General features: G+C 33.2%; 5 protein-coding genes across 8 annotated transcripts; 2 read left to right on the forward strand and 3 right to left on the reverse strand.

Moving 5' to 3' along the window:
- Positions 7623-9082, forward strand: LOC18612424 (thymidine kinase). The gene is made up of 4 exons (XM_007049212.2): positions 7623-7995; positions 8113-8257; positions 8357-8478; positions 8582-9082. The coding sequence occupies exons 1-4, from the start codon at positions 7868-7870 to the stop codon at positions 8868-8870; spliced, it is 684 nt and encodes a 227-aa protein (XP_007049274.2). The 5' UTR covers positions 7623-7867; the 3' UTR covers positions 8871-9082.
- On the forward strand, positions 22442-26747 carry LOC18612425 (serine/threonine-protein phosphatase 7 long form homolog). Of its 3 annotated transcripts, none has more exons than XM_007049214.2 (7): positions 22442-22568; positions 23062-23230; positions 23664-24308; positions 24505-24672; positions 24813-25202; positions 25294-26188; positions 26333-26747. In XM_007049214.2, exons 2-6 carry the CDS (start codon positions 23123-23125, stop codon positions 26155-26157), a joined length of 2175 nt encoding a protein of 724 aa, XP_007049276.2. In that variant the 5' UTR covers positions 22442-22568; positions 23062-23122; the 3' UTR covers positions 26158-26188; positions 26333-26747. The 3 variants fall into 3 exon arrangements, with proteins under 3 accessions (XP_007049276.2, XP_017985476.1, XP_017985475.1); XM_018129987.1 differs by having other exon boundaries at positions 23111-23230; XM_018129986.1 differs by lacking the exon at positions 22442-22568 and having other exon boundaries at positions 22947-23230.
- LOC18612426 (BTB/POZ domain-containing protein At5g48130) lies at positions 26976-30101 on the reverse strand. Of its 2 annotated transcripts, none has more exons than XM_018129988.1 (4): positions 29516-30101; positions 29374-29443; positions 28044-29192; positions 26976-27713 (listed from the first exon to the last, which is right to left on the reverse strand). In XM_018129988.1, the coding sequence occupies exons 1-4, from the start codon at positions 29608-29610 to the stop codon at positions 27042-27044; spliced, it is 1986 nt and encodes a 661-aa protein (XP_017985477.1). In that variant the 5' UTR covers positions 29611-30101; the 3' UTR covers positions 26976-27041. The 2 variants fall into 2 exon arrangements, with proteins under 2 accessions (XP_017985477.1, XP_017985478.1); XM_018129989.1 differs by having other exon boundaries at positions 29551-29590.
- On the reverse strand, positions 34349-37288 carry LOC18612427 (probable serine/threonine-protein kinase WNK11). The gene is made up of 3 exons (XM_007049216.2): positions 37141-37288; positions 35616-36119; positions 34349-34959 (listed from the first exon to the last, which is right to left on the reverse strand). The coding sequence occupies exons 2-3, from the start codon at positions 36117-36119 to the stop codon at positions 34570-34572; spliced, it is 894 nt and encodes a 297-aa protein (XP_007049278.1). The 5' UTR covers positions 37141-37288; the 3' UTR covers positions 34349-34569.
- On the reverse strand, positions 40533-42407 carry LOC18612428 (protein DGCR14). The gene has a single exon (XM_018114230.1). The coding sequence runs from the start codon at positions 42295-42297 to the stop codon at positions 40759-40761; it is 1539 nt and encodes a 512-aa protein (XP_017969719.1). The 5' UTR covers positions 42298-42407; the 3' UTR covers positions 40533-40758.

Consider the following 72089-nt stretch of genomic DNA (forward strand, 5'->3'; position numbering starts at 1 on the left):
AAGAGCATATGAATAAGAGACTACCAATCAAGCTTCTAAATTGAGATGGATCCTTTAGCTTGCTATCATTATGCATTGAGAATTTCTCATTTACAGCTAATGGTGTAGCTGTAGGTTTGCATTGGAGCATATGAAACCTTCTTAGAACCTCAGTGACATATTTTGTTGGGACATAAATACCCCTGTAGTAGATTGTTTAATCTCCAAGCTCAAATTCATTTTGCATCTGCTTCTTGAACAATTGTAGAGTAGCATCATCTCCTCCAACAATCATTAAGTCATCCACATATAGTGAGACAACTAATGGAGATTGATTTTCACACTTGAGCACATACAATGTAGCTTCATTGCTGCTTTTTTTAAAACCTTTGGAGGTCAAATAAGCATCAATTCTGCTATACCAAGACCGTGGGGCTTGCTTCAAACCATACAAAGCCTTATGAAGCTTGCAGACCTTGTTTGGTTCATCAGCAACTTCAAATAACATTCCATCCAAAGATAGCTGACAAAGCTAGCAATAGTCGAATTGTATCAAACCTTGCCACTAGGGCAAATGTTTCCTAATAATTAACACCAGGCTATTGACTATATCCTTTTACCACTAGTCGAGCTTTGTATCTGTTGATAAATCCATTTGGATTCAGCTTCTTCTTATAAATCCATTTGACTCCAATTATGTTTCTATTTAGAGGTCGATCAACTAGTGACCATGTGCCACTCTTATTGATCATATAGAGTTCTTCTTTCATAGCATTTAACCATTCTGGTTGTTTAGCAGCATCTGCATAAGAAGTAGGTTCTTCAATTATTGCATAACTTATGTGATAGATATCATTAAGTGATCGAGACCCCTCACAGGTTCATCATCAACATTCTGATCAACATTAGCATCAATTTTTGAAAGAGGTTGAATTAAACTTAGATTTTGAGACTCTGCAAGATCTTGCATATCCCAATTTCAGCTTGCTGCTTCATCAAAAGACAGATTTTTGCTAATGATAACTTTACCAGATTTAGGCTAATAGGCTCTATAAGCCTTAGATTTAGAACTATAGCCAATAAAAATGGCTTGTTGAGCTTTGTGTTGCAACTTATCCCTCATAGCTTCTGGTATATGAACATAACAAATGCAACCAAAGACTCTTAAATGCTCTATTGAAGGTCTTTGATCAAACCAGACTTCATATGGTGATTTCCCACCTAGTGCTTGAGTAGGAAGTATATTCTGTAAATATACTGCAGTGTTGCAAGCTTTTGCCCAAAGTTTGGTGGGGAGATTCTTCTCAAACAACAAAGTTCTTGCCATATCAAGAATAGTCCTATTCTTCCTCTCACCGACACCATTTTGTTGAGGAGGATAAAGAGCAGAGAATTGATGACAAATACCTACTGCTGCCAAGAAATCAATAAATTGTTTAGAGACATATTCTCCTCCATTGTCAATTCTTAGAGTTTTAATTTTGAAGCTAGTATCCACTTCCACCAAGGCTTTAAATTTTTGGAATAACTCAAATACTTCAGACTTGGCTTTCATGAAGTATATCCAGCACCATCTAGTTATGTCATCTATGAAAATTAAATAATATCTACTAGCATTCAATGATTCTACTTTCATTGGTCCTGCTACATCAGAATGAATCAAATCAAGTTTAAATTTGGCTCTACTACTGTTAGCTGATGGAAATGGCCTTTTTAACATCTTTCCATATTGACATGCACTACAAACTGAACCTTCATCAGTCAACTTAGGTAAATTTTTCAAGGAACCAGAAACACTGACTTGCTTGAGTCCTTTGAAGTTGAAATGTCCAAGTCGTTTATGCCACAAATTTGTCAAATTTGAATATGAATTTTTAGCTTGCAGACATATTTGATCAGGAATTATAGTGAAGCACCTCTTATGCATAGGTATGGTCATCAAATAAGAACCAGAGGCATCAAATATAACACAGGCATTATCTTTGAACAACAAAGCATAGTTATTTTCAACTAGTTGTCTAACATTTAGTAATTTTGAAGTAAGTGTAGGAACTAATAAGACTTCATAGATAGACCTGGGAGCTGTGGAAGTATGAACTTGAACAGTACCTTTCTCAATAGTAGGAAGATAAATCCCATTTCCTATTTTGACCCTTGAATGGTAACTCTTGTCTAAGCTGATGAAAACAGCTTCAGTTGGAGTGACATGATTTGAACTGCCACTGTCCAATAACCATTATTGATTATCAATTTCATTTTCTAACATTTTCAAGGCCATGAACAGATTTTCTTCAGCACTAGCAATAGCTTCAACTGTCTGAAGAACTTTATCAGAAGCAGAAGACTTCTTTTTGTATACTTTCTCGACATGCCCCATTTCATTACAAGCTTGACACTTTGCATTTGATCTGAACCAGCAACGATCTTCTAAATGGTTCCTTTTCTTACAATAAGTACAAACTTTAAACTTACCTTTCTTAGTTGAAGATTGACCTACATGAGAAGATTTCTTTTGCAGCTTGTTTTTTGTCATCTTCTTACCTTGAGTTTCTGTAGTGGCTTTCCATTTACTTGAAGTAAACAAAGCATTCTCCACAGTAGCTTCGAGTAAAGATGTTCTTCTTTGCTCAGTAGCTAGAAGTGCACTGACCAGCTCTGACACTGTGAGTTGTGACAGGTTTTTAACTTGCTCTATAGATGTAACTGTTGCTTCAAATCTATCAGGTAGGTTAATGAGAATCTTTTGAACAAATCTAGCTTCTGGTAAATCATCACCAAGCAACCTCATTTGATTCACCAAATGACTGAGATGATCTATATAATCTTCTATAATCTGTGACTTTTTCATCTTGATCAGCTCAAACTCTTTTCTAAGGTTCTGAGCTTGCATTTGCTGGGTTTTTGCTGTACCAAGATAAACTTCCTCAAGTTTGGTCTATACTTTTTTTGTTGTTTTGCAACTCATGATCCTACTAAAGATCTTCTCAGACACAGCAGCTTGAATGAAAGACAAAGCTCTGTATCGCTTTACTACTTCTTTAAATGTTGCTTAATCTGATCTATGGTTGCATTATCTCTCAAAGCAGCAGGTTCTTCCTCATTTTCGATGGTTGTCCAAAGGTCATAACCTCTAAGAAAAGCCTTCATCTTGAAAGCTCAAACTTGATAGTTTTTGCCATCAAATATAGGTGGAGATATATGAGAAGCTGAAGTTGAAGACATGCTGGAAATGTTAAGAGATGAATCAATAAAGAAAAAGAAAGGATTCTTGATAACCGTAGGTCCAACAAGATCCTAATAATGCTCTGATACCATGTTAACGTAACAAAGCAGAGGATATGAAGCAGAAAACTAGAGTCATTTTTCTTCATTAAGATAACACAGAGGTATATGTAACTAAGTTTAACAAGTGTAAAAACAAGCTTACATACAATCTTACATGTCATGGGATAGCACTAAGATGGCATTAACTCTAAAGAACAGTACAACAAAGCAAACTAATAAAAACAAGTAAAACTAAAATGAAGAAAAACATTCACTAGTTGCAACAGCAATGCAAGTATTACAACTTAACAGTTATGGCCAAATTTGGCTGTTAAAGCACCAATCTGGCATTGGTTGCGGCTAGATCTGGTCATTAAGCATCAATTTGCCTAATGGCATCACTAGGTCTAATGCTTTTCGTGGCTAAATCGACGATCCCATGGCTAGATCTGGCCACAACTAAAGCTAGTTCGACACTCCAACATCGTCGTGGTTTCTCCAATGGCTAGTAACGAAGAACTTGGCGATGATGATGGCAATGGTTGTGGAGGAAGACAGTTGCAAACTTGCTTACAGCATGTTTGGTAGTGCTTCGGAATAGTAAAGCACTTGTTTGGTTACATTTGTTGTTGAGAACCCAAAATAAGAGCTTAGCCATTCCCTTTCGCCTCTTTCTAGCCATTTCGTGGTTGATGGAATATGGTAAAAGTTTCATTAGACACAGATATCCTTATTTATTAGAAATAATTACAACCCTACCTATATATAAACTTTTTTTCTCCCCTCTCTTCCTCATCCGCCTTTCCCTCTCTCTCATTTTTTGACAGCTGTTAATACCTTTCACTCTTTGCCCTTTGCTGCCTTTAGTGTGAAATACTTTTTTGATTGTCACTTTGGTCTTTTTTTTTTGTATTGGGATTATTTGTTTGGTATTTCATAAATTATTTTTTGGTTTGTTTTTCTAGGGTTTTGGTAGCAAAATTCCTTATTTTTGTAGCTGGGTTTCTTGGTTCAAGTACTTGTTTCTTTCTCCACATTTGGTTTGCTTCTTCCTTTTTTTTTTTGTAATAAAACTACGTACTTATTTACAAGTATGCTTTGTCCTTTTTGAATCTCATGTTGATGTTGTGTTGCATGTTTGCTCTATTGCTAGTGAATGACAAATCTGAAACTTTTTGAGAAGGCCAGATGATGAAGTTGTAACCTTTTGAGAGTTGGGATCTTGTAACTGCTGGGGCTAATTATGTGTAGTTGGCTTTTTTTGTATGTAAAATTTAGGTCATGGATGATGAATGGTATTATTTCTAATATTTAGTAAGTGAATGATGAATGATATTAGATTATGCCAGCTTTATCTATGCAAATTATGAATGATACCATAGTATTTTTTTATATTTAGTAAGTGAATGATGATGAATGATTTAAGATATTGTTTTCACCTTTGTTCTGAAGTGGTGAGTTAGTATGCTTTTACCTTTACAAAAAGGATTGATTTGTGCTTATATAGAAAGGATATTTTCTAATTAACAATTCACTTATAATAAATAATGGCAAGTATAACATTCATATATCATAAGTTTGAGAACTGATGACAATATTAATCTATGAAAATAATTCTTTTTTGTATGAAACTTCATGCAAATTAGCAAATTAACATAGTTATACTAAAATGATCTTGCAACGTCATTAGGATGACTGTATATGTACATATTCTAACATAATTATAATCATATAAGTCTTAACAGTATGAAAGAATCCATTGGTTAGCAATACATATATATAAGTATGTATGTATATATATAGGGTATTTTTGTTTTGTATTCTTATGAAAATATTATTAAAATATAGTCAATGATAATTTTAATTTTTGGTATAAATATGTGATTAAGTTATAGTCAAGGGTAATTTAATGTTTTGGTATAAATATTTTATTATATTATAGTTAAGGTATTTTGTCTTTTGGTACAATTATTTTCATCTTTTGATAAAAATAATTTAAATATTATAATGAAGGATAATTTTGTCATTTTATCATTTATTCTTTAGTTATTCTAAAGCTATTTTTACTAACCAAACATTAGAATAAGTCATAATATCAATTCCTATCCCATTCCATTTCATGAACCAAACCACATAATGATATTCTGTTCGATTCTTACCTTATTTTATTGTCACAGAATAACTATTCTATTTCATTCCACAAACTAGACGTGCCATTAGAGAGAGAAGGAGTGTGACGTAGATTATGAAGAGAGAGAAAGAAAAGAAAGAAAATATGAAAAAAAAAACCATTTATAGGGTTACGGTTGTAATTATTTCTATTAATAGGGACATTTTCATCTAATGATATTTTTACTCTATTCCATCAGTCATGCAATGACTAATAATAGGGGAAGGGGGAATGACTGTTCCTAGCAGTAAAAAGCAACCAAACAATGCAAGACTATTACGAAGGAATAGCCATTCCCTTCTACCAATCATGTTGCTAGAGTTTTCCTTGTTTTGTTTTTCTACTTCTACTTGCCCTCTTGATTCTATCAAATTATTTGTAAGGCATTCAAAACTTCCAAATTGTTCACTCCAATCTTGACTAATTTTCATAATTTATTCAAAAGTTGTTTCGCTTTTTGATTGGTTTTTTCAATAATTATAAATATTTACTTCTCATAAAACTGTTTCTACGTTATGCATTAATTTAGTTTCCCAAATATACTTTCTTAACTTTCACATAATTATTTAATTAATTTTTAATATTTTTATTTATTTTAAAGAGTTTATATTTGATACACGAACAATTCATAGTTTTTATACATTGTCAATTCATTAACTAGCAAAAATAAAAACTTATAAAATATAAAAATATTTTTTATGATTAATTAATCAAATATAAAATATTTTCACTTTTCTCTCCAAAATCTCTTTCATGTTCTTTTGAAATCCTAAGAGAGAGAGAGAATTGAGAATTTGATTGGGGGATTTTTAGTTTTTGTTGAAAGAGATTGAAGAAGTTGTCCACTGAGATGAGCATGTAAGATTTCGGGTTTTTGTTGAAAGAGACCGTGTAAACTCTAAACATTCCATCAATCTAAATTGCAAGCCATCAAATAATGCGATTCAATCATCAGTCAATGGTTTACAGGACTCAAAGAATATAAAATTTGATGACAAAAAATGATGTGGAGAGAGAATTTGATGCAGCTCAATTCTTGTCTGGGCAAAGTGAAGAAGGCCTTGAAAGAAACTCAACCTTTCAGTTTCATGTCAAGCCAGTGAAGATTGAAGATGAGCAACATGTTGGTCAAGCGATATCTGATGAATGCCCCAAATTTGAGTCTCCCAAGTTTGATCTTTCTTTTTAGGAAAAAGAATGCAAAAACTTGTATGGTCGGATTTGGTGCTTGGATGCTCAGGAAAAAGGATGCAAAAAACATTACATGTTTGATTGATACCTGGAAATTAAAACCCTTGACAATGAAAGCGTAGCTTTGCTACAACCCCCATCATATCATATTTGATTAGACTCAGATTTTAGTTTCTAAAAATTTCAAAGTAAAAGACGCGAAAGAAATTTTGGAGAGAAAAGTGAAAATATTTTATTTTTTATTCATTTAATCATTAAAACCATTTTAATATTTATTTTTAAGATCTTATAAGTTTTTATTTTTGTTTTTAATGATGTGATACGTTTTGATGAGTTGATTGTATATAAAAGTTATACCTTGATAATGCATCAAATATCAATCCGAATTTAAATTAGTTTACTCATATGATAATTCCTTGTAATTTTCATTTTATCAACAGAATATGCATCAAGTATATATAGTTACTAGTTTTCGATCCATGAAAAGCACAAGAACTACAAATTTAATATGACATCGAATATAAAAACATAAATATCATTTCTACATATAGGAGTATATGATTTGTAATTAATTTGTAATGAATATAATTTTCAACAAGATACAAAAAAAAAATATGAAAGCAAGTTAAAGGTTTACATAACAATTTATTTTATAAAAAAAGTTAAGATTAAATTTTTTTAAAATTATTAAAAAAAATAATGAAATAACATTGTATGGTTAGATATACTTTTCTAGCATAAGGCTCAATTGGCCCCCTAATTTTGATTGGAGTTCCTCGATAATGCGGTGCGCACCCATTTAAAGTTTGAACCAAGTAAGGCGGATAAATAAATTACTAAAAGTAGAATGAAAAAAGGATAACCGTTCCCCGTTTCCCTCCATCGTTCATTTTAAACCAGAGTAAAACACCAATTAAGAAAGACAAACTAACGAGGGACCCACGGAAAAAGGCTACCAGATAAGTTGGTTGAAGTGGCATCCTCAAAACCTTCCGTCACCTATAGGCTCACGAAAACTCTGTACTACCTACTCTAATCAAATTCGCTCCACCTCAAATGCGTCTCTCCTTCCCTCCCAAATCCAAATTACCCTCCAAAATTTCCGAATTATTTCAATTTTATATTTCCAGATATGCCTATTTAACTGTACTTTGAAGCTGAAGCTGAAGCTTTGCTCCAAAAAGAACTCAACATCTCCTCATATTTTCTCAAAGTTTACCCGATTCCATAGCCTCTTTCAACCCTCCGATTTCTCCGAACTCAATGGATCGTGTGGGATCCTCCCATTCCCAACGTGTTTCCGGCGAGGTCCACGTCATCATCGGACCCATGTTCGCCGGCAAGACCACCTGTCTCCTCCGTCGGATCATGTTCGAAGGCAACAACGGCCGGTGCTTTCCTAATTTCTTATGTCATTATAATTTTCTTTTTTAGTTCCTATCTGTTGGGATCTTGGTGGCTTGACATTTCGTAACCTAATTTGCATTCTTTCTGTAACTTTATTATAGAAATATTGCACTGATAAAATCAAGCAAGGATACGAGGTACGCTACTGATTCAGTGGTAACTCACGATGGTGTGAAATTCCCATGTTGGGCTTCGTCGGATCTCATGTCGTTTCGACAGAAGCTCGGGGAAGATGCTTATGAAAAGGTAATTTCCATATCTTTTGTTTATACTTTTAGACTGACACAGTTATAGATGTCAATTTTGTTTAACATTTTACAATATTGTTGTGTGTGTTTGTGGCAGCTGGATGTAATTGGTATAGACGAGGCCCAGTTTTTCGAAGATCTGTATGATTTCTGCTGCGAAGCTGCCGACCAAGATGGCAAAACTGTAATTGTTGCCGGCTTAGATGCGGATTATTTGAGGTCAACCTTTACAATACCCCTTCTTCTTTTTTGCAAGAGTGTTATGATTTGGTAGGGGATACAAATTTTTATTTGTATAGTAATTATTTGATTTGATAAGCAGAAGGAGCTTTGGGTCAGTGCTGGACATAATTCCTTTGGCAGATACCATAACAAAGTTGACAGCAAGATGTGAAGTGTGTGGGAAAAGGGCGTTTTTCACATTCAGGAAAACAGAGGAGACCAAGACAGAATTGATTGGGGGAGCAGATCTTTACATGCCTGTTTGTCGACAGCATTATGTCAATGGACAAACCGTTGTAGAAGCTGCCAGGACGGTGCTTGAATCAAGAAAACTTCATCATCAGACTGACTCATCATCTCATGTTGAAGCAGCTGTTTCAGCTCTTTAATCACATTCTTATGACAAGAGTGCATTCATCTAAGTCATCTGGAAAAAAAAAATTTTGGGGTGGTCTTGTTGTTTTAGTTTAGTTTATTGCCCTTTTTTTTTATTTTAACTTGTATGTGACCCGTGCATTGCTGTGGGGTCAACATTTTTTTTTATTGGCCTGAGCAAATAATGTTTAAACTTTTGGAAAATATTTATATTTGTTTTTGTTTATATACATCTTAATATTAATGTAATCAAATTTTGTTATTAATGATAGTTTTGATTGAGAAAAAAAATTAAAAAGAAAAATATGATATGTACTAATAAAGTGCATGATTGAAATATTTTACATAGTAATAGGAATATTTAAATTAATTAACCATATTTACATTGACTTTCAGAATATTCATATTTTTCATGAATCTTAATGGATGTTATTATTCACATTCTAGCAAAATCTATCAAAGTTCTAATTAATAAATTTTAACAATAATGGTGTATAAAAAAATCAAATGATAATTAAAAATGAATTTAGTATACATTAAAAAAAAACATATGATTCATGTTGTATAACTTTATATTCAACATTTGAAATCATTAAATAGAGAAAAAATAATTATACACAAATAATTCTAAATAAGAAAAATGTGGCAGAATTACTTTATTGAGAAGTGTTCTTAATTCTATGTCTCTTTATTTATTACAAGTCTTTAAACATCCTCACTGTGTTATTGAGAAACTTGAAAGGATGTTTAATAGTTTTTTATGAGATGATGATTCTTCTTCTAAGTATATACACTAGTCGTCATGGCATAAAGTGCGCTTTCCTTCTAATGAAGGTGGCCTTGATATTAGAAGCTTATCAGATACATTCGAGGCCTTCAATTATAAATTATGGTGAAGGTTTCGAACTTCAAAACGTTTATGGGCTAATTTCATGCATACTAAATATTATCGAGGACAAATACTTCTGCAAGTTGTCATAAAATTCATGATTCTTCTTTATGGAAACGTTTGAAGCAGTACGGATCTTCGGTAGAGACAGAAATTAAATGGAAGATTGGCAGAGCTAATCTATATTTCTGACATGATTGTTGGATGGGGAATTGACCCTAGATCATTTTATTTCCATCACATTCGGCTTCCATGCTTAAAGTCCATTATTTTTTCCAATAATGATACTTGGAGTATGTTAGATTAATAAGCTTAATATGAGTAAGTCCAAGAGGGGGTGAATTGGATTGTTTTGAAAATTTTGAAAACCCTTGTAATTTTTAAGAAAATAAAATCGCATTTTCAATTCAAATTTTCAATTTGAAGATAAACAAATTAATTGACTTCTTGATCAATGAAAGAAATTTGAACTTCAAGTAAAAGAAAAATAGAAAAGTCAACACAAGTGTTTTATAAAGGTTTGGCCTTCTTACTTACATCTTCTCCCTTAGATTCACTAAAGAGTTTAAAATCACTATTTGATTAAGATTCAATACAATGGCTTTTTAGGGTTAAAGCATAACCACTCTACCTTTTTTATTGGTTAAGGTATAACCACTTAAGCAAATACAATGAGAGGAATAAAAAGTGCAGCAAGTATGACTCTTAAAGGCTGGATAGAAAATTTGGTATAATGTTTAAATGGAAAGATGAGAGCTCAATAAATGTTTGACTAGAAGACTTTTAGAATTAAAGAGGAGTACAATGAATCTTGGCTAATTCTTCTCTCTTGAGCTGTGTTTCCAAGCCTTCTAAGTTTCATAAATGTTGAAAAAGCTTGTGTTTATAGTTGTTGAGGCTTCAAGGGTAGTTGGGACTGCATTTATTGTGAAATTAGCCGTTCTTCTCTTCATTCAAGGCTCCAATAGTCATCTTGTATCGATACATTTGAACTTGCTTGCAAGGGTTTAGACGTTCTGCTTAAAATGTATCGATACTTTTGAGACAGCAAGCACTTCTGTTGAAAATGTATCAATACATTTGTGAGATGTATCGATACTTTTAAGTTAGTAAGTATTCTATCTCAATTCTATCGATACAATTGAGAATATAGCGATAGATTGAGTTTGACTTTTGAATTTTGACTTTGCTGAAGAACATGTATCGATAGATGTTGGAACTATCGATACATAAAGAATATGTATCAATAGATTTGGACCAAAATGCCTTTTTTAGAGCTTTTTTCATTTCTTTTCTTTTTCAAACTTACTTGACATTGTTTGGGATGTGAGAGCTTTGATCCTCTATAAGTTGAATAAATTTTGGTCATTTCTTTTTGTCATTTCAAAACATAAAATTGATTAATCTAACAATTTCTCCTTTTTTGATATAACAAAACAAATGAGCAAAATTTTAAAACTTTGATTTGCCAGAATTTTTAAGATATGAGAATTATTATTTTTTGTTTATTTTAGGTCCTCCCTCTCAATTTATGCTCCACCTTAACTTAAGGTCTCATATGAAAGATAATTAATAGTATGTGATTTAAAAATTTGGTCTCCAATCTCCCCCTTTTTATTATATCAAAAAATATATATGGAGAAAAATATATAGAACGCAACATGAGGGAAAAAGGAATGGTAGACAACATTGAAGCACAATAATAGAAAACAACCACACCAAGGTAAACAAGTTACGAACCAAAAAGAAATAAACAACTGTTCATAAGCAACATAAACCCTAAACCAAGGTACATACCAAAATTGGTCGTTAAAGACCATGTAACATCAGTAAATGAAATTCGAAATAAACTATAATGAATAGTTAGAAATCAACAAGTTTGCAATGATGATCATGAAAAGAATATGCTTATCGAATCTAACAAAGGCAGGGAAAGGGAAAAAGGCAGCAAATGTCCCATAAGATGTACTCAAGTAGGTAGTGGAAGTTGAGCCTGGAAGGCGGTGAACTACTCCTCGAGTAGCTGCTGGTGATGAAGGAGCTCCCTGTTATGAGTTTATAAGGCATCCAACTTGTGAATTACACAGGTATCCATAGATTCCATGAAAGATAACAATTGAGAATAGGCTTACTCATTATCAAGAACGGTGGGTAGCTAGGACCTACACTAGAGTGAGCACTCGGACTGGCACTATGGGTGACACTAGGCTCAATAAAGGTGTCTTCATGATTCTTATCTCCAGCATACTCAGGGTCATTCACTGTTTCTTTATAGACCTAAGAGTTATTGACATACACGAAGCCAAGCTTATTGATGGCATGCTCATTAATCTTTGTGTACACTGCATGCTGCTTAAGCGGATCACACCTAGTGCAGATGCCCATGAAGTCGATGATATCGCTAATTACCATGTCACACAGAATAGTCTTCCTAGATTTGTTGATGATTTTTAACATGTCACTAAGGATAAACTTAGCAATGTTGACACATTGATTTGTTTTGATCCGATACAAAAACCAAAAGTCCTCACTTTTGATAATGGAGTAATTTGCACCGTGAGAACGAAGAATGTGAGACATGATGAGATGGATGATGCGATCATAAAAGGAAAGGTGTTTGACACTAGTCATGTTTTCTCACTAGTGGAAGGATAGGTGTAGACAATGGATAAAACCTCTTGTGATAGAACCCCCTCAACATAAGTAAGTCACCTTGATGGATTTCTAGATCAAGGATAGTATCTAATGTGTGCTCAGCAACTATAATTCGATTGCCCATAACAGAAGTGCAAAACCTATCAGTGTGCTTTATAGGTTCACTATCTTCATTATCCTGAAATTTTGTAGGGGTATTGAAATAAGAGACTCGAAAAAGGTCAGCATAGCAAGTGTGGTTCATGGATAGATAATTGAGCCAATCTAATTCCTAAAAGTTATCTATATACGAAAAATTAATGAGTGCAAAGGTAATTGAAGTTAATTACCTAACTCGGCTTGACATTGTGCTTGGCAAAATCCTTGTCAAATTGTCGCTCCAAGGATGGATGGGAAAAATTCCTCTTGAAGGAATGGTTATCGGAGCGTGGGCTGGCTGTGGTGGAGGTTGGGAGGAAGGAGTTGCCTCAGAGGTGGAAGCCTTACTGTGATTGACGGTGGATTTTGTGCGTTTTGGATGAGAGGCCATTTGAGAAAAAGTTTAGAAAGAATTAATCGGTGGAAGTTGTTGTTGGGGCTTGAGAGACATGTTCATTTGACCAATTTGGTCGAAAATGTAGCCAATGTCGAGAATTGAATGAAATGAGAGTTAGTGTTGTGAAATTAAGAGTTTTGGATTTTGGGTGAAATGGAATGATTTTTTAAGAGAAATGATTGTTTGAAATGATAAAAGAAGGGTAGAAACAGTTTAATCGGTGTAAATATCAATGAAAAACAAAAAGAGGTTTTAGAGTTTAGAGAAATTGGAAAGTGGAGACCGAAGAATGGGGTGAAAATGAGTTGTTGGACTCTGAAAACCCCAGGATGTATCGATACATGGATACATGTATTGATATATTCGAGGTAGAATGTTTTATTTTTGGGTACTAAACGAAATGTATCGATACATTTAGAGTGTATTGATACGTGTTCTTGAATGTATCGATATATATGCATATGTATCGATACATTTGACACAAGATTTTAATGTTGGCTACTGAGTGAAATGTATCAATATAATGGAGAAATGTATTCATGTATTGATACATGGGGTCATGTATTGATACATAAGCCTTTATAACCTTGAACAAGATGATTTTGACTTTAAACAATCTGTGATTTGGTCTAAACACTTGGTATAACCAAAATAACATGAGTTTTTGAGTTGAAAATATTTAAAAATAGGTTTGGAACTCGTGTAGGTGAAATTTGAATAGAAAATTGAGAATTTTTGAAATGAAATCTTGGTTTACTCAACAAATCTCCCACAAACTTTAATAATTAGATGGCCATGGCATGAATGCATGGAAATGTCATGAATAAGCATATTTATTAATGCCAAGAATCATTGAAACATTTTTGCATGAAGCCATTTCAAACAAGAATACAACCAATCATCATGCATGATACCAAGAATGAATTTAGACATAAATACAACCACTCATCAGAGGTAGCCACTAGCTAGTTTTTTTTGTTAGGTTTATCAAACCTAGTTCACTTCTAATCTTGCAAAATTGTTCTTTATCAAGCGCTTTTGTAAAGATATTAGCCAATTGATCTTTTATACCTACATATACTCAAGGATAACATCTTCTTTTTAAACATGATCTTTAATGAAGTGATGCTTTATGTCTATGTGTTTAGTCATAAAATGATGGATAGGATTCCTTGTGAGATTTATCGCACTAGTGTTATCACATTTTATGGGAATTCTTTCTTTAACTGGTCTATAATCTTCTAATTGTTGTTTCATCCATAACACTTGAGCACAACAACTTCTGACAGTTACATATTCAGCTTTAGTAGTGGATTGAGCTACACTTATTTGTTTATTTGAAAACCATGAGATCAACATTCTACTTAAAAATTGACATGTATCGATGTGCTCTTTCTATCTATCTTACATCCACCAAAATTGGCATCCAAGTATGAGTGGAGATCAAAAGTGGAACTCTTTGGATACCATATTCCTAGATTATATGTGTTTTTTAAATATTTGAAAATTCTTTTGACAGCACTTAAGTGTGATTCTTTAAGAAACGATTGAAACCTAGCATAAAGACCTATACTAAAGTTTATAACCGGTTTACTAGCAATGAGATAAAGTAAGGAACCAATCATGGATCTATAGAGCTATTGGTTAACGAACGTACCTTTTTCATCCTTGTTAAGCATGGTTGAAGTAGTCATTAGTGTGTGATACGTTATTGAGCTGTCCATACCAAACTTCTTAAGCATATCTTTTATGTATTTGGCTTGACATATGAATGTGCCCTCTTCTTTTTGTTTAATTTGTAGTCTAAGGAAGTAATTTAGTTTACCCATCATACTCATTTCAAATTCTCCTTGCATAGTTTTAGCGAACTCTTGACAAATCTCATTAATAACATCAAAAATAATATCATCAACATAAACTTGCACAATTAAAATGTCTTTGCCTTTGTTTTTGATGAAAATGAGTTTTATCAATTTTTCCTCTATTAAATTCATTTTTGATTAAGAATTTTGATAAAGTTTCATACCAAGCTCTAAGGGCTTGTTTTAATCCATATAATGTTTTTTTAATCTAAAGACATGATTTGGAAAACTTAGGCTTTCAAAACTAGGTGGTTGTTCAACATACATTTCCTCATTGATCAACTCGTTTAGAAAGGCATTTTTAACACCCATTTGATAAAGTTTAAAGTTCATATAGCAAGCAAAGGCTAATAACATTCTTATTGCTTCTAGTCTAGCTATTGGAACATAAGTTTCATCAAAATCTATATCTTTCTCTTGACTATATCCTTTGGCAACTAACCTAGCTTTGTTTCTAGTTAAGATTCCATTTTCATCCATTTTGTTTCTAAAAACCCATTTTCTACCAACAATTGGGTAATCATTTGGTCTAAGAACTAGTCCCCACACTTGACATCTTTTAAATTGATTCAATTATTCTTGCATGGCTAATATCCAATAGTCATCATCTAAATCTTCATCAGATTTATGAGATAAAAGCAACATATTCAAAAAAATTTTGAACTTTAGACCTAGTTCTAACCCTTGATTGAGATCATTAATGATTTTGCTTTCATCAACTTCTCTTCTTACCATTGGATGGCTAGGCTCGCTTTCTTTAATTATTGGTTCAATGATTTGCTCTTCCTTTTGTGATGTCTCTTTATTTACTTTGGATCCTTCAATGTTGAGATCAAGCCTTTCAACTTGTTCTTTGAAGGATACCTTTATCATCATCTTCATGTTCCTTTTTAGAAGGAGGGATAGAATCATCAAACAACACATGAATAGATTCTTCAACAACTAATGTTCTCTTGTTGAATATTCTATATGCTTTAGACATCAAGGAATATCCTAGAAAGATTCTTTCATCATTTTTAGCATTAAATTTATCTAGATTATCCTTCCCATTGTTTAAGACATAGCATTTGCAACCAAATGGATGAAAGTAATTTATATTAGCTTTCTTTCCTTTGTAAAGTTCATAAGGAGTCTTCTTTAAGATTGTCGAAGCATTGTTCTATGTATGATATAGCAAGAGGTATTGAAGGCTTCAACCCAAAAGTATTTAGATAAGTTGTTTTCATATAGCATAGTTTTAACTATTTCTTCTAAAGTCCTATTTTTTCTTTCCACTACTCCATTTTGTTGTGGTGTCTTAGGAGCTGAAAAATTGTGACTATATCCATTTTCATTATAAAGTTGTTCAAAACCTAGGTTTTTAAATTCTTTTCCATGAACACTTCTAACATTTGTTATCTTATATCATTTTTCATTTTCAACTCTTTTGCAAAAGGAAGTAAAGATTTTTAAAGCTTTATCCTTGTGTGCAAAAAAGAAAACCCAAGAGAATCTTGTATAGTCATCCACAACTACTAGGCCATCATTTTTTCCACCTAAACTAGTGGTCTTAGTTGGTCTAAAAAGATCTATGTGGAGTAATTGCAAGGCTCTAATGGTGGTTACATCCTTTTTAGATTTAAATGAGCTTCTCCTATGTTTGCCTTTGGCACAAGCATCACAAAGTTGATTATTTTCAAAATTTAGCTTGGGAGTCTTATTACAAGATCTAGAGAATGTAGTTTTGAAATTGTGTTCATGCTAGCATGTCTTAGTTTTCGATGCCATAACCAATTATCCTCATTCTTTTTAGCCATGAAACATACATCGTTAGAAGATAAATCATCTAAGAAAACAACATATGTGTTGCCTTGTCTATTACCAACAAATAAAGTTTTATTTATTTTAATGTCGACAACATGGCACATTAATCATTCAAAGATGACTCTAAGGCCTTTATCACAAAGCTGACTCACACTTAACAAATTATGTTTAAGGTCATCTATAAATAGAACAATTTCAATTTGAGAGGAAGAATTTTTTTTAATTGTGCCAGTACCTTCTATGTGCCCTTTTGAGTTGTCACCAAAGGTTACATTTCCTTCTTTCTTTGATCTTAATTCCTTGAAGAACTCTTTAGCTCCAGTCCTGTGTCTAGAGCACCCACTCGAGATACCACTTCCCTTTTTCTTATGCTCTTGACTTCAAGCAAATGAGCTCTTCCTACAAAAATAAAATCAAATATTGACTTTAGTACCAAAATTTTCTTGGGTCCATATATGTTAGTGTCTTGGGTTCCCTTTGAAACCCACTCCAATTTTGCCACCTTACCATGTGGAGGCTTTGTTCATTTTGGAACCCATATATTTTTTATTTTTTCCCTCTAGATGTAGTAATTCTCAAAAGACAAGTGTAAATAAAGTGTCTTACTTTATGACAATGAATGCATTTGATGAAAGATACAAATTTTACATTTTGTTTAACAAAGAAATTTTTAAAATGAGTTTCTTTTGAGTCTCATCATAGGCAATTCCTTCTTTATTAAAGAACGTTTTTTGTGTCTCTAACATATCATTTAATTTTTGTTGGCTCATGTTAAATTTCAAGAATGTAGCATGCAAATTCTCATTCTTCCTTCTAGGTCATCTCTCTCAATTTTCAAGTTTTTGACTACGATTTCTAATTCTACTTTTGTGGTGATTAATAGCTCATTTTCTACTTTAAGCTTAGATATGATGTTTTTGTATTTCAATGCCTTTTCTTCAAATTCAAATACTAAGTCATCATGTGCATCTTGTAATTCATTAAAGAAGTATGAGTCTTGATCTAAGGTGTATGAATTTGAGTCATGAAAAGTAAAACATACCTTGGAATCCTTAAGTGCCATGAAGCAAAGATTGGCTACTTCGTCTTCTTTATCTTGAGAGTTGTCACTATCACTCCAAGTGGCCACCATGGCATTTTTCTTGAAGTTCTTTGAGGCACTCTTCTTATTTGGGCATTCATATTTAGTATGTCTTGTTTTTTTGCACTCATAGTATATTACGTAATCTTTGTTATGTTCCCCTTTTGGCATAACTGTTCTAAGAGGTCTCCTACCCCCATAGTTTTTTCTCATAAATTTATTGAATTTTTTGGTTAGCATGGCTAAGTCCTCATGTTTCTCACTCTTATCTTTTATGTTTCTTTCATCTTCTTTGATTTTGGATTTTAAGGCTATTTTTTTCTTTTTATTATCCTCATTCTTTTCATCATCTAGAACATTCTCATGTTTTATTATCATCTTATATGTAAGTAAGGACCCTATAAGTTCCTCTTATACATTTGATTTATGGTATCATTTTTTTTCATCCTAAATAGTTCATAATCATGTGTGAGAAGTTCTATTTTGGATTCCTTTAACCTGATTTGTTCCCTTATATGTTGTTTCTAAGGTATTCTAAATTTGTTTGGCAGTTTCACATATAGATACTCTATTAAATTCACTAGCACTTGGAGAACAAATGAGTGTATTGAATGCCTTGCAATTTGTTGGTATTAACTTCTTTTCTTTCTCATTCCACTATTTTCTGGTTTTCATAATTGTTTTTCCATCTACTTCCTTAATGGGGACATAGGGACCATCTAAGATAACATTCCAAACATCAAGATCAACTAATTGAAGGAACATCTCCATTCTTTTCTTCCAACAAAGATAGTTTGTACTTGCGAAGAATGGAGATCTTTAAGTTGAATGCCTTTCATTAAGAACAGCTAAAGTGGAATTCATTTTGATAAGTTGAGTTTTGCTTTTCAAATCATTCAAGGCTGTTAGATCTGTAGAATTGAGCCCTTGCTCTGATACAATTGTTAGATTAATAAGCTCAATATGAAATCATGTATCGATAGATTTTGACTATAATACATTTTTTAGATCCTTTTTCATTTTTTTTCTTTTTCAAGCTTACTTGACATTGTTTAGGAATGTGAGACCTTTGATCCCCTATAAGTTGAATAAATTTTGGTAATTTCTTTTTGTCATTTCAAAACATTAAATTGATTAATCTATCAATAAAGTATAGAGAAATTGCAATACTATCTCCCTGATGATTTGATTGAGCAAATTCTTCAAGTTCCAATTAAGCTTGATGGTGAGGATGTAGCGTTTTGGGCTCCTTCTCCTATTGGTGCATTTACAACTAAAAGTGCATGGGAGAAAATTCACCAGACACAATCTATGAGTCATATTCTTGTTGATGTCCAATTGAAGAAGAAAGGATTTAACTTGGCTTCTAGGTGACAATGTTGTCATGTGGAGGAAACTTTGTTGCATTTTTTTGGCGGGGTTTAGTCGTAAGAAAGATTTGGAACTATTTTGCTCGTTTGTTTCAAATAACTATTATGCAACCTATTAGTATTGTGCAAATCCTATGAGCATGGCATTATTCGGGAGACTATACTAAAGAAGGGGCATTTCAACTACTTTTGTCCATGTTCATTTACTGGTACTTGTGGGTGGAGCGCAATGATGCAAAACATAGGCAAGTAGGTGTCTATCCTCATAGAGTTATATGGAGAATAATGAGACTTTTGACTTGACTTCATAAAGGTAAGTTATTGGAGGTTCGACAATGGAAATGAGATAAACAAATTGCTCAATTATGGGGCTTTGAATTTCAAGCATCAAAGGCCTTTCTTCTTTAATTGTTAGATGACTAGAACTGAAACTCAATGAGTTTAAGTTGAATGTTGATGGCAGTTTAAAAGATGACTTTCAAAATGTAGCAAGAGAAGGTCTTGTACGCGATAGCACAAGTAAGATGATATTTGGCTTCTCAGAAAATTTTGGTCCTCTTCATTCTCTAAAAGCCAAATTATTAGCTTTAGATAAAGGATTGAAATTATGTTCTACATGTAATATTACTAATCTATGGATTGAGATGGATGCGATGCTTGTTGTGCAAATGATACAAGATAGGAGTCTTAGTTTAGCTGATACTCGTTATGTATTAGCATCAATTAGAAAGTGCTTGCAGATAATTACTTTTCGAATTTCCCACATTCATCGAGAAGGTAATAGAGCTATAGATTTGTTATTTAAGAGATGGCATCTTCATCATGGGTTTAACAAGTTTCATCAAGCAGAGCATGAGTAAAAAGGAATTTTACAACTTGATAGATTTAGTGTTCCTTATGTTCGGCTTAGGCATGTATAAATGAGTAGCACTCCTTATTTTATTTTCCTTAGTCACTTTAGCTAATTTATCATGTACTTATTATGCTAAGGAAGTAGTACTTCCTTTCAAATTTTTTCATACTCCATCTCTTGTACTTCTAAAGGTAAGGTACATGTTGCCCTTTCCTAGGTATTTGGTGGTATTTAATTAATAAACTTTAACAGGAAATTAGCCCTAAGAGTTATTCTAGCATAAAAAAAAAAAAAAAACTAGTTTCTCTTGCATGGATAGAATTCTGGTGTAAAAGCATTATTCATTTTCTAATATCCTTATATGTATACAAAAAATAAATAAAATTATTCACGTTTATTGATGCTACTTTTTTATTTTAAAATTTACATAGGTTAAAAAGTAGATGAAAAAATATGTTTAATTAAATTGTACTACCCAATTTATAACTTATAAGGTCAAGCATGTTGCATTAGTATTGGTTGTAGAATTTATATGATCTAAAATGATTATTAAGTTTTATTTTTTAAATATATAAATAATAGTTGAAACAAAATTATATAACACATTAAACAATTACTTGCAAGTGAAAGGGGAAAAAGGGGTCCAAAAGACAAAATGAGGGAAATTAAAAATAAAATGACGTGAATTTTGATCGACGTGATAATTTAAATGGCAATTATGTCTTTTTTCTATCATTTATTAGGATGAAATCTATTAAAATTATCATATTTGATATATTTGATAAATTTTAGTAATTTAATAAAGATAAATTAAAATTTAATGATCAAAATAAACGAATTGTAAAAGTTTAATGACTATTAGTGTAATTTACTCCTTTCTCATATCTATAATAATAATAATTATAGTAAAAGGAAGCCCAAAGGCTTCAGCTAGTACTTAACTTGACATGTGGTTGGGTTTTGGGATGTGAGTTTGAGTTCTGATGGGGTTGGGTTTGTGGTTGGGCTTTTGGGGTGTGGGCTTGAGGTTTGATGGGATTGGGTTTGAGCTTGATACTTGGTAGGTTTCTTTGCTTAACACATGATTGGGTTTTTGGGACATAAGTTTGAAGTCTAATGGGGTTGGGTTTGTGGGATGTGGGCTTAAAGTCTGATGGGTCTGGATTTGGATTAGGTTTTTTTCTCTCATGTTGTAGATTTTTTTTTTTACTTTTTATATGTGGGCATTTATAAAAAACAATTTTTCTTGATTCCATTATTTATTACTCCTATAGAGGGGTGGAGCCTCCTTATGTGGTGGGGGGCCAAAACTTTTAAAAATATTTTCATAACATATAAAATTTTTTAATTTTTTTATATATTCTATTAATGATCTCTTCAAAATAATTTTTTATTTAATAATTAATATAAATAAAAAATAATAAAATGATTTCATATATCTCACTCAATTTAAAATTTTTTTCAATTTATATTTATTTTTTTTTTCATTTCTATTCTATTTGTTCATATGTTATAAGTTTTGATAAATTTTTTTCTCAAATTTCTACAAACCATTAACTACATTCTTTTTTTTTTCTTTTTTGTTATATAATATGTAGTACCTACTTTCTACTTGTCATGTTCTTCTTTTTTATGTTACGTAAATTTTATTTTTTATAATTTTAATTTTTAAAAATTAATAAATTATTATATAGTTCTCAAATATAAATTGTAATGTTACATTGTTACTTAAAATTTCATCAATGTATCATTTTTTTATTAATCCTGATTATATAAGAGGAAACTAACTTGAGTATATTTTTTTTATATGCTTTACATTTTATATTTAGTTGAAATGAAATTATTTTGAATATATACTATTTAAATAATTCTGATTATATAAGAAGAAACTATTAATCTTATATATCATTTTTAACTATTTATATTTTACAAATTATAGTTTTATATTTAGTTTCATATTTTTATTATCAATATTTTTATTGTTGATTGAATTTAACATATTAGTTTTTTAAATTTTTTAACTCTTATTCAACTGTGGTTGGCCCCTCTAATAAAATTTGGCTAGTTCCGCCCTTGCTCCTATACCATTTTTTAGTATTAAATGTAACTAACGTAAAGTGGTGCAGATTAACTAATTCAAAATAGGGTTTTAAATAAATTTGAATTATTACATATTCTATCGTAAATTTAGAGATTTTATTTAAAGTTTTCTTTTGTCGTGAGGTTGTTTATAGATGTGTTTTAGTATGAAAGTACCACCACAAATCCTAACATTATGTTTACAGTAATAATAGTTATATATTTTATAAAATAATATTTTGTACATACCATCAACATATATCAATATTTAGATATGATAATATATATATATATATATATATCTGCAGGCTGCAGATAGGTCCATTACTCTCAACTTTAGATGGAAATTAAGGGTGAGGCCCAAATTATCCGAAACATGCCACGTGGACCAGTAAGGTCGGATTAGAAAATTGAATCCAGAAAAACGCACGAACCCATCCAGTTTTGAGGTTTTCGTTTCAATCACAGTACAAGAATTCGTTGCAACGACGCGTTTTGGGATGTTTTTTTGCCTTGGAATTCCGCTGACGTTTTTTCCCCTTCACGGTGGTGCGTGCCTTTTCGTGTCGTTTTGGATAAAATCAGGTTAGAAATGCAAAGCAAAGTGCCTCCCTCCCCCTTTTTCCTCTTTCTTCTTCTTCCGTCGTCGTTTCATTCCTCTCTGTTTCTGATTTCAATTTCCCTTTTTAAATTTTTTGTTATTTAATTATTCAAAGCATCGAAAAGCTTGAAGCCGAGGAAATTTGCTCTTTCGGTTTTATCTGCTTCCTCCGTTTTGGGAGAGCCAATCGGAATCTAGGGTTTGGAAATTGAAGGACCCAATACAAAATCCTTTAAACTTTTTTTGTTTTGAACGGATATAATTGTTAGCCATGAGAGCTTGAATGTTTTTTTTCCATTTAATTGCAATTAAATCCTCAAAAAAATTTGAAATTGACCTAAAAATCTTAATTTTATTCAAGGGTTTGATAAAAATTTGCTCCAAAATGTAAAATTTCCTGCATATTAACAGTAACGGATGATATTGCTATTGAGTTACTTTATGGGACTGAAGTTTCTTTTTTGGCCTGCATTTCAGGCCGCTCTTCTGTTTCGTTTTTTCTTTCTTTTTTCCGGTTAAATTTTAGAATATAAAGTCAATGTCAGAGGTTGGAATGGACCCATGTGCAGCCAATCCTGGACCCATTGATCCTTCAATACTATATGATCAAGAAAATCATGTATCTTCAGCTGTTTGGGATGGCCAGGTTCATTTCTCTTTCACACCAATCTTCTCCGCCATTTATGTATTTGCATGAGTAATGTAATGTTTATTCGCAAATATGTTAATTTGTGTTTTGTTTTTTGATAAGAATATGTGTAGAATCCGTTTGTGCACTCGTAGGATTAGAGACTTCTATGTGTAGTTAAACAAGTCATTGTCAAAAAATTTACCAAAGCGTGCCAACGAGATTTTGTCTTAATTGTAAGAGACAGTGTGATTACTAGGTCTCATGTTCTAGGTTGTATTTTCTCCAACTATACACCCGACGGTTAGTTAGTTAGCTTGGTTGGTTGTTTGTTAGTTTCTTCTCTTTAATTCACTAGTCTAGTTATGCTTATATATATTGAGGATTTGTAGATTGTGATTGTAACTTTGACTTGTACATTTATTTTCGTTACAACAAATATACATTACAGGAGCGTGGTGCACTTAGATGTCATGAACACACATCGAAGTTAGGTGAGTGGAGACTCACCCCTAAGCAGATCGAGTTGGTTGAGAAAGCAGGGTTTGGGTACTTGCGGAAGATACCAGCTATTAGTTTAGATAATCCGCTCATTTCAGCATTAGTTGAGAGGTGGAGAAGAGAGACAAATACATTTCACTTCACCATGGGGGAAATGACTGTTACTCTTCAAGATGTTGCCTTCTTGTTGGGATTGGCAATTGATGGGGATCCAGTGATTGGAATAACATATACCACTTGTAGCAAAGTGTGTGAAAGGTATCTAGGGAAAGCACCGGACTCTACTTATGCGAGTGGTGGGATGGTGAAGCTAAGTTGGTTGAAAGAGTTCTTTTCTCAATGCCCTGAGGATGCATCAACTGAAGAGATTGAGCACCACACGCGTGCTTACCTTTTATATCTTGTGGGAAGCACAATTTTTTCAACTACAACGGGGAATAAGGTCCCCGTTATGTACCTTCCATTGTTTGAGAATTTTGACGTTGCTGGGAGATACGCATGGGGTGCAGCTGCGTTAGCATTCTTGTATAGGGCACTTGGGAATGCCTCTGTTAAATCTCAAAGCACCATTTGTGGATGTTTGACATTACTTCAGGTTTTTCACTTCTCTTTTGGTCTGTTTTTTCCTGTTTATTTTGTTTCTTTTAAAAATCCTTTTGAAGTGCTTGCTGTGTTTGGCCTTTTCGTGACAAAATGGACCACTTAGCAGGATTGATAAATGCAGTCTTTTAATGCTATTGCCAATAGCCTTTAGTTAAAATGCTGTTACTGATAAGTATTCTTCTCTTTAGTGCTGGAGTTACTATCATCTAAATATTGGTCGACCGAAGCTCAATAGGGACCCTATCCATGATCATTTTCCTTTTGTACTAAGGTGGAAGGGAAAGCAGAGTGGTCCAACGACAAACCGTGATGTAGTTTTCTACCGAAAGGAACTTGACTCCCTAGAACCATGTAATGTAAGTTCTTGGAATTCTTTTATTTATTTATTTATTTTTAATTTTATATTACTACTTACCATCTGTGAAAGAGTAATACAGGTTTTGGCCAAAAAAGAAAGAAAGAAAGAATGATACATATGTATGTTGTTGACAAATAGGTAGAGTGGCTTCCTTACAAACACATGGATAGCACAGTAATCCCCGAGGAAATTAGAAGTACTTTGGTTTTGGGGAGGTCAAAGACGATGTTGATTTGCTTTGACAAGGCAGAAAGACACCTCCCTGATCGTGTCCTAAGGCAATATGGCATGTTTCAACCAATCCCTGAAGATGTGGCACGATGGGTGAGGAAGAGTCGTGGAGTTGATGGTGGGGTTGACTTATCTGGGAAAATGGAATCAGAACTTAATGAATGGGCTGATCGGAAGCTCCATATTGTGGAAGGTGATAATGATGCTGATGAAAACGAATACACGTGGTGGTACTTGAGAATAACTCGTAAAGTTGTAGGGAGACCTATTTCTCTCTCATCAGAGTTTCAAAGAACTGTAAGGCTGTACACAACTAGTCAAGTAATAATGTCTATGTCCTTTTCCCAATTAGTTTCATATGTGTACTTCTCTTTTGTTTCTGTAACAGATTGGTGGTTTACGGGAAATTTCATACTTAGCTGACACTTTCCCGTCAGAAGGACTGGAGCCTGATCAAGTTGATTTACTTTCCAGGATTAGGTCCATTGCACAAGAATGCTTGAGAGACCAAGTTGGAGGTCCACTTGTAGCATCACCCATTGTGGGAACTGAACTCAGGAAAAGGTCTAGGGGGAAAGAGAGGGTAAGAAGAAAGGGTAGTGGGAAACGAAAGCGTGGTAATGATCCCATGGATGGTCATGGAGCTAGTGAGGATGAGTCTAAGTATTGCGGTGTGCTTGTTGCAGTAGATCAGTTACACGTGCATCAAGCTGATGATGAGGTAGATCATATGCCACTCTGTATTACAGCTGTTGAGGGTGACACTGCACCGCTGTCTGAGGCACCTAACAAGGTTGATGACATGCAACTTCACGATGCAACTGATGTGATTGATGCCTCACAGTTTTGTGATGCAAGTAATGAGGTTGATGACTCAAATATGTCTCATGCTATTAGTGAAAGTGATCTGCAAACAGTTAAAACAGCAGAGGAGGTTATTCCACAGTCCTCTCAGCTACCTGATGCAACCAATGAAACCAATGATTCAGAAATTCATAATGCAACTAACAAGCCCAATGACTCACAAGTTAATGCTACTAATGGGGTCAATGACCACCAAACTCTGGTGGCTACTGATGTTAATGAATCACAAACTCATGGTGCAACTAATACGGTCGGAGAGTCACAACCCTCTGATGTTGCTGTTGATAGTGATCAGAAAACAGAGAACGAGGCAAAGGTTTCTCCACAGTTATCTCATGAAAATGTTGAGGATCTTGCACAGCAGGGTGAGACTAGCATTGTAGCATAAAGTGGAAGCATTGTCATGTGATATTCTGGAGGTAATTTTCTGGCAATTGGCTAAACCTGTTTGCCTAGAAACATAGATACATGTACACATAAATATACATAAAACTTTGGGTTATGTTTACATGCATTCTATCTACTAGACTTGAATTGATAGTTTGATTTTGTTTTTTTGACAGGCTACCAAAGATTAATTGGACTTAGCCTTCAATTAGTGCCAAGGACAATTTTTATTGTGTAATGCCGGAGAGTTCAAAGTGCCTGTGCCTGGTCTTTTTTAGGACATCTTCTGTGGCTTGTAGAATTAGCTGTCATTATCAGAGAATTAAATTTATATTTCAATTTAGATGACGGGTTTTTAGGGATGGTATTATTTAGAATTAGCATGTTTTCTTCTGGTATTTTGCCATCTTCATGCAGCTTTTAGCAAATGGCAAGATATGTTCATTTTTGTTTCGATGAATATTGTATATGGTGTTATACTAAATCTGCCGTTGGTATTAGCATGGATGATCTTCTGACATGTTAGTAAATCTGTACTTGAATTAGATGGTTATATGTACTTGCTAACACCTCAAAAGTTTGCACTTTTTCTATTATGGTCATTATTTTGGGATTTATGTCGCTTCGAATATGTAGTGTGGGTTCCACGTTTTGGAAGTTGGAAATATGTGATGTGCCATTATATATAGAATGTGATTGGCTAGGTATTAGAAGTTGAATTCATCCGAGTCTTGCTAGTTGCTTGGGACATATATTGTTGATTCTTTTCGCCAGGGTGTGAATGATGAATTCAACGAGTCTGATTTGAGGGAAATTGAGTGGCCATAATGAACAAAATGGTATTGAATTGCATATACTGAGGTTTTTTCCATACATCTTAATCTGCTAGATTGTTTTGGCCGAGAGGCCATTAGTTCCTTGCTTTCTCTTTGATTTTCTTATTCCAAACAATGAAAATCTACGAAAGATCTTAATTAGCCTACTAGCATACTTTCTTTGTGAAGCAAAATTGACAGAACCCATGCAGCTTGTTACTTGTCCAAGAGGGTTCCTTCTCTTGCTTAGTGATCTACTCTCCAAACCATAAGGTTTCATACTCTGCGATTTGTTCGGATTTGAATCTGTTTTCTTTGACATGTGCCATTGAAGGCTCTTCTTCAAGGACATGAGCTCTTGTTCAAGGCTCTGGAGTCTGAAGCTTGTTGATTCGTATCTCTTCTCCATTGCAAGGTCATTTTGTAGCAAGAAGCTCAAAGGCTTGCTTTCTGGCTTTGCTCCATCCGTGTTTGGGCTTTCTCCTAGATTTAGGCTTCTTGAGTTTGGACACCTTGAGCTGGATAGGCTTCCGGAGAACTGTCCTGTGAACCTAAAAGAGTCCGAGCATTCTCTAAAAGCTTGATGGGTATTGAGCTGTTGAACAAAAAGAGCCTGGACAATCAAACGCAATGGCATCAGCTCATTTTGAACGGCTTCAATGCATGCCTCTTGTGAAAGTTTTTGGCAGTTGAGGTATTTGCAGACTGATCCCTTCTCTTCTTGAGTTATATCTCTATGTGCCTGAACAATAGGTGGAGGAAGTTAGTTTGAAGTATGGTTGCAACTTGCAAGTTGGATTGGTCCAACCCAAGACTGATTCAAACTGGTCTTAATAAAGCTTGTATGGACAATTTCACTTCATAGTTTTGGATTTAAAAAGCAAGCTAATGCTGATCAGGTCGGTTTGAGAAAGCAGTCAATGCTTATACTCTTCTCTTCAATACGACCCAGATCACTCGAAACGAATTAAGGAAATCTGGTTTTGGCAAACTGGGTCTCCTTTTCTATGCATTTATAAAACTGTCCCAACTTTAAAACGTTTGGGGCTGGCTGTAGTTTATGAAAACTTACCTGTAGGAAGCTATTCATTGTTCTATAAAGCTGATCATGACTCTGTCTGCAAGATATTGGTAATAATTCAACGAGTTCCATGAACCTGTTAGGCTCCATTTCTGGATCAGAAGCTGTTTGAGCTAGGTATGTGTCCCATAATTCTGCAACAATCGAGTTGCTTGCTGAAGGAGTAGGGTTGGTGTCCGTGTTAAATGATGCATAGGTTGAAAATATGCTCTTCATTATTGCCAACTCCTTGCTTGAAGAAACGGACTCTGTTCCAACCGCTGGAAGGAGAAAATCTTCCACTTGGGCATAGTGTAACATAGATGCAATCTGATCTTGCAATTTCACCCTGCTGTCGCTTCTCAAACCAAATTCTAAGGATCTAGAAAGCAAAGCAAAGTAAAAACCAACAGGAATAGCCCTACTAGCCTTCTCTCCAATGGGCAGTAAATCTAGAATCCCTTGTAAAATGACAGAAACCTTGTTGTTTGTGTCAATGTCTCCAATTTTCTCACCCGAGTTCTCCCAAAATTGGCGTGTCTTCTTGGAGAGCACCCATTTATTTGCGTAGAAGACAATGATTGGACTCACATATTTTTCTTTCATTCCTTGCCTTCTTAAGGATCCAATTATCCTTTTGAAGAATCCAAATGGTAGAGCTATGAGATCTTTGATCCATAGGTCCTTGATTGCGATTGCTTTCACGGTTTCACAGCTCCAAGCTTCACCAGCCAATGCCTCTAATGTAACTACTGGTTGGTCCCTTCTCCCCTCTGGATCAAGAATCTCCATGCAGGCCATGAAGGCCAGGGACTCAATGCAGCGGCTCACAATTAGCTCCTCGGACCAGGGAAGTAACATTTGGCATTTCTGGAGAACAATCAGCGTGTCATCCCAACTCTGTAAAACCACTTGGTTCAAATAGAGATCCAAACGCTCACAGAGGTTGCCGATGCAGTATTCTTCTGTCATTTCAAGAAATTCTGCAGCGCATCTCAGGGCTGCTACATTAAAAGGATCAATCAGCGTCGTGGAGCCATAGATGAATAATGCAATCATCTCAAATGTTTCCGGTCCTCCAGGGAAATCTGGTGGTAGCTCAAGCTCGTTTGATTCAGTCAATCTCTTCTGAATGAATCCACTCTTTGAAAACAATGGGTACTGCAGAATACATAGAAACAATATATGTAAGTTTATAGTCCAGTTGTACAAAATTCTAAAAGAAGAAAGCATGCCTGCATCTGCAACAAGTGAAAACATTGGAGATTAATTGGTGAAACCAATTGTCTTTTACTATATTTAAGCAGAAAGTACTGAATATGAACGACTGTTTTCACCATACCTTATGCAGGCTGAAGGTTCTTTCACCAACTCGAACACGCATAGAAACAGGCAGCCCAGTTTCTTGGATCCTGAAATGATCCAACTAACATTAGTCTTTCAGCTGAAATGCAAGGTAATGAATACATAGAAGTAGCATTTACCATGAAATAATCCTAATCTTGAGCAGGGCACTGACATTGGGTGAAGAAAAAGGACTTGAAGCTACCGAACTATCTTTGGGACTGGAAACTTCCATTGTGATAGTTCATAAGAGAATGAAAAGAAACTGAGATCAAAGCTTGGCAAAAGCAATCAAGTCAATGTTACTGCAAACATAAACAGGCAGTTGGCAGTTTCTGTGTTCCAATTGGCAAAAAATAAAAAGCGCGAGATCCGACTCAAGAATCGAAGCAAAAAGGAGTCGTGTATCACAGCTTGTAGAATCCAGAGAAAAACAGTGGAAAGTGGGGAAGGAATGAAAATAGAATGAGAAAGGAGAAGAGAAAGAGGTTAAATAACTAATGCAGTCAAAGTCAGATGGTGGATGCACACGAGTGCAGTGCAGCTCCAACTCCAAATTTTAAGGCTTCAAAAACGTTCCTCGAGTTCAGAGAAGTTGAATTCTTGCACCACTTGGTTTGGCCTCCGCCAATAGAAATATGCTTCAGTTGTTTTCTTATGCATTTTTGTGTCTAACACTGAAACATCTTAATTTATTTGTGATAAATATGAAAGATGTGTACATGCATTTCCACATTTCACACACATACATTAGCATTGCACTTGCTGAAAATCAATTGCCATCAGCTCAAGAGGCAAAGGAAAGCAAGGCATTTCCAAAGAAGGCAAAATTTTGATCGAGCAAGTTAGAAACGCAAACAATCGATGGGTATAAGCACAAGCCTTTTTTTTTTTTAAATTAAAGAAAGAGAGATTTAAATTTTACTTTTTAGATAAAGAGATCATGTACCAATTAATGAGTCAAATGCTCGAGTGTAGATATAAACGCAAGATTTGTTAAGATAAAGAGTGAAGAATTGAAGCCCAATTCTTCTCAAGGTAAAAGAAAAAAGAGTAGCAAGACAAGCAATACCCATTCTCCTATCTCTTATGCCTTAACAGATGTTAGAAGAAGTTTGAACTCCAAGCTCATCTAATTGCTTGAAATCAAACGGCATGAGAAAGCTAATCAAGTGAATGATCTTAATTGGTTGAAAATTTCATTGCTGGATTAGTCACTTAGTGAAAACATGCTTCTTTCATTTTGAAGGACAAAGTCATACAACTATACGTAGATGAAAAAAAATTGCCTTTGAAGAAGAAGTGATAACATTTAATTTCTTTGACTCCAACTTCAATCATAAAGTTTGGATATCTAGATTCTATGAAAATAAAAATCAAGTCAACTTAGAAAAAAGTTAAGAGTGCAAAAAGAGACGTTTTGTAAGTAAACGATAACTTAGGGAAAAGTTAAAAGAATACAAAAAATGTTATGACTTTATTGTTCATATTTGAAAATATGTAAGTAATTTGATTTAATTGTCAAATTTAGACAAAGTATAACAAAAAATTTCAAACTCAATTGTGATTCTTTTCTTCCGAAATCTCAAGTTTAGCAAAGTTGAAACTTGCACGATATCGTAAGCAAATTAGGAAAGAGTTCTTACCAATAAAATCTTCTCAAGTTATTGCAACAAATTTTGGTGCCAAAATTGTCAACTTGCTACACTCAAAAACTGTGAATATAAACAAGCACCTATAATTATAAATATAAAGAGAAAAGAAGGAGTGTTGTTGGTTGATAATTAGATTTGAGATAAATTATTGCTTGGTTTAGAAGGCTTCTTTTGAGAATGTCCTAGAGAAATGGGAAGAAAATAATAATAATATAAGTAAATTAAAGAAAAAAAATGGGGAAAGATAGTAGGAGATGAAGTGCGGATCAAGTTTTGTGAGCTTTGGTAGCGTATGCTAACAACCAAGACGGCACGTCTTCTGGAAAACAAAGGTGCTTTGGATAAAGAGGTTTTTGCTTGCTTTCTCCCACCACATCTCAATCCCCAATATTTATTTATTTATTTTTTTTTATATTTGTTTACTTTGACATGACATAATGTTATTAATACTTACGTTCACACCCACGGTCACAAGAATTGTTTTTTTTTTTTTTATGACAAGTTTATTACAAATACTAATACTAATAATAATAATAATATTTCTTTGAATTTCAACTATATATAGAGTAGATTTTCTTTAAATACATAGATTAAAATAAAACAACAATTAAACTTGAAGATTTCAGTTCAGACACGAAAATGGTCAAGGATGAACTTTGGACATGGATTTTGGTTTGTCGGTTCATGAAACTTTTCATGCATGAAAAAAATTATTGGTTCTTGTAGAAGCGTATAGATTGAAAATCATCTTGGTTTATTGGGATATTAAATTCTAAACTATAACAACTACAGCTTAGATCCTTAACACTCAAGCAATAAATTCCCTTAAAACCTGCAGAAGCATAGGTTTCTTTTTTTTTTTTTTAAATTCCAGAACATTGAATGGGTTTAATGCTTCAATTAAAATTAACCCCATACACACATTATATATATATACACACACATACATATATTTTTTAGTGTGAAAATTATGATCATTATGATGATATGATTTGTTCACAAAATTCTTCACTCAAACAATGAAAAAGTTGAGTCTCATAAGAAGATGAAGGTTTTTGGAATAATAATTCAAAGGATGTAATATATGTATATGGTCGAGATTTGAATATTGGAGTTCTTAGCGTAAGTCTTGCATTTTTATGTTAAATACATTATAGATATTTTATATAATATATGAGGTATTTTTTTATTCATAAGTTTATTTATAAAGAGTTATGAGAGAGTTATACAAATAAAATCCTTGGAACATAATGACCTTACAAAGAAAATTATAAGGATTATAATTATGAGATTTTTATGTATTAAAACCTTATTCTTAATATGTTTCTAGTTATTGTATTGTCAAGAATAAGTACATTGACAATGCTCAAAAACAAGTACATACTAAGGTTCCTTATTTTGAAACAAACCAACCGATTTCATAGGTTGAAGTATGTGACATACTTGGGAATATTATGTGGATGCTTGTTAAGGAATAAGTTCATTAAATATAACTCGCTATGAGAGTTTTATTTGGTATTTCACTTAAATGTCTATAGAAATACTTTCATTTGTCAATAGTGTTAATAATTCTTAAACTTGAGATTCCAAGTCATCTTGTATGTGAATTGTTATACTTTAATTTCACCTTTACGGATTTGGAGGCGACTAAATACCTAAATAGGGTGCTTTTAGGTATGACATAAAGTATACGAAGATGAATGAGTAGTTCAGAAAAAATTCATCACCCTAAGTAATTTGAAAAGGGCATATCTCTCTTGCTTTTAGTTTATATTGACAAAATCTTTGGCAGAGAGGCGATCTTGATAGATCAATATGAAGCTTTAGGATTAATATGGGATGTCATAAGTAGACACTAAGCTATGCTTCATGAGAATCATGACATATTCAGAATATTTAATGAAATGATTGAATTACATTAAGATACTGTACACTGAAAGGCTAGTCAAACCATATTGAATCTTCTAACATTTGAGTGGTCATGATGTATTGCTAAATGCTGCTTATGATTTATAAATAAAAGTAATTTGATTAATTTATATTTGTTGCCAACATGTTGGGGCCTAATGGGTCACACACAATAAGTTGACAATGTGAAATTAAAATGGAATTTGTACTCAATTGAAAATTTGAAATTTTCAATATGAACTTAATTATATGGTTTAATTAAGTACAGGGGTTAAATTATAATTAATCAAAAGTTGAATAAGCAATTTAGTCTAATTATAAATACTTAAATATGGATGATGCACCATAAGAGAAGAATTAGAGATGAGAAACACTTGACAGAAAATTAAAAAAAAAGCTCCTTCAACCTAAGAAATGTTTTTTTTTTTGGAGGGTTCAAGAATCGTTTTTCTTTGTCATCTTTTCTACCAAAATCTATTCTTTGAAAGATTAGATTTATGAAATCTTTGCCACTAGCATTGCTTCACAGTATACATATAATTCCTACATTTAAGAAGGCTTTTATCTGTCACTTGGGTGGATCACCATAGAAGGTTGGACACATAGACAGCTTTGATTTGTGACAATCGGACTTTAGTATGCAACCAAGAATAAGGGTTATAACTTGTGATTTATTAAAATCATTATTAAAGGTATGATTCTGATCATTTACTTGTATGTATGAATGTTAATATGATCAAATGTCAAAACAAGTGATCCTATGGAAGTTTTGGTTTTCCATATTTAGTTTCATTGCGATATTCAATTTTAATTGTTAATTCTGAAATTTTATTCCTTTCTCTGAGTATAGCCGAAATTTGGCAGAAGCTTATCTTTTTCAAGGAAAGACTACAATTGTTGAAGTTAAATCAAAGACAGAGAGGGGATTAAAATATTAAAGAAGGGTTGTAAAAGCTAAATCCAAGGGAAAACGAAGATCTGAACATTGGATCCTATCTTTGGCCAGGAAGGGTTACAACTGTTAAGCTAAATCTTAATTGTTTTTAATCTATAATTCTTACGATGCGTGAAAATTGAAATCAATTTAACTGTTTTACCAACTTAACGAGATTGGACAACTCAAAAATTACTAGAATGTTCGTAAGAAAAATTCTTTCAATCAACAGTTATAAGCTGAGTCAATATTGGGTTTACAGATTATAATATAAATTATAACTGCACAATAGGGAATCAAATTGGCAACTCAAATTTGTCACCCAATTTGGTATCCTGGAAAACATAGGATTGATTGTCTTTGGCCAGACAAAAGCTGTGGAGTTAGCTGAGCACTTACTTCTGACGTCAGGTGCCTGAGAATACTGTGAAATTACCAGGATTATTCAGAGGAACTGAAATAGTACTCATTTACCCTAAGCAACAAATATAAATGGCATTAGAGAAAGCACTATCATCATTATTTGAGGCTACCAATATGTACATTAGGATTTATGAATCTCATTAGGGAAAGGAGGTAAAGAAAGACCCCGGTAGCATAAGGCATATGATTCACTTAAAACTAGCTTATGATTTCTGTCTATTCAGAAAAGAAAATTACGTGCTAGTTTTAGGCAGAAATTTCACTCAAAATGCCATCAACTGGAAGTTGAATCGGTCTCATCATCGATAAGGTCAGAAAAGAAGGGGTCCTTGAGAAGTTCAGAAGCTGAAGGTCTTGCCCTTGGCTGGGCTATGCACTTCTCAATGAAGGCCTTCACTTCTGGATCTGGCACTAAGTTCAAGGCTCGGGGTTTCATTCCAGATGTGACCTTCTTGTATATTTTGGCAACACTATCACATTCACTATAAGGTATCTCCATTGTCACCATTTCTAGCAAGCACATTCCAAAAGAGTAAATGTCAACCATCTCAGTGTAATCTTCCTCATACAGCTCTGGTGCCATATATTCTGGTGTCCCTATTATGGAATGTGCAGCATGGCTTCTCCCAACTATTGCTGCAAGTCCCAGGTCGCCAATTTTCACCTGCACAGAGAAAACACTTAAATTCTGCCGTTATAGTCTCATAGAAGTTGTTAAGAACATTCTGGATTTATCCAGAAACTTCCAGTCCAATAAATTTTGATTTTCTTCAGGGACATCCAATGTGAAAATTAATTGTTTCGAAAATTAATTTTTCCTTTATAGTTCAGAGAACTAGATTCAGAAACGGTTAACAGGTTACTGAAGAACAAAAATCCACAGGTGACTTCTCTACTTCAGTGCCACTTTCTCAAATGATCAGATGAAATAATTTAATTGATCCAACATTTCCTGCATTTATATGTTTTCCCAAATATTTTGTATCACAAGCAGAGCCTAAAATATAAAACATGCAGCTGCTACATTGAACTGACAATTGGACGAGTCAGCATGCTGCTTGATGATAAAAAGTTATCAAAAAATTAGATTGTAAGGCCAAACGGCTATGGCCTGAAGCCATTAAATATATTTTGTATAGACTGCTTCACTACATGGCATACTCTTTATAAGTCCAGGAAAATATAAATAAGCTTAGCTGCCTTAATAATCATCTATGAAGTCATAGTTAGTTACCAGGAAATAGCATGACAGTGGAGGGAACATGTCCCATAAAAATTGGAAGCCAGAATCCCATAGTAATAAGGAAGAAGTCTACTTACCTCGCCAATGTTCCCGTTGATGAAGATGTTGCTGCAATTGAGATCTCTGTGAATAATACATGGGTCATGTGTATGGAGATACTCCAATCCCTCAAGTACCTGCTTTGACCACTTCTTCAAAGCCTTAATGGACACATGGCGATGCTTCTTCCTGTAAGTTCTCAAGTTTCCTGATGTGCAGACCTCAGTGATAAAATTTAACGTGTTTCGCTCTTGATCCCTCCAAACACTGTAACAAACAATGATATACTTGTTTTTCAATGTTCTCAGCAGCTGCACCTCGGATTGAAGCCTATTGATCAGCACAGGATCTTCACTAAAGTTAGTCAGTTTCACTTGATTCCAGGCCACCTCTATACCTTCCTCCTGATCAAATGCCCTGTAAACCTTCTTCACAGCACCACTCCCTAGCAAATCATTGTAGCGCCCAAAGCGCCCAGTGGGATCAACCTCGACAAATGGTTCAACCTCTCGATCAGACATATTGGGACTAGCAGCCGGCATCTTCAAAGATTAGAATCATGAGATACTATATACATATTATACTTACAAAAAACTATTATCTAAACAGAGAGTCCACCAGAAATAGTTCAATCTCAAAGAAACAGAATATGAGTAAAACGCTGATTAAATTAAAACTAAATCCAACAGTGGTAATTTAAACGAGAAAAAAAAAACTGTGATGTCGATACGACAAATCTAATAATCAGAAGTACAATGCAGTTACAATTGGTAGGATACATGTCCAAGATTGAAGCATGGATCATACAAAAGGATAGGTGGTCAAAATTTTAATTAATTTGAGATTGCAATATAAAAAAAAAAAACCAGTGTGAATAGGAAGAAATAAATGAAATATTAATATAATAACCAATATAAATTGCCTTCACCACAAAATCAATGTAATTGGGAAAACGAAAAATCCAAATATCAATGGGAAATAATTCGAGCTTGAACGAAGGGACTGAGATATACATCATTAGCATAATTGTAGTACATCAATATCCTTAATTTAGCGGAAATTAAGAAATTTCTGCAATATAACAACCTGATTTAAACCTAAATTCATAAGGCCGTTAATTGAAGCAAACAAAGAATTTTTTTTTTAAAAAAAAAACAGTGCTAAATCTGGAAGCAAAATGAATTTTCACTTTAGAAAAGAGGATAAGATTGGAATAATTGATTACAATTGATAAGAAAAACAAGGAATGCAAAGTCAAATAGAGAAAGAAAGATAAATAAAAGAGTAAGAAATTAAGCTATCAAAGTTGGAAACGGAATTCGAAAGATTAAGCGGATATTAAAAAAAATAAAAAGAAATATAGCAAAGAAAAAGTTCAAAATTCAAAGGTTAGATTCCTCTCGAATTCGTAGCTTGGGTTTCCTCCACATCTAATCCATGCCATTGCCATGCATGCAAGCATCTTAAATAATTAATGCATATATATAGAGATATACCATACTAAGAATTTTGAAATGCATGTTTAAAGAGAAAGGAAAAGGAGAGACAGCGAAAGGAAATTACCTCGATAAGAGAGGAAAACAAAAGAAAGACTAGGGCTAGGCAACGTTTGTTTGGGATTGAGAGCTCTGAGAGAAGCCGAAGGTATGACTATGAGAGAGAAAAGAAAAGGTCGTTGCTCAGCCGTGGGGCTTTAGGGAAGCGGGGACTGGGTGGGAGCTATTTATACTTGCGGCGTTTTACATTTTAGTTTATTTTATTTTATTTATTTAAACGACGGCGTTGAATGACAATGAAAACTGAGAAAAGCAAATAGAAACACGTGCTGTTTTGGGCGCGTAAAAGCCTCAGGGGAGCTGCGCTCCGAATCTTTTCTCCGAATATATATATATATATATATATAGCACCTCCATCTTGTTGTATATTGATAGCACAGAATACAATTTTCTCTTTGTATTTCAACTGGCCTTTTTATCTTTTTCAATTAAAAAACAACTTTGATTTAAGCTCCATTTTGTTTAAATATATATTACATAGCCAATCAATGACTTGACTCGTGGTACAGAAATCTTTAGACTATTTGATACCTTGGCATTCTGATTATTCATATTTTGATGTTTTAAAGCTTCATTGCAATTTCAAAATGAATTTTTAGTGTACTGTAGACATCCTTCTAAGGTTGAAATTGTCTAATAAATCTACTTAAAAGGGTTTTTAAGTCCGATCACTTTCAGCTTTCTCGCTTGGTAGTGACGGGATCAACTCAACTCATCCATGCAAATATTAGCTGGATATATAGAAAGAGAAGAGTTGTCGTCCAAGTCCGTGCCAACTGTCGAAAGCTAGCAGCTGCATTAGTATCCACCCGCACTCGTGAAGAAAAGGATGGGTCATCGAAACATGCATGGAACCATCTTTGAAGAAAACACCGTCTTACATGTAAATCCCGTGCCTGAATCACCAACAGAGTACACTAAATCTCAACATCATGGGAAATGCGGTGCATTGAAATCTTCCTACAACTGCTAGAACTGTCTACTTGTAATAAAGGATTGTTAATTTATTTACATCATCAGAACCTGGTTATGATTCTGAATCTTTGAGTTGGCGCAAGGTACATCACCTTTGCCTTTGGCCTCCTGATTAAGCATACAGTAGATTTGCACGGGAAAGAAAAGAACAACAGTAAAGAAGAGAAGAAGTTGCATCAGTTTTGATGTGCCATTATAATTCGTAGTACAATTACAGGCAAACATTTCACGGGAAAACTAGGGACTCCCCCTGTCGTGTTAGGTGCGAGTGATTAAATGGACAGCTCAAGAAAGCTCCATGGAACCTAGAACGCCAAAAGTTTATGAGAAGTGATGACTTAGGGTGATTAAATTAAATTAAAAAAAGCTTAAGATTAAATGTAACAATGTCATTACTCTCTTTTTAAAAAACTAACCTAATAAATGTACAGTGTTCATATTTATAAGTTTTTTAAGATTCTTTTTGTACTTGATGTGAGATTAAAGCAATTTGTTTATTTTTTTTAAAATATTTGACGTGACATTCTCTTCCACCCACTACAGTGATGTCTTCATCACCGACGGTCATCTTATCTGTCTCTTTTTTGAAAGTGCTTGATTTAATCAATTTGAAATTAAATCTATTTTAATAGTACTTTGTCATGAGATTTTAATTCCTCCCCAAAAGACTAATTTGATAAAATGTGTAAAATCCACATTTATAAACTTTCTAAAATTCCCTATCTACCCAATGTTCGATTTAAACATCCCATCTACTTTTGAGACCAAGTTGGTTCCTAATAGAAGCTTACAAATTCAAGGTATTCAAAGACACGTGAGATAGACCAAGTCAAAGTTTCACCTCTGAGTGTTTGAAGCCCGAAATACATAGAGATGATCCAATTAAAAATGTAACAATTGTACACCTAGATGGACGGATGAATATTAACAACTGAAAGACTGGTTCTAGATGGTTTTCAACTTAATTATACCTATACCAACTTGTCCAAGTAAATGTTCCGAGATTTTGCTACTCATTGCTTACAATTTTTGGCTGCAAATTAATTCATTTGAAACGAATGACGCTTCTGATTCAGAAGATGGAAGATGGGGCTCAAAAACCAAAAAAAAAAACCAAACAGAAGAAAAATTAAGGTGAAAGCAAGATTAACTGCAAATCAATGACAGCATTTTTACTGGATACCAGCTGATGATATCCGAGTAGCAGATCATAATAAGAGAACAAATCCAAAGCCCAACACAATCAAGGCGGAAATTCTCAATATAAGCGCAATCCACTGGCATCACAGCCAATCCGTATGGCTTAAGGAATTTTATCCATTTCGGTGAAAAAGTAGAAATAAAGCAAATCCTCATGGTTTGCATAATGGACCACACGGGCAAAGGAATTTTCCCTGCTCATACTATATCTTGTTATACTTCCAGTTCGTTGAACATACTTCAAATGCGTATTCCACCATATAAAGCTTCCATATCCATTAGTTATAAACTTAATTAAGTAGAAGCTCGGGCATGGACTGACGTTCAAGTAAAAACAAATGACTTACTAAATAGAGCAGAAGGGATTCACCAGGTTCATGTGACCATGCACATGCTCACTCACAGGGTGAAGGGGGAGGGATGACGCTACTGTAAGAGCCTCAACGCTAATCCCAAAATACCTATGGAGCTTATAATAACTAATAGAAGTGAACTTTTTCAAACCAGTTTCCGGATCTGGACAAACTAGGGCCCTAAAGAACAATCTGAAAGCAGTACTGTGGTCTTTTGGAGACATGCCACAGGGTTATCAAGCTCTGTTCTGTAAACATCCAAAAACTTTTGCCATATAATTACAAGCACATACAAGAGAACCCTATAGTTCTGCAAAAGGAATTTAACACGTTAATACCATAGCAGGTTACTCAGCACCTTGGTATAGAAACTTTATAATTACTAAAAGGGAAATAGAAAAGAACAACTATACAACTAATCAGTTACAACAAAAAATTCAGAGGATTAGAAATCTCTCTTACAGACGGTGACATAGAACCATGCCTCATTCCTTCTGAACCCTGAAACACTTCTTACACTTTTAGGAGAATAGCCCCCCATAATTAAGCAAACTTGGGCACTAGTAATAACATCAAAAAGCATTGTGCTAGCACAGAAAACGCCTCCTTGGCCCTTGCCTCCTTAAACAAAAGGACAAGTCATATGGCGCTTTCCCGGATAAGTCAAATGGCACTTTTCAGGATACTCAAATAAATACATATACATCTTCATCACATGATATGCTATTCTGTTCTCACAGATGAAAAACATGCACATAAAGCATAGGCACATTCATCTCCCTTAGACCCTTCGTTGAATGTATTTATACAAAGCCTACAACATATCCCAAAAATTCAGAGAATTTGATGGGGAGAGAGAGAGAGGGAGGAGTGCATGAAAACACCAACATCAGCATCAGAATCAGCATTACAAAACTAAATTGCAACACTTTTAACATGCAAACCATGCTATATTCATTAAAAAACCAAAATTATCGAGATAATGAAAAACATCTGAACTGGTGCATTTACCCATTCAAAAACAAATGGGTTTTCTCAAGGACTATGGTATAAACAAGCCAGTATTGACCTATGGTACCATTGATCAATTAAGACAACTAATACCATGGAGGATTAGAACCCTCCCTTACAGAAGGTGACCTGGATTCCATGCTACCTTCCCTTCCGAACCTTGAAACACTTCTTACACTTTTAGGAGTAGACACACCAGGACTTGCACCTCGATAACTGGCACGAAGGGTTTCATCCACAGAAGAAGAGGATTTTGCAATTGCATTTCTTACAAACTTCTGAGCTGCAGGAGAAAGTGTTCGTACACTTGGACTGGCACTGCCACCTCTATAAGGTGATGGCAATGGTGGCTTCTTAAACATCTTTGACCTCTCTCTCAATTTCCGAGCAGCTTCCCTGGATAAGGAGTGTGCCTTCACATCTCTGGCAGGTGGACAAGGAATCTTAAAATGAGGCCCATCACCACTGCCACCGATATCAATTGGTGTATCCTCAGGCTCCAACCTTAAAGGTGTCCCTTCAATTTCACCCCATGTAATAAAAGGGGATTCATCAACACCTGGTGCAGGTGATGGTGTCTTTACAAAACTATAACCATTCTCCGCTTTCTTCCCAGATTCCACATAAAAATGATTTGGGGTCTTCCTCAAATCATCAAGATCATACTTTTTTCCCTTATCCCCATCCTTATCTGACATAGGCATTGGAGTTGCACCTGCCACAGGAGTATAAAGCACCGCCATGGATCCATCATCTTTCGGCCTAGAATCTATCACTTTACCATGAAAACGTGTGTTCCCACGATTAATTTCCTTTGTCAAGGCCTTCAATCTTACTGCTCGTTCCTCCTCAGTCAATGGAGCCTCACCCCGATCAGCTGGATGATACATTAACAAATTCTTGGCTATATACTTCCACCCTTCCAACGTACTTGTTGGCTGATCAGACGTCCCATATCCATCTGTAATCCTATCTCTCTTCGCATCCTCAATTGATTTAACATCCTCGTCCCCCATTTCTCCCTGCGTCAAATACCCATACTTCTCCTTCTTCTTCCTATTAACCTTCTCTAAAATCTTGGAAAAACTATCGTTATCCTCACTGGTATACCTCCTAAAAAACTCGTCTAAGGACAAGTTCGAATCAATCTTACCCTCGCTTACCCTACAATCACCCTCACCGGATAATTCCCTACCCAAAACACCTGGGGTTTTGGGGGTTTTACCATCTAATTCATCAAAAGGAGTAAAATTTCTCATAAATGTAGAACCAGGGGTTCGAGTTTGACTTCTACCCTCGGAATTGACATTATTTACCTTTCTGCCACGGCGTTCGATGATCTTCAGCTGAGCATCACGGATTTGAATCGGATCGCCTGTCTTGATGGCTTCGAGCCAATCGAGTCGGTCCCGGAGCTTGGAAATATCAGGAAAAAAATCGCGTTCGATGATCTTCTCGATGGCGGCGACGTAGGTGTCCTCGTCGAGGACTCGCGCGCGTTTTCTGCTAGGGTTTTTTGGGGTTGTCGAAGAAGCAGCATCGGGAGTTTGGAGAGAGTTGTCGGAATATGGAGATGGTGACGGTGATGAAACGTGGCGGGGAGAGTGGCCTGGAGACAGAAGCATGGCGTCTCAGAAACTAGGGATTTCAGATAATTGAATTTGATTTCAGGGCTTTCTAATCGTTTCAGCGTCTGTCGTAAAGGAAGGTAATTGGGTCCTTTCGTGGCCGTGCATCAATTATTAATTTATATTTTATAATTCCAAATATCTTCACAGATAGACGGTGAAAGAATTTAAATTTTATAGACAATGGTAGAGTTGTCACCTACCTGTTAAGATATATTTCTTAAAAAAATTAATTAATTTGATAAAAATATGTCTCAATATTTTAATTCGTTGTAAAATTTAAAACTCTACTAACTAACGACACATAAATATATTAATAATTATAGATTTATATTTTTTGAAAAAGAAAAATCAATAGGAATAGTTTGGCAGGTATTATTTTTCACTTTTTGCTGTTAAAAAATAAAACACAAGCAAGATAACGTGCTTGATAAGAAAAGTAAACAATATTTGTTTTGAAGAATTATATAAAAACATAGTATAATTGTTTTATATAATAAAATGCATGATTTTATTCTTATAATTACCTTATTTATTTTTACACCTTATGTTACATTTTAATTATTTATTCATTTTTAATCAATTATATTATATTTTTTATACTTTGTTTCCCTTCTATAATAACTTTTGAAGGAAAAAAAATAGTCAAAGTACCACACTGGTCCTTTTACTATATTGTTTTCGCCAATTTAATTTTTCTATTTAAAACTAATCAATTTAATCTATGTACTCTAACATTTTGTGCAACTGAATCCTCTTATCTAATTCTTCTAGATAAACTGCTTAAGTCGCTGGCGCGGTATTGATGTGTAAAATAATGTTGACATGCTGTTAACAACATGTTAGACATAAAAAGTTTTTGGTAGAAAAAAAAGCTTCCCACTTTCCCTTTTTCTTTTTATTTCTTTTTTCTTGGCCATCACTCATCTTTTCTTTTTTTTTTTCCTTTTTTCTTCTTTTTCTCTCAGTTTATTTCTCTCTCTCTCTTCTTTTTTTGCTATCAACAACCTTCTCCTTGCTACACAAACTAGCCTCCTCTTCCTTTTTCCTTTTCTTTTTCTTTCTTCACTTTCTTCATTCTCTTCTTTTTTTTTTTCTTTTTCTTCTTCTCTTTTATGTTTAATAAATTATAATTAATCCAAGATGTAATATAGTAAAAATTTTTAGCATACTAAGATCTCACCAAACTTTTTCATACCACTAAGAAATGCCTCATCAACTTTTTTAATCCATTACCTTTCTTTAGATTTTTTTTCTAAGCCAAACTTGTCTCATATTGTACTACATTCCTTCTTGTTGTACTAATGGATGACTCATTATTGGTAGCTTCGCTAAAGACATTGTCTCTTGAATGTTTTCCAAGTGAACATCATTATCAACTACATCATCAACATTCAACTTATTGAATGCTTGGGAGCTACCTTTGTTGCTAGAAATGTAGCTTCCTCTGTTCTCCACTACAGCAACGGGTGACTTTACTTCTTCTTTAGTTGCCTTATACTTTGTCAATTGATCAAAGTGAAGGAAAGGCTTGTTTCTAAGTCTTGTAGCAACTTGGTGGCTTTACATTTCAATTCAAAATATTAATAAAAAGAAGAAAATTTGTTAACATCAATAAACAAGCAAATATTTTTTGTCACTCATATTCACTTACCTTAACTAATGTATTCCAAACATCAAGATCACATGTGATACGCTTGTTGACATCATACCAACCAAAGCTAGAAGCATAATGAACTAGCATGCCAGCAACTTCCTTGTATTGTGTTTTCAACAATTTCATTATGGATTATATACGTGGATGCCCTTAATTTTGAAATTAAAGATATTTTCACCCATCCATTTCTCAAGTTGTTGTAAATAACTAGCCTTAAAAGTCCCACTGTCTTTACTCCAACCTCCTTCATTCACAAGATCCATGCAACATTCAATTAAGATTGCATCTTCAACAAGAGTCCATTGATTGGTAGATCATTTGGTTGTCTTCCCCAATCATTGAGATGATGCACTTTCCATTTACAAGCAGAAAACGAGGTATAGAAAGATTATAATAACAAATATATAATATATAATAAGTAAATGAAAAATTATTTTTGATAAAATAGGAGAAAAGGAATCTAAACAAAAATAATAAAGATCAAATAAAAATATGTCTCAACCCATTGGAATCAATAAAGGAAAGTTTGAGTTGTAACAAATAAATGTATCATTACATGATGTTACAAGATAAATATAAAAAAACAATCAAGGCAAGTTTTAGTTGTAACAAATAAAGCATACAAAGATTATTGAATCAAATACAAAAATTAAGTTTGTTTTCTAGAAGCTAGCCAATCATTCCATATTTGTGTGCCAAGTTTATTTCTCCAAGTAGTCCAAGCATTTGAAGTCTTATTAATCTATTGAATGATATCTGCATATTTCATTGCTTATGAATGATTCCACGTATCCTTTATCCATTTTAGCCTCAAGTGGATCACATTTCATCTTCTTCATAATGTGATTTTGTAACAAAGCACAAGCAGAGATAATTATGCATATTGTTTTCATTGGATACCAAGATCTCTCCCTAAGTATTGCTTATCTCATTTTAAGGAATCCAAAACATCTCTAAATAATATTCCTATTACCAAAGTGTTTGTAATTAAACAATTCTTCTTTTGTTTGAAGAGTGTAATTTCGTCTCCACTCATTCAAATGATAACGTTGACCTTTATATGGAGTTAAAAATACCTCTATATTTGTGTACCTAAAATCATATAAGTAGTAAAAATCTATACTAAAAAATTATTTTTAAATTCACCTTAAATTATATTAAGTAACATTTAAATCCTATAGTTAATAATTTCATTCACATTTTTGCGTTACCTTTGGAGACTTTCAACTCATTTATTATAACTATTGCATCTCGAAGAACCTTTCCATCCAAGTAAAAAATATATATGAACTACATATCTTGTGAACAAACCCTTAAAACATTTGTAGTAATTTCATTATTCCTTATTCTGTATTTAGGCTTATTAATGTCCAAGGCATTGACTTTAATAGAAGTCCATCTAAAGCACTTAACTAATTCTATAGTTTCCAATAGAATAATGACACAAACATTTAATTATTTAGTTGCATTTCTAATAAATGTGCAAGGGATTTTAGGTAAACTATTTCCATCTTAAGCCCATTGAACTCAAGTATAGAGTCTAGCTTCTTTAATAATATTGCTTGCAACTTCAAAACAAATTTTAAAACAACACCAGATTGCCTACTCATTGTCATACCAACTTCTAACAAATTCTCTATTTATGATCCTAATCTTTGCATGATAAAAGATGATGTAAATAAAGATAAACATCATATCTTCAACATTCATGTTTTTTATTGGTGAAAACCTATATCAATGCTTTAAAAGCATATTATACAAATTATAGAAGGTAGACCTATCAATTCTAATATGTTCAATGCATGCCATATTAGAATCAAATACCATTCTTCGAAAATTCAATTTCTTGATAAAATGCCTAACTATTAGTCTTGATTTTAACGTTTTCTATTATTCATGTAAATTTATTAATATCCTACAACCAAAACATTAATTATCACTATTATGTTATACATCATTATAGCTAATGCAAGAGCAATCACAATTGTTGCAATTTGTTCTTCAGAAAATTCTTTCATCATGTGAACTAACAATATACAATGTAAAAATTAACTTAGTATACAAATTGGATGATGCAAGTAGTACATCAAGATACTGTATTTAAGGAGAGAGATTTCGTATTTAATTAGTCATTTCCCCTTCATTTTAAATGCGTTGGGAAATTGACATTTCAACCATCAATAAAAATGAAATTGTTGGTAACATTGTTTAAGGTAATGAAGACGCCAACATTGTGGTAGATTGTCAAGTTAGTGACCCATAAGAAAAACACCATCGCTACTCCATGGGTTTTTATCTACTTGTAGCCTCATCCCATTTACTTTCATAATTTTTCTCATCATTAATACTATCTACTTTTCCCTTAAACTCTTTTGACTTTCTTATTCCTACTATGTTTTCTACTCTACGAGCAATTTGGTTAGTCCATACTTTTTTTTAATCACAAATGAAGTACATGTACATTAGATTGAATTGAAAGTCTATACAAAATTATTAAGTGACATAGAGATTACGTAATTTCATAATTAAAATAATAAAACGTAAAAGTAACCTTATGAAATAAAATAGCATATATATATGAATCATTGATGCCCACCAATAATTGATACATAAATTAAGTATGTAAACATAAAATACTTTTTTTTTGGTTGTTAAGCAAACATAAATACTTAAATTAGGATTTAAAATACTTCAAATTAACTAAATAACAACTATAAGTACTAATATAATATCTTACAGATACCATATATGGGTGAGCATATGTTTAGATATATTTTAGTGGCCATTATCACAATGCTCCTTTCTTGCTTTGTTGGTTGGAAAACTACATTGGCAAATATCACATTTGTATTTCGTTTTTGCTATTCTGTGTGTCACGACCCGGAACTCCTTTCAAACCCGTGACAACAGCCGCAGTGTCCCGATGGGCACTTATCTCTCGGAATGTCATCCGAAACCCCGCAAGGCTTAATATTAGTTTCTCATTTTTCCCGATGAGTAACTATTGCCAAATATTATGTTCTAAAGGATTTTGAGCTATTTTCAACTTAAAACAGATAAAACGAAAATTTTGTCTCACAAGGGCATTTTAGTCATTTTTTTCCAAAAATCTCAAAATCAGTTAAAAATGTAGTATGCAAGTGGAAAACACATATTTCATAATCAAAAAATATTTTGGATGTCTAAAACAGTCGTTTAAAATGAAATTATGACTATTAGTATAAAATAAAAATATTGAAGAAAATATTTAATTTTCTCATAAAACAATATTTTAAGAACACTGCATAAATAATTTTTACAACGTAAAAGTACAATAAATTCATATATATTGTAATACAGATAATCAGAGTATAAAATTAAATTTGCAGTGACACGTGGGCCCACGAACGACTAAAAGTATCTAGAGAGATAAACTTACATATTTTGAGGATGCCAGTCCAATTGTAACCCTCGATGAAATGAGCTATCTACCGACTATCCTGAGCTTGAAATGGGTGGAAAGGAGGGTGGTGAGATTATATAATCCCAGTGAGTAAACAAATATCATTTAAAATATCTAAAAGCGAGTAAAAGGAGACTATTAAAACATTTCATTAAACTGTAATTTATCATCTTTCGACTTATTTCAACAAAATGAAATCAATTTATTTAAATCAAGTAATCAGTATGGCTTATGAACTTCTTAAAACTTTAGCTCGTGCCGAAATCATTATCATACTCAGTTATCAGGGATACCTTGATCGAGGGCTATCCCAACTGAGTCCGCCAAGGCTGTTAAAAAGTTTTGAACACATAAATCATGTTTTTATTATGAAAATATAGCCGTTCCTTGGCGTTAGCGGAGTTCATAATCACGAGGTGGTTTGCCGTGAAGTGAACTCTAAAACTGTTAGCCTTAGGAGTTATCCACCCGCGCCTCTCATACTGAGGTAAGATATAACGGGGTTTACCGTGCCCCTCTAATAAGCTGGCTCACGGAAACCCGCCTACTGCAGTGGCTAGTTAAATAACCCACCATACAATAAAATTCATTCTAGCATGACATGGCAATTATTGTAATTCACAGCCTTTCAAGGCTAAATACACATTTCATATATTTCAACATAAATACCAATTCAGCCATTCATGCAAATATTATCATAAGCCATTTATTCAAATCATAAATCTACAACATACCAGTGGTCTCTAATTACTCTATTTTTCAAAATCGTTATTTCGTTTCAATACAATTTATAAAATTATTTATTTAAACATATTTTATTTGTAAAACCAAAAATTAACCATTTAAACTCATTTTCATAAAATTTCACCAAAATCGATTAAAATCATACTTTAGATAATTAAAATGATGATAAGGTTACTCACTATTTCGGGAGTCGAATTCCAAGTACTCCGACTATCGATCCTCAGGTACAATTTCTTTGCCTTTATCGGAGAACTCACCACCTTGACAAATTGCACAATTAAGAGGTTTACTACTTTGGTACTAAACCAAAATAAACTAATTTATACTACTAATGTATGATATAAAGTGCAAAATGTCTAAATTTTGCCTAAACGCGATGTTAGCCTATTTCGGTCTTTTACCTGATAAATCGATATACGCGTTCGTTTAAACTCCAAATTAATTTTTTTTTTCAGTTTCTATGCCTCAATTGCACCCAAATTGACTTAATGTCCCTCAGTGTGGTGCAAATTATCAGTCTTGATAATAAATTACAAAAATACCACTAGTGGGTAAAAATTCGTATATTTGCTCCGAAAATTTTCATTATTTTTCTAGGCTCATAATTCATCATAATTCCTCAAATAAATATCAAGATCAGCAGCCAATATTCCCCTAGAAAATTTGGCCAATAATGGTAATGGAGGAAAATGAATTCTTTTCTTGTTGTTTTGTTTCTAAATATGCTAAACTAACTAAAAACACTAACATAACTTAAAATCAAATTAATCTAACTTCATTCTCTCTCCATACCCATTTGGGCAGCCATGAATTCACCATGAAAACATGAAATCTAACCATGGAAAATAAGGAGAAATGCATGGAAAAGGTAGATCACAACTCAAAATCAAGAAATTTTACCTTTGATTGCTTGATTCCTTGAAATCCCACACTTTTTCTTCAATTTTCCCACCTAGGTTTCTTGTTTCTTTCTTTTCCTCTCTTGTTCTTAGTATGGCCGGCCACTTGAAGAGAAAATGGGATAAATATGGGCTGATTTTAATGGAAAATAAAAAACTATTCTTGCTTGACATGTGGCATGTTTCCATTGGTCCATTTTTTAAATTTTTTAAATTTTAATCCTTTTTATCTCCACCACACAATTAGTCAATGGTCAAAATGAGGATAAGGGATGACCATGTACTGGACAAATGTCCTGGTGATGGAAAATTATTGTTTTGCCCCTGGGGTGGTAAAATTACCATTTTACCCCTATGCTCGAAAAAATACCAAGAATAAATTTTTTTCACTTCTTTACCTCAAATCATACTCCAATAAGTCAAATGGGGCTAAAAACATCTTTTCTAAAAATTTTCATTTTGTCCCCAGGTGGCAAATGATCATTTTGCCCCTGGATAGTGAAAATTTTAATTTGACTCCAAATTGATCCTTGAACTCCAAATCACCATATTAAACCATTCTGGGACTTTAATATTCTTAATTTCATCTTAAATTCTCTATTTGATCTAGTTCGATGCTTAAATCAACTTTGTTGTACCTCTAGGTACAATACTAACTTTTGTCGATTTTTCAGGACTCTCATAGCATGCAAACATGCTATCCATCACATGTATTGCATGACAGATATTTTATAGAGTCAGGCTTGATATCTTCTCCCCTACTTGGATCAATCATATGATCATTCTTCATGTCTAATTTCGACATTCGGCTAAATATTAATACTTTAATATTATTTTATTAATATTATTTTATTCTAAAAATTTTATCTTGTCTCCTTAGTTCCCAAAATACCTTCTTATACCTCAATTCACATCCGATAAGCTTTATTTGTCACCATATCAAAGTATGGGGCATTTCACTGTGATTCACCTGAATAGAGAAAAATTGTTATATGGTAAAGATAAATGTTATTTGCATGAAGTGGGTTGCTTCATATAAAATGAATGGATGTCATTTGAATTAGTAATAAAAAGAAATGAGTTGGCTAGTGCGATAAATAACTATCATTTAAAAATCATCTAAGTTTTAATAAGAATCATGTAATTTTTGTAACTTCTCATCACTTTTTCTATAGATTTTGATGATTGATAATTAATATGACAAATTTTAATACACTGAATGAAAATTTGTATTATACTTAATATGATATTAAATATGTAGTTAACTCATAATAATACTAAAAACCTATTATCATAATCTTTTTTGCACCACAACTCTTAAGATTAGACAATCAAGCATTTTTTTCTTTTTTATATATGTGACATAATTTATATATTACCTCTTAACCTTATTTGTCACTAATCAAACTTCGATCATGTTTTTTAAAAAAAAAAAAGAAAAGGAATTTTATTACATTGCTTGGGAAAGCCAAGTACCTTAGCCAAGGAGAAATCAACCAGGCCCTAGGAATGCAATCTCAGTTGAACATACATCACCATAGCACATGCTTCTTCCTGTGAAAAAACCTTAAAAAGACTATACAAAAACATGTCCACCTATGGTTAAACAACTCAAAATATTCACAACAAAAATGTGAAATCTCACATTGAGTAAGAGAATAAGTTAGGAAATCCTTAGGTGAATATATAGATTTCAATTTTTGAATATCAAACTTAATTTTACCCTTCAAAAAAAATTTATTAACACTTTAGTTGTCTGTCACTTTTGAAGCAGAAATTTTCCTAAATTTGAAAAAGGTTAAAATATATGATTTTTATAGAACAATCTTTTGAAAATAAAAAATGACGGTAACGATTCCCTTGATATTTAGATAACCAAAAATAATTTTTTGATAATTTTTTAAGTACGTTTGCTATGGTAAATGGGAGTCGTAAATTTAATTTCAAACAAACTTTTTTATTTTGTTCTTGAAACCAAAATTTAGATTTTGATTTTTGTGGAATTTGATTTTTTTATATTTTTATTGAATCTAAATGGGGGTTGTTTGCTCATTTACATTAAATATCTTAAGTAAATAGAGAGTAAAAAGGAAAGAATGAAAAATAAAGACATTTACTTAAATGGTATTTAATGTAAATAAGTTGGGTAGGTTTCATAGGTGAATTGTCTCAGAAACTACATTCATTTTCAAATTTATCGAGACATGTTCAAAATGTATTGATACATATGATTATGTATTGATACATGTTCATAATACAATTTTTTCAAAACCAAATGTATCAATACATGGTCCAAATGTATCGACACATTTCATCGTTTTTAGAAAAATAAAAAGGGAAAAACTATATTTTCACACTAAAAACTATAAATACCTCACATTCTTCGAGGATTTTCAACCTTTAGTCATTTTTTTAAGGCATTTCTCTCAACCCAAATCCTCTTGACTCATTTTTACTCAAATTTTCATTTTTGATGATTAAATTATTAGGTTTTGAGTTGTTATGAAAAATGTGACATTTTTAAGCTTTAGAAACTTTAAATCTTGATTTCTAGTTTCTAAAAATATGATTTTATTACCTAGATATTCTGTTGGTGATTAACGCTTAAAGGTTTAGTAATTTTCTTGAGCATCTAAGCTCACCTAAGGTAAGGATGAAATATTTATATATGGGTTTCTAAGAATGGGTTTTAGCTGAAAAAATAGTTTAGCTAAAAGTGAATGGTTTCGAAAGTAGTTAGAATGATTATTATGAGATTTTTATTCTAGGAAATGATTGTGATGATTGTTGTACGATATGAACATTTGAAAACTTCACGAAGTACGCCAAAACGAAGTTGTGATTGAAGTTAGGAAATCGAACCTCCAATTAGGTAAGTGGATACACCTTTTCAAGTATTTTAAAATGTAAAGTTAACATGATTTTTATGGAAATGATTGTTTAAGCATGTTGAAATATTGTTTTCATAAATGGTTTATCAAAGAATTTGAACCAAAAGGTTTTTATGAAGTTTTCAAGGAAATGTTCAAAAGACTAGATTTGATAATGATTTGTGATATGTTTGACACAATGATTTTCAAATTGTTTGTCAATCTATTATGTATGTAAATATGCTACTACTTATTAGTTTTCAATAAGGGGGACAAGCCCTTTTAAATGTTTTCCTTAAATATGAGATGAACGGTATGATGTACATGCTTGACATTATGTAGCATGTAAGGTATGATGGAAGCATGAGATTCCATACATAAGGTTATGTATGTACATGATGACAATATGTTTATGAACAATATGACATATGCATATGATGCCAACATGTTGCAGGATGTATGATTTCCTTCCAAGTTAAGATGTGAAATGCATGCCATCAGTTATATGTAGAGATGTTTATATGCATGAATGTCATGAAATGTATGTGTAGAGAAAATTTATATACTCCATGGCTAAGCATGATAATGGTTTATGAGAATGATATATGGATATGCCGATAGCTAAAGATGAGAACGATTCTAAGCATGGGGATTCTTATGATGATTGTGGGTGAGGCCAATGTGCTGCTTACACGACTATGATGTTTGTTCCTGCAAAGTGAACTAAACAATAATGAGGACTTTGCCCAATACCCACCTGAGTGAGGTGGGACCACTTGAAGGATCATGGGTGAGACCAATGTGCCACTCTTGAGAGTGCACTAGGAATCTAAAATAGTAGGGGTTAAATCATTATTTGCCTGAATGGGACGGACCCACTTGTTAGGAAATGATATGAAAAATTGTAGATTCTATGCCATGTTAATGAATGATTTAATATTTTGTGGAATGAGAATGATTGCCATGATACACAATAGAATAGGCATGCTATGATTATGGAAGATTGATGATGTCACTAAAAGAGATGAGAATAGGCTTGGTTAAAATGGACCGTAGCCTATAAGAATGGTCTTTAAGATAAATGGGACTTATGAATTTTAAGAATAGAATTTTGCTTAGAAAATTGTGTTCTACGGCAAAAGTATCAATACATGTGGAGCATGTATCAATACATTTTCAACAAAAGGCTACAAGGGCGTTATATGTGAAATGCATCGATACATCCTTAAAGGTATTAATAGATCCTTTGTATGTATTGATACATTCTCGCGTGTATCGATAGATTGATTGCAGAAATGGATTTGTAAGTGATTTTAAAAAGGTTTTCAATGCCAAATGATTTCTTAAAGGTTATGTGAACTCATTTTCCATGCAATGCTATTAAAATGTATTTAAATATCATGTTTCATGAACTATATAGATTTGATGAGATGGTTTATGAATGGCATGAGATTAGAAGTACATGTTTATGAAAAACTCTATCCTCTTTGGCTTGTTTCATTCCTTGTATCCACTCACGGAGTCTTTATAACTCACACGTTATTTTTTTTAACTATTTTTATTGCAAATCAATGATAGCAGCTAATGTTAAGGATACGTGTTCTGTTTCTCATTTGGTAGATGATCTAGCGGCCACTTCCAGGTTAGAGATCGTGTCATATTCCGCTAGCGAGTCAATCTTATGTTTATGTTTATGTTGATGGATTATGAACATGTTATGATAATGTGGCCAATGTTTGGGCACTTTTCATTATGAATGTTATGATTAAATGTACAAAAGTGGCTCAAGAGCCTATATAGACACCTGAGGGTATTGATAAATGTTCATATGATATATTGTGCACAAAGATAGAGGCACTCGAATGTTTTATTAGATGTTTACACATACACTACTTATGTTGAGAAGTTTTATAACTGTGTATGAGGCCTATGAACGCATGCATGTGATGACAATGTATGCTTATGAAAGTTTATGTATGCTTCCGCAATGATTAATGTTAAAGAGGCTTGCTTGGGCTTAATGGGCTATATCCATCGGAGTCCATACGCTAGTCATATCCCACCACAAAATGGGATGTGACCAAAAAATAGTCAAATATGGTGCACAAAAAAATCACATCATGATACAACAAGCTAGCAGCAAGAAAATGTAAGAGCCATGAACAGACAAAAACTGATATCTGCTTCCAGCTTTTGCATGATTTATTAGCTTGCTTATAAATAATCATCCCTATAACAAAAGCGAGACACATACAGCTCAACAAAGACTCACCAAGACAACAGGAGAATTAAAACTCAAGATAATCAGGACATTTAGCATCTCCAAACATGGATTCTCATGTTCAATGTTGAATTTGAATTATCCTTAAATGATCATAGTTCAACTTAAGAACTTGTCCCAAAACATAATTAATATCATATATATTTGAAATTTTGGGTGGAAAAAGTTCAGAACATAAGCCCAAGTGGCATAATGAATGTGACTATGCTTAAATAATAAATCTAACATTTAGCACTTGATTTTGAAATTTTGAGAAGCAATATTTGATCTCAAACTCCATTTATTTTGCATTACAAATTAATCAATGGCCACATTTATGCAATGCACATGCGTGAATCATTTTTCATATATATAGTTTCCGATAGTCCACATGCTACAATGATTAAGAAAAAAATTAGCAATTCTATAAACATTAATTTGCAAAAAGATTCACAAAGATATGCAAATACCAAAAGAAAAAGAGCCATGCTCTCTAAAAATAGTTTTATGCAACTCTCTAGGCATTGGTTTCTATCAAAGCATGAGACTTTTCCTTTTAAAAGTTAGTACAAAGATATGCATTACATACGTCAAGCTTCGAATACGCATGCCAAGCTTTGAATACACCAACTTGCAATTGAGCACATTATCAACCTCAATTTTCCCTTTTTTTTTGTGTTAGTATCTAAGAAAAACAAATGGAAAAATGGAAGGGTGATCAAATGGTTACCCTATATAGACACATTTAACTGGTGAAATTCATTAGAGTTTGTATCAAGGATTCAACATCAAATGATGCCTTCAACAATATTTTGAGGAGAAGGTAACGAGTTGAATGTAAAAGTTAACGCTAATGAGAAATAATAAAATAAAACTGATGAGTCCACCTTCATCTCTAAACAAAAGCTCCAAGTGTCATGGAAAAATAAATAAGTTTAACAAGTGTCAAACTGTTAATAATGATACATTATGGATATGCAAGGTGCGGTTGTTGAACATGAAATATTGTGACATGGAAAGGAATAGATTGATGGGCATTCGACAAGCTTAATAATAATCAATAAATTAAGTGATATATTCGAAATTTTAAGGCCTTAGTTTCCTTTTATTAACTTCAATTATATAACTCTTTCTACCATTTTTTTTTAGAGAATAGATTCGATGGACATTCAATGAGCTCATATTAGAAATTGTTAAATTATTACCTCTAGTCTTATTTTTATTTCATCTATTCATCGTGTTGGGATAAGCCTTGCAGCTAATTGGGATTGGTTAAGGCTTGATTCCAATAATGCAACAATATCGTTTATGTTGAATGATTAAAGGTTTTCCTTCATTAATATGCCTTGCAAGGGAACTGTAATGGGTTGCAGTTATGAGATCCTTATGCATCAAAGTATAATATCAAAATGTTCCTGGTCAATGTATCATTGAGATTGGCCATCAATAATGCTTAAAAATTGGTATATTTTATGTTCCTTACTTTGGAAGTAAGCTATCAATCTCATAGATTGAAGTATAGAGATACTTGGAACTAGAATATAGGTGCTTGCCTAAGAAAACAAGTTCACTAAACATGAACCGCCATGAGAAGTGCATTTGGTAATACACTCTAGTGTCTATGCAACACTTCTTGAAATGCCCCATACTTTGATATGGTGATAAATAAAGTTGGTCGGATGCGAATTGAGGTATAATAAGGAACTTTGGAAACTAAGGAGACAAGATAAAATTTTTAGAATAAAATAATATTAAAATATTAATATTTAACCGAGCGTCGAAATTAGTCATAAAAAAGGATCATATGGTTGACCCAAGTAAGGGAGAAGATGTCAAGCCTGACTCAAATACTTGTCATGACATACATGTGATGGATAACATGTTTGCATTCTAGGAGAGTCCCGAAAAATTTACAAAAGTCGGTATTGTACTTAGAGGTACAACAAAGTTGATTTAAGCCTTGAACTAGATCAAATAGAGAATTTAAGATGAAATTAAGAATATTAAAGACCCAAAATGGTTTGATATGGTGATTTGGAGTTCGAGGATCAATTTGGAGTCAAACCAAAATTTTCACTATCTAGGGGTAAAATGGTCATTTGCCATCTGGGGACAAAATGAGAATTTTTAGAAAAATTTTGGCCCTATTTGACTTATTGGAGTATGATTTGAAGTATTGGAGTATGATTTGAGGTTAAAAAGTGAAAAAAAATTTATTCTTGGTATTTTTCGAAGCATAAGGGTAAAATGGTAATTTTGCCACCTCAAGGGCAAAACAGTAATTTTTCGACCACCAGGACATTTGTCCAGCACATGGTCTTCCCTTATCCTCATTTTGACCATTGAATAATCATGTGGTGGAGATAAAAAGGTTTAATTATTTTAAAGTTTTAAAAATGGACCGATGAAAACATGCCACGTGTCAAGCAAGAATACTTTATTATTTTCCATAAAAATCAGCCCATATTTATCCCATTTTCTCTTCATGTGGCCAGCCATAGTAAGAACAAGAGAGGAAAGGAAAAAACACAAAACCTAGGTGGAAAAATTGAAGAAAAAGTGTGGGATTTCAAAAGATCAAGCAATTAAAGGTAAAATTTCTTGATTTTGACTTGTGATCTACCTTTCCCATGCATTTCTCCTTATTTTCCATGGTTAAATTTCATGTTTTCATGGTGAATTCATGGCTGCCCAAATGGGTATGGAGAGAGAATGAAGTTAGATTGATTTGATTTTAAGTTATGTTAGTGTTTTTAGTTAGTTTAGTATATTTAGAAACAAAACAACAAGAAAAGAATTCATTTTCCCCCATCACCATTATTGACCAAATTTTCTAGGGAGGATATTGTGGCTAAAATTGATGATATTTCATGATATTTGATGTTTGGTGAGGCTAGAAATTAAATGAGAAATTTTGGTGTGAAAATCTGAATTTTTACCTAATGTATAGACATGTGTGATTATTGACCCAAGATTGATAAATTGAATCCCATTCACAGTCACTGAGGTAATTTAGGTATAATTGGAGTGTAGAAAATGAGAAGAATTGATTTGGAGTTAAATTGGAGATTTTAACCGATTAGGCCGAGTGTAGTGTGACTTAGGTCGAATATCACATTTAAGTGATTAATCAGACATTTTACATCCCATCGCATACATTCATTTAGTTTTAGAGAGAGCCTGAAATAGTTTATGATAAATTGACACAATTTATTGAAATTCGTGTCACGTATGATGTATAGGTGGTGAGCTCTCTAACAAGGGTCAAGAGATTGTGCCCGAAGATCGAAAATATGAGTATATCGAACTCCTAGTACTGTGAGTAACCTTACCATCATTTTTATTATCTAAAGTATGTTTTTAATCGATTTTGGTGAAATTTTATTAAAAGAAGTTTAAATGGTAAATCTTTGTGTTTTACAAACAAAATGTATTTACATGAAAGGATTTTATAAATCGTCTTGAAATCGAATAATGATTTTGAAAAATAGAGTGATTAGAGACCACTTGTTATATTGTAAATTTATGATTTGAAATCGAATGGCTTATGACAATATTTGCATGAATGGCTGAATTGATATTTGTGTTGAAATGTATGAAATATGTATTTAGCCTTGAAAGGCTGTGAATTACAATAATTGTCATATCATGTTATTGAATTTTATTGTATGGTGGGTTTAACTTGCTGCAGTGGGCGGCTTTTGTGGACCGGCCTATTAGAGGGGCACGAAATCCAGATATATATATATATGTACCTCAGTCGGAGAGGCGCGTAGGGTATCTCCTAAGGTATGGACAGAGTTCACGTCACGCCGAACCACCTCGTGATGATGAACTCCGCTAACGCCAAGGAATGGTTGTGTTTTTTAAACTAAAAATATGTTTTACGAGTATACAAAATTTTAACAATCTTGACGGGCTCGAGTGTATGCCTCTGATCAAGGTGTCATCGAGTACTATTTGATAGCATGAGTTAAATGTTTATGGAAGTCATAAGCCTTAATGAGAAATTAAATGAAATACAACCATTTGCATGTGTTGGGATAAATTTTCAAAATGTGAAATACTTAAAAATGATGAGATATTTTGATTGCCTCCTTTTACTCGACTTTAGCTGATTTAAATGATATTTGTTTACTCACTGGGATTTTATAATCTCACCACCTTCCTTTCCACCCATTTCAGGCTCAAAGTAGGCTGTAGATAGCTGATTCCATCAAGGGCTTCCATTGGACTTGCATTCTCCGAACTGTAGGTTCACCGTTTTCCTCACCTCTAGTCATTTGTGGGCCCACTTGATATTGTAAATTAAATTAAATTAATTTAAATGCATTGGTGTACTGTGTCACAGTATGAATGAAATTATTTTACTTTTATGTTACAAAAAATATTTACGTATAATTCTAAAATTACTGTTTATAAGAAAATAAAATGTTTTATTGAATATTTTGTTTTATCTTTTCATTATATTTAAATAATTATAATTTTATTTTAAATAAAGGTTTTAGATGCTTAAACTTATTTTTTATTGTAAATTATGCGATTGGTACTTGCTTACTACATTTTTAACTGATTTCAAAATTTTTCAGTGAAAAATGACCAAAACGTCCCTGTGAGACGAAAACTTTTATTTTATCTGTTTTAAGTTGGAAATAGCTCAAAATCCTTTGGAACATAATATTTGGCAACGGTTACTTACCGGGGGAAATGAGAAACTGATATTAAGCCTTGCGGGGTTCCGGTTGGCATTTCGGGAGATGAGTGCCCATTGGGGCATCGCGGCTGTTGTCACGGGCTCGAAGGGAGTTTCGAGTCGTGACACTTCTCATGTGTCAATTGTGTAAATACTTCCTAGACTTAAGACACGAGGTTGTCTAATATGTGGAGTGCCATGCTTTGATTTCATCCTTACGAGTGCCTAACAAAGGATATCACAATAGAATGCTTTTGGGTAAAGTATGAAGCATGTGAAGGCAAATGAGTAGTCCAGATAGGAATCATCACCTCAAGTGTTTTAGAGGACATATCCTATCAGTTTTTAGTTAACATTAGCTTATTAAAGTCCTTGGCCAATGCAATATGGAGATTATGAAAATGGTTTCATAACTCTATGAAGCTAATGCTATAATTGTAAGAACGAATATAAAGGTTAATAAGAGTAGACACTGTACAAAGCTCTTATCATCTCCGGGATATATGATGAGGGAATGAATTAACCTGATAGACTGTACACTGAAAAGTTATCCAAGAACCTTTTGGCTCTTCTAACAATTGGGTGACCATAATGCATTGCTGGATACCAATCCTGGTCTATAGAATTGATTTTAAATTAATTGATTGAAATTTATATTAATCAATTAAGTGATTATTTAATTCCATTGCCAACATGTTAAGAACCTAATTGGTCACACACAATGATTGCATTTGAATTAAATTGGTAGAGTGATGATTTAAGTTAGACTTAAATCACATGCTAGGTAATTAACTTCTTCAAACTTAATTAAAAGAGTTTAATTAAGTTTTAGGCATAATTATAAATAATTGTAATTATAAGGCCTTGATTGCAAAATATAAAAAAAATTAATTTTAATTTTAATTTTAATTCCTAGGACTTAATTAAAAGAGCTTAATTAAGTAATGGGCCTAATATTATAATGTGTTATCGTATTGAAGGCTTAATTGTAAAATTGAAGTTATTTTAACCTAATATATAAGTCACCTTTTAACTATTTTCTAGATGAGAGTTTTTCACAATTGAAGAAAACCTAGTTTTTGTCAGAAAAAGAAAAGTTTTTTTTTTCTTTTTGCCATCACTCCCTTTGTGTGAAAGAGAAAATTGCTTTATAAGCAATTTTCAAGAGAGGTTCAACTAAGATTGTGAAAAAGAAGAAAAAGATAATTGTTGTCCTCTTTGCTAGCACAAAGTATAGTTAAAAACTCTTTCATTTGTTGAAGGTTCAGGTGCAATTGTGTGTACTACCATTGGAGGCCAAGGACTTGATTGGCTTGGGTTTTTGCTCCTTGTGGTGTTCGCGGGATTGCTTTAGGAAGTGCATTATGATTATGAAATTACTTGGCAAGGGAACTTTCTGAATAATAATTTATTTTGTACTTTTATGTGTTAAATATCACCAAGGTGATCCATGGGTGGAGGTATGTTTTAGTTGTTTAGTTATAAAGTTTTAATTTTCTTTTCGCTGCGTATTTTGAGCATGTCGTCCATAGCCAAACCCATCGCATCGCACTTGAACATTTAAACTAAAACTTTAGTTACGACAACTAATGTTCCCAAGGAATTAATGTGGTGCTCTTTATGAATCAATTGGAAACAGGTTATGAAATTTCTTATGTAGAATCCTTATTAACCATGGACTCTGAAAAAATCATATGCCAATATGTCTACCTTGATTGAAAGATTGATGGATTTTAGTGTCGTTAAAAGCTACATAGAATTTTCCTTGTATAAAAGCAAACAATCAACCCATATAGCTCTATCGACTAAACACAAACTCGAATGCTAAAGCGGATTTCAAAAATCTCTAAACACTTTGTTTCTATTTAGTTCTAGACAAATTAGATGTCCCTAGTAATCTAGTTCAATTTGGTGTAGTCTATAAGCATTGGTATTGCGTCTTCAATAATTTTCTTGAATAAAAAAGGCAATCATCACTTAATTTAGTTACCATGTTGTTTATTCCAACAAAAAAGAGCAATAGAGTTAAAAAATTCTTGAGCTTGCAAGTCAAAGAAAAAATTTGCAACATTGAGTTACAAAAGTCTCATACCTGGAGATCTTGTGGTTCTTCTTATGGTTGGTTAGTCGTTATAGATAAGAATATGGTCATATCCCTCTTAAATCCTTTTAAGGATAGGATCACAATTGATTTCCCTGAGATTGAAGTTCCTAATCCAAAGGCAACAAGCCACCAATATACAATTCATAAGGTTATTTTGTCAATTAACCCTTTATTGCATCCGAATAGTTATGTGGTTGTAGTTATCCATAGCATAAGAGGCATATTAGCATTTTACAAAGCCGTACAAAGAAGTTGGATATATTTGATGACAATTTAAAGGCTTTCATTGATATTGTTTTTCATAAAAATTTGGTTTATGGTATTGGAAATTGGAAATTGGAACTTGATATTCTCTTTTGATGTTAATGATAGTCTTCACGACAATTTGAAAGCACCAAAAGTGAAAATACTTATGCTGTCACATTGAAGGTTAAAGGATTATACTGATCAAGTATATCTCGTTGAATCATCTAAGAAAGATCTATTCTCTATTTAAAAGCAAATTGATGTTGAGGAATATGATTGTTGTGCTCATTTTACTAAGAGTTTTAAGGCTAACAAGTTGGTTTGGATTATCAAAGTGGTAATTGTTAGAGGAAAAGGAAGTAAAGTATATAGATGAGGACATAGTGTTTATGGGTGATAATTGGAGCTTGGCTATTTTAGCTTTGGATTTTCCTAAAGCACAACCTAACTCTATATATTTTACAAATGATTATTTTTTTGCTACTACCTATGAGTCACTTGGTCCTCGAGATATCGATTTTTTCAACATGAAAGATGGAAACGTGAGAAAACATTACCAATTCAAACCTTCGCACAAGTATTTACTTCTTTATATTCGAATCCTACCACTAATAAAATTTAAATTATGTTCATATTAATTATGTCATAGCTTTGATTTTTGAAAGAATAGATTAATTTTATCTCTAATTAGGAAAGTTATAACCGTTAAATTGTCTTTTAAATTTTATTCAATTAATATTTTATCTTTAATTCGTGAAATTATAGACATTGCAATAACTTTTTTTCTAATAACAATTTTAAATTTTTAAATATTTTCTATACACCCTTATTAATTTAACGAGAGAATGTAAACTTAAGAAGTCATAATCCATAATTGCTGAGAAAGAAATAGTCATAATCCATAATTATATAATCATTAAAGCAGTCAGACAATCGTAACCCATTGATCAATGAGGGCATTCGCTGTAAACATCAACTTTTCGCTCAATCTGTTCAATTGTAACTTGCAGAGCACTTAAAGAGTGCCGTATACACCAAATTTGTTTTATATATTTTAATTTATACAAATTGAGAATGCATTTGGAAAGGTTGAAAAGAATATGTAATATGTTCAATGGTGCTATGATATCATTGATTTTCTCGAGGTTGGTGTCCCATGATCATGATGCTCCAAAGCCAATGGTATTTATCTATCAATTTTGTTTTCAATTGTAAATTCATAAGAATTTTACCAATTTAATGCCTCCATATCGAGTAACCATCTAATCACCTTTCCATATTTCCACTTGCTTCGCAAATTCGTAAGAATTACATTCTTTTTTCCTAGATATTAACACAAAACATGGAAAATTGAGGTTGATAGTGTGCTCACTTTCAAGTTGCAGCCTTGCATGGAAAATCTAATCTTCTAAAGTATAATGAAAGACCTAGCTCATTTTCTCTCATGGTTCATTTATGTTTCTATCTTTTCTACATCTAAAATGTGAAAAGAATATGAACAAACGAACATACTTTATTTGATCACTAATTAACAACAGCCATAATTGTCGTAACGTGCGAGTCCGGAAACCTGACCGCCAGACGCGAGTGAAAATTCTAAAACTAGGAGTCGCCACCAATCTTTTTTATTAGGTGTGATTGGCCACCTATTAACTCGATTCTAATCGACAGAGTCTTAATTAGATTTAAGCTCGCTGAAAGAATCTTAAACTGGTCTACGTTTTTTGAGATCTAGGTTCGAGAGTACGATTACGCCCGGGGAAGGATTAGCACCCTCGGGATGCCCGTTCCATGAACGGTACCATTTTTAGATTATCCTATTAGGCTTTAATTTTTAAGTTCATTTTATTTCCTTAGCTATTACTCACTTATTTTATCTCCTATTCAACCTAAAATGGAATGCAAACGTGAGGCAAGATGAAATGCATGGTATGAGATAAAAAATATCAGACGAATAACCTTTTATCAAGGACGTTCTCCCGAATTCGCCCATCATACTGGTGGGATCCGGGGTGTTCTCTCACCTAGGAAATTATCCGAGAAACTCACCTTCGCAAATTCAACGAATAATTCCCATCATCGGAGTTATCGTACGTTTTTCTTTAAAAAATAATATTTTCATGAATAATAAACCTAATACGAACAAAAACCTTTTATTAAAGATATTTCCTTGAGCCCTCCCATCATACTGGTGCGACCCGGGGACATCTTTCACCTAGGAAACTTTTCAAGAAATACTCGCCTTCGCAAGATCTTCGTAAAATCTCATCATCGGGACTTAACTCGTAAACAAAAATATTTATATGCAATGATATGCAATATATATATATATATATATATATATGCTATGCTAATGCAATTAACTATTTTTAGTATTATTATTATTATTTTATTTTATTTTTTTATTATCATATTTTCTATTTTTTATTCTTCTATATTTTATTTTTTATATTCTAAGTTTCTCCTATATATTACTTGATATTCTTTTGTCTTATTTCTTTCACATAATGTTTATTAATCTATATCTTGTACCATTAAACATTTAATACTTAATTTTAAATTATTTATTGTCTTGGATTTTCCTCATTAACAGTTTTTATTATTTGTCTATTTGTTTAATGTCATGGATATTACCTTTTCACAAATTTATTATATAAATATTTTGAATCATTATTATTATTATTATTTATTATTTATTTTTTATCTATTATATATTTTTTTATTATTTTTTGAATGATTTTATGTTGTTATTTTTATTTATAAAAATTTCGAGATCTTGAAATCAAGGCCCTCCCATCGTACTGGTGGAGCCTTAATTAGGATTCTGAACTTAGGAAAAATTGGCTCGAGATTGCGACTTCTCGCGTTCCGACCAATCATCCCATCATCGGTATATTATATTTGTAGATGATGTCATGGTATTTTTATTCTATATTTTTTTATTTTTATTTATATATATATATGTATTTTTTTAAGAGTTATTTATATATTTGCAGTAAACATTCACCTAAGCTTAAGTTCTTTGTATAGATAAACGCTTTCTAAAATATTATTATTTTTATATATATTTGTTATCCTTATTTTTATGCTATTCTGTTCTTTAGTAATTTCCTAACCTTAGGAATACCATCTAGAAATTTTTAGAACATTATAATAACACAAAATTAATTTTATATCATCAAGTATTAAAACTTTAACTAAGTAAATTGGGTTAAATCTAAACAAACCATATCACAACAGTCCAGGTAACCCAACTCACCACAGATCCATTTGGCAAGGAGTAATATTTTTACTTGATTGGGCTAAGTGGGCCCAAGGAAACCGGCTAACCCATGATCTTCACTAAGCCCATCGTCTAGCGTTTTGCACAGCCACCCTTAATACTCCCAAAACGGCGTCGTTTGGTGCAATGGAGAAAACCTTCCCATTTTCTTTTCTTTTTTCTTTTCTTCTCCCTTACCGCTCACCTTTTTTTCTTCTCTCTAGAACCTTTCATTTTCCCCCTTTTGTTTCTCTCTCTAGCCGTCGGCTGCTCTCCTCTCTTTCTAAAAAAAAAACTCTTCTTCTTTCCCCTATTCACTAGGGTCGACTTCTCTCTCTCAAAAACCCCTCATCGACAGCCACTTTCTTGTTCCTTTCCTATCCAAACCGTGCCTTGCAGTCCTCACCGTTGGTCGCCTAGATCTGCTTTCTCTTTGCTACCCGGATCGAGCTCTGTTTCCCTTTTCATTGTCACCGACGGCAACAAATCGAGCCTAAAAAACCCAAAATTCTCACTCTCTCCCTTAACCGGCAGCCTTTCTTTCCCTTGCGCCGACAATTACCGGAGACCTAGCTTTCAACCTTCCTTCCACCGGTAGCTACCCTTAAAAACCTTCCTATCTTACTGATCCTAAAACCCCTAACTACCCATCGACAAAGGTGCAAGTGCCCCCCAAAAGCCAAAAATTAAAAATCCCCCCAAAACCCGGTTACTCTCCCTTTTCCATTGTGTTCTTTCGACTGACTTTTTTTGTATTTCTTTTGGTGTATTTTTTTTATTTTTTTTCTGGTGTTGTGGTTGCTAGAGACTAGGTATATATTTTTTGCCTGCCGATTGTGGTTTCTTGGCTGCTAGAAAAATAGGGTTTTTGGTCTACAGGTGGTTAGGATTTTCTAGGGTTTTTGATTGCTCGCTGCCCCCAAGTTGCTACAGCGCCCCCTCCCCTTTATACTCGTTTGTGGCTTCTGGAGGGGGCACGCTCCCACTACTCTGCCAAATGCGAATTTCTCACGTCTGGTAGAGTAAGGGTGGTGCCTGGCAGGATGCGTCCGCACCTTGCCAATCGTACCCCTCTCTCTTTCTTCTATTTTTATTTTTTTTTATTTTTTCTTTTATAATGTTTATTTCACCTAAAAAACTAGTGTCTATAGCTGCCCCTTTTTGCACATTTTGGTAATTTGAAATAGTGCAAAGACGTAGACACTATGTTCGACTTAATTTATTAATTTTTCTTTCAAAGTTTTTCTTCCTTTTTTTTTATTTTTTTCGTTTTGTTTTGTTTTTTATTTTTTTTTGTTTTTTTTTTCGTTTAAATGAGGCTCCTCAAAGTTGAGGTAACGTAACTTTAAAAATCTTGAAACTGATTACTCGGAGGTTTTGAGAGAACAATGTGCCCGAAGGTTTTGAAAATGTACCCGGAGACTTTATAGAATGTACCTGGAGGTTTTGAAAATATACCTGGAGGTTTTAAGAGAAAAATGTAGCTCCTCGAAAACTGAGGTAACGTAACTTAAAAAAACCTTGAAACTAATTACCCGGAGGNACCCGAAGGCTTTGAAAATGTACCCGAAGGTCTTCAGAATGTACCCGAAGGTTTTATAGAATGTACCCGGAGGTTGTAAGTGAATAATGTGCTAGAAGATCTTCAGAATGTACCCAGAAGATTTAGGAAATGTGACTCCTCAAAAACTGAGGCAACATAACTTTAAAAAATCTTGATACTAATTACCCAGAGGTTTTAGAAGATGCACCCGGAGGATTTAAGAGAATAATGTGCCCGAAGGTCTTCAGAATGTACCCAGAGGATTTAAGAAATGTGGCTCCTCGAAAACTGAGGCAACGTAATTTTAAAAAATCTTGACACTAATTACCTAGAGATTTTAGAAGATACACCCAAAGGATTTAAGAGAATAATGTGCCCGGAGGTCTTCAGAATGTATCCGAAGGATTTAGGAAATGTGGCTTTTCGAAAACTGAGGCAACGTAACTTTAAAAATCTTGACATTAATTATCTGAAATGTTTCAAAGTGGTTATCAAATTAATCAAAGCTTGATGTTTTTGCATAGTTTTTTTTTTGTGTTGCATGGATTTTCACCTTTTCCAATGCATAGAAATATGTGTGAATGTTGACTATTGCATAGAAAATTTCCAACCTCACTGTTGCATGGTCATGTGCATGTATGCATGATTGCATGATAAGAGAAAAAATTACTTTTATCTCATCATTTCATTTTAGTGTCTTCCTTTATTGAAAGCCATTCTTCCTATCTTTACACACTTTTCTATGTTTTTTTTTGTGCAATTGCCAATCACTTTATCACAAAAGAATTTTCTTGTAAGTCTTGTCATATCATTCCCAATTCTTGAAGTTATTTCCCAAAGATGGATATCCCCATGAGATCGTGTATCAATTCAAATTTGATTTCAAAGGTTTCATACCTCTTGATCCTTGAGAAAAGATTTACAAAAATGCTTGTCTCATCATTTAAAACTTTTGATCTTCATAATACAATAGCAGAAAAAATGAAGAACTCCCGTTTACTTTCAAAACATCTTAAATTTTGATAAAATTGCCCCACAAAACTATTTTTTTATGACTAAAGGTACTTCAAGTTTGGAACAAAACTGAGTCATTTTGACATTTTTCCAACATGTGATACTTGAATCTCTTGAAAATTGATGATTACTGTTTGAAATGATTTTGGATGAGCCAAATGACAGTCTGATCTTTCATTTGGGTTGGATGGTTTAACACATCAAGGTCTTGGTAAACAATAAAGATTTTCACCATTTCATGAGGGAAAAAAGAAAAGTTGAAGTTTCTTTGTCTAAGGTCACAAAGGTATATTGATTTTTGCAAGAAGATTCCTTTCAAATCATAATCAAATTTGACATTCTCTAAACCTCATGATATATGACAAAATGAAAAATGTCAAGACCAGCTATTATAGGCTTAATATTGCAGAAGGCTATTTTGACAGAGATAGGCTTAAAATTCAGTATGAATTTTTTCAAATGATCTTGAATCTTTAAGGGTGCTTGAGAGTCTTAAACCCTTAGGAAGGTGCCCAACGCATTCAACTGCCCTGAAATGGTCCATCTCTAGTGCTTTTTGTTATCACCTTAGTTGAAATTATGAGTGGCTTCATAAATTCCCATCTTCGTTCTAAACTACCCTTTTGGGTTTTCACCCTAGAGCTTCATCTTTTTCACTCACTTTTTTCTTTTTTTTTCGTCTTTATCTTCGCTTTAGACTGCCCTTTCGGGTTTTCACCCTAGAGCTTCATCTTTCTCACTTGTTTTTTTCTTTTTTTTTTGATTGATTGTTTCATCATGCACTTGAAAAACTCAAACTTAGTCCAAAATGACTAAAGGGATTCAAGAATGTAATTTTAGCAAATAAAAGAAGTCAAAGTTTCATCTTTCATGTGATGGTCTCTTTCTCTAAGATAGCTCTTCAATTTAAGTATCCACACTTGATCAAAATGGACTTCTTCAAGCACGTAATGTAGGCTATGGTTAAAGGTTCTGAAAGAAATGGATACACAGGCCCAAAACATGTATTTAAAGATGATTAAACCAAGGATCATTCATTATTGCTCTAAGGACTCTTTTTAAGACATTTGTCCTTTCTCAAAGCATGCTTTTTCCACCATTTCTCTTCTATGATTTTTTCTTCTTTTCTTTTTTTTTTCAATTTTCATTTTCATTTTTTCTTCTTCATTCATTTTTTCAATCTTCATGTTGATGGATTGAGTTCGAAACTTTCAAGAACTCAACTTCACATCTGTTCCCCATAATATAACAGATATTCGTTTTTTCCTCAAAATGAATCTTCTATCATCCATGCTTTTGACAAAAAATTTTCTTCAATATTGCCCCCCAATGTGGGAGGTGATCCTTGGTTGAGGTGCATTTTAAAGACAATTTAATAGGCTCAAAGGGATAGCAAGTGGATAATTTCTCATTTATGAAAGAAAAATGAAACATGGCCATTTATCTTCTCAACTATGGTTACTTATATTGAAGAGCAATTCCCTAGAAAGGAATATTTTAAGATCAAAGCTCGATTTTTTCATTCATTTTTCTTTTGACATTTGACATCATTTGAGTATTTCAAGTGCATAATGTCACTATTCTCTCACTTTCTTCTTCTTTTCTTTTTTTCTTTTTTCAACTAAAGATTGAATCAACCTTTCTAAAGTGAAAGGATTCATCAAGAATGTTTTCTTTCTTAATGAACCACTCAAATGAAGGCTTAGGAGACAACTCTCAACAATAAAGGTTCCGTAAAAGCCTTCAAAGATCTAATATCAGAACACCTTCTCATGATTAACTCTTTCAAGAAATACTTTTGCTAAATAAAAGGGGGAAAAGAGCTATTTTTGAAGACAAGGCATCTTGGAGGTATTGGGTAATCTTGTTCTTTTGATCATCATGCCCCGAAATAAGATCAAGGATGGTTTTGAAAGGTTCACATTTGGTATACAGTTGAAAGAAATTTGAGAGGTTTTGGCATATTTGAGACTTGAACATAGTCTTGACGTTTATTAACCTGCCACATTCAGAGTCTTTACAAGAGTGCCTGTTTTGCTTGATTTTTAAAGAAAGAATTTTGCAAAATAATTAATTGTAACATTGGTCATTGCCTAGACAAAGATCATTATTCTTTGGTATCACATGATAAGGTTAATAAACCTTCAAAACTTTGCTTCCTTTTAGACTCAAGTTCTTGAATATCCTTATTGGAATGGTCTTGGGTTCCAAAGTGTTTGAAGAAATGGTTAGAAAATGTTTGCAAGGACAAGTTTGTTCCAAACAGTAACCATTAATTCGTTCGAGATCATGTGCACATTTTATTGCCAAAAGCCTTTTTTCCCTTATGACCCTTCTTTCTCTTCCTCTTTTTTTTTTCTTCTTTTTTTCGATCTTGTAAACACGTTATAAAACCTTTATTGAAACAATCGTATCATATCATAAAACTTTAAAAATTTTCATTCAACAAAAACATTAACACTTACAACTCTTAACAAAAATTCTACTTATTCCATGCATCTAACTACAAAATAAAAACTCTGAATCATCCATTTTTCCTTGAGACTTAAGGCATTTTCAACTTCCTAACAAGAGCCCACTCTATGGCATAACCGATTTCCAACGTTCCATAAGCTCAAAAGTCAAACTGCCATCCTTGATGAGATTTTCAATTTTTCTTTCAATTGCCTACACTTATCCGTTGAGTGTCCAATTGCCCCCATGCGATAGTCACATTTAGTATTAGGGTCATAATTTCTTGCCGATGGGTTTGAAACTGTCTTCATTGGCACCAGACTGAGATATTGATTCTTAATTAGTATAGGTAAAAGTTTCGAGATAGGCATGAGCAATTGGCGAAGGTTGGGTTTTGGCAATGATTAAGGCATAAGTGGAGGTGTGGGTGCTCTTAGATGAAAACTTGGTTGTGGAATTGGTTGATAAGGACATAGGCTATGGGAAATATGATTTTGAGTGGGGTAGGAAGGTTGGTATGCATAATGAAGATGGTATGGATTGATGCCCCATGGTTGCTCTTCACATGTGATAACTCGTGCCTCCCCTCTCCTTTTCTTTGAGGCATTACAATTTTCCATGCTACTAACACTATTCTCTTTGATTTTACCCTTCTTAATTGCATTCTCAATCATCTCTCCTGAAATCACTATGTCAGTGAAGTTCCTGATAGCATTTTCGATTAGCCTATCATAGTATGATGGTGGTAAAGTACCAATAAAAAAACATTGTTGTTTCTTTTTCAGTGAGAGGTGGTTGAACTTGTACAGCAATACCTCTCCATCTTTGAGCGTATTCCTTAAAACTCTCAATGTCTCTTTTCTCCATGTTCTGCAAAGAAAGCCTATCCGAGGCCATGTCCAAAACATGTTTGTATCGGACTAAGAATGCTCTTGCAAGATCTTTCCAAGAACTGATGTGATTCATATCCAATTGACCATACCATTTAGCTGCAGACTTTGTTAGGCTCTTTTGAAAACAATGAATCAAGAGTTTATCATCATGTGCATGTGCAACCATCTTCTGACAATACATAGCAATATGGGCCTTTGGGCATTTGGTTCCATCATATTTCTCAAAATCTGGTACTTTGAACTTAAGTGGGATGATCACATCAGGTACCAAACACAATTCTATTGCATCAATAGAACCATAGATGTCCATCCCTTCAATAGCTTTAAGGCACTCATCCAAAAGGTCATGCTTTTGTTGCATTTGTAATTCTTTCTTTAGCTCAGATGATTTTCCTTTCAGTTTTTCTTGCTTTCCAAGGTTATCTAAGTTAGGAATAGGAGTTGGGTCAGAGAAATTTGCCCCCGAAAATGACATAGTTTGCCCTTTCATATGCGATTAGCTTTGCCTTTGTAAACTTGATAATCCTTCGAAAGACCTTTCCTCTTTACTAGTAATCATCTTCATTAACCTTTCCAACTGTTCCTTTATCTTGTCCTAACGTTTCTCGATCTCGTCCATTCGTCTTGACTGCTCATCTCCCATGATTCTAATTTGAGTTCACGTATCACACAAACAGCCAAAAAGCTTTCTCGAGCTTTTATCTTTTCATAAAATGGAAACAAATTAGATTGAGTGATAAGTTTTTCCTTACTAGAGATCTTCCTAAATGTACTCCTTCTTTATACAAAACTTGGAAAAAGATCTTTCATTCCATGAAACCAATGACATTGTTGCCCCTCTTTTCATTGTATATAGTGAAGTCAAATGACAGTACTTGCAAAAAAATGGATGAATGATAAATGCATGGGTGTCAAAATCAATGGATGTTTAAATGCATGACAAAATGACTTATGAGTCAATAGATGATGAATGATTTGGGGCACTTTTTATGCATGATGAGATTACAATAAAATCTAAGTTGTGTAAAACATTTATTTTTCCATTAATCATCATTTTTTTTTGTGTGGTTTTTTTTTTGTAATGAAACAAAATTCAGAATATGCTTAAATAGAATCTGAAAAGTCAACCATTGATACATTTGATCCAAATTGTGATAATTTGCTTGCATCATTCAAGGAACTCATTCATTTTCTGATAATTGTTCACTAACATTTTTTTACAAACTTCAAAAGAGGTTAAGCATAACCATGTCTAAACATTAAATGTCCTAAAACCCAAAAACTTTTACTCAAAAAGAAAAAGTCCCAATAAAGTCCACTCCTGCCAACTAGATGCCTATTTGGACACCTTATCACGCTGCTCGGCCATCTTTGCTGGATCAAACCACTTTGCATCTATCAATGTTTGCACCTTATGCTTGAATGCAGTACAATCTTCAATGGAATGTCCCATGACTCCACCATGATAATCGCATCTTGCATTTGGATTGTAGCACTTTGGATATGGAGGTTTCAAGGGTTCTATAGGCATAGCAGCAATAAGGTGATCCTGAACCAATTGGTGAAAAAGTTCTCCATAAGAAATGGGAATGGGATCCAACTGTTTATGTAGTTTCTTTTTGGATTGTTTTTGGATGATACCTAGGCTAGGAGCAAGGGCAGTAGGTGATCGTGTGAACAGTTGGGCTCGAGGAGCTTGTTGAGAAGG

This window comes from Theobroma cacao, chromosome 1 (assembly GCF_000208745.1).
Source record: "Theobroma cacao cultivar B97-61/B2 chromosome 1, Criollo_cocoa_genome_V2, whole genome shotgun sequence".
NCBI classification, from domain to species: Eukaryota; Viridiplantae; Streptophyta; class Magnoliopsida; order Malvales; family Malvaceae; genus Theobroma; species Theobroma cacao.

Bases quoted from the DNA above. Each gene is read 5' to 3' on its own strand.
- LOC18612424 (XM_007049212.2), top strand. From the start codon at position 7,868: ATGGATCGTGTGGGATCCTCCCATTCCCAACGTGTTTCCGGCGAGGTC. The intron at 7,996-8,112 runs GTGCTTTCCTAA...ACTTTATTATAG, and splicing joins TTCGAAGGCAACAACGGCCG to AAATATTGCACTGATAAAAT. The intron at 8,258-8,356 runs GTAATTTCCATA...TGTTTGTGGCAG, and splicing joins GGGAAGATGCTTATGAAAAG to CTGGATGTAATTGGTATAGA.
- LOC18612425 (XM_007049214.2), top strand. From the start codon at position 23,123: ATGTCAGAGGTTGGAATGGACCCATGTGCAGCCAATCCTGGACCCATT. The intron at 23,231-23,663 runs GTTCATTTCTCT...TATACATTACAG, and splicing joins CAGCTGTTTGGGATGGCCAG to GAGCGTGGTGCACTTAGATG. The intron at 24,673-24,812 runs GTAAGTTCTTGG...GTTGACAAATAG, and splicing joins ACTCCCTAGAACCATGTAAT to GTAGAGTGGCTTCCTTACAA.
- LOC18612426 (XM_018129988.1), bottom strand. From the start codon at position 29,610: ATGGAAGTTTCCAGTCCCAAAGATAGTTCGGTAGCTTCAAGTCCTTTT. The intron at 29,193-29,373 runs GTATGGTGAAAA...TGTATTCTGCAG, and splicing joins GAACCTTCAGCCTGCATAAG to TACCCATTGTTTTCAAAGAG. The intron at 27,714-28,043 runs GTAAGTTTTCAT...CCTATTGTTCAG, and splicing joins CAATGAATAGCTTCCTACAG to GCACATAGAGATATAACTCA.
- LOC18612427 (XM_007049216.2), bottom strand. From the start codon at position 36,119: ATGCCGGCTGCTAGTCCCAATATGTCTGATCGAGAGGTTGAACCATTT. The intron at 34,960-35,615 runs GTAAGTAGACTT...TTCTCTGTGCAG, and splicing joins TCAACGGGAACATTGGCGAG to GTGAAAATTGGCGACCTGGG.
- LOC18612428 (XM_018114230.1), bottom strand. From the start codon at position 42,297: ATGCTTCTGTCTCCAGGCCACTCTCCCCGCCACGTTTCATCACCGTCA.